Below are 72,089 nucleotides of genomic sequence, written 5' to 3' on the forward strand. Positions count from 1 at the left end.
TTCACGATGGGATCGGGATAGACTACCTGTGAGCTCGAGAGCTACCTCAGTAGCTAGTGTGGGTAATGTTAGATCAAATCAACCTGAGTGTGAATATTGTGGTAAACGACATTCCGGTAGTTTCAGATTACATGATCGAGCCTGTTTTAAATGTAGATCGAGGGATCATTTCATTCGTGAGTGCCCAGAGTTAGCAGATCAAAATCCGGTACAGAATACGAGATCGAGTAACATTGCAACTAGAGGTAGACCACCAAGAAACACGGGTAATATGAGTGGCAGTTAGAGGGGTACCAAAGATACAGCTGTTAGATCTGAGGCTTTCTCACCTGCCAGAGCCTATGCTATTCGCGCACGCGAGGAGGCCTTATCCCCAGATGTTATTACTGGTACTTTCACTCTCTATGATACTAATGTTATTGCATTAATTGATCATGGTTAGACTCATTCATATGTGTGTGAGACTTTAGTATCCAGTAAGACTTTGCCTACTAAGTCTACTAAGTTTGTGATTAGAGTATCAAACCTCCTGGGCCGGTGTGTTTTGGTTGACAAAGTGTGTAAGAATTGTCCGTTGATGATTCGAGATTTGTATTTTCTGACTGATTTGATGTTGTTGCCATTTAACGAGTTCGACATAATTCTGGTTATGAACTGGATGACTTTACATGATGCTGTGGTTAACTGTAAAAGAAAGACTATTGATTTACGGTGTTAGAATGATGAGATTATTCGGACTGAATCTAATGATCTAAATGGGTTACCGGCAGTGATATCCTCGATGTTAGCTCAAAAATATTTGAGAAAGGGTTGTGAAGCTTACCTTGCTTATGTTCTCGACTCTAAAGTAATTGAAAGAAAGATTGAATCAGTACCAGTTGTGTATGAATATCCAAATGTGTTTCTTGAAGAATTGTCGGGTTTGCCGCCGATACGAGAGGTAGAGTTTGGGATTGAGTTAGTGCCAGGGACGACTCCGATTTCGATAGCTCCGTACAGAATGGAACCAACAGAATTAAAATAATTGAAAGCTCAATTGCAAGAGTTAAGAGATAGAGGTTTCGCGCGACCGAGTTTCTCTCCCTTGGGCGCACCAGTTTTGTTTGTGAAAAAGAGAGATGGAACTATGAGAATGTGTGTCGACTACAGACAGCTCAATAAGGTGACTATAAAGAATAAATATCTATTGCCACGTATTGACGACTTTTTCGATAAGCTAAAAGGGGCTTCAGTGTTTTCGAAGACAGATTTGAGATTGGGTTACTATCTATTGCGGGTTAAAGACTCTGATATGCCAACGACTGCTTTCCGAACGAGGTACAGACATGAGTTTTTGGTTATGCCTTTTGGACTTACTAATGCACCTGCTGTTTTCATGGATTTGATGAATCGAATCTTCAGACAGTATCTGGATCGATTTGTGCTAGTATTCATAGATGATATTTTGATCTACTCTCGTGATGAAATCGAGCTTACCGAACATTTGAGACTTGTGTTACATACTTTACGAGATAAACAGTTATATGTAAAGTTCAGTAAATGTGAGTTCTGGTTACGTCAAGTCAGCTTTTTGGGCCATGTTGTATCAGCATCAGGTATTCGAGTTGATCCGAGCAAAATTTCAGCTATATTGGATTGGAAACCTCCGAGGAATGTCTCTGAAGTTCGAAGCTTTTTGGGGCTCGCTGGTTAATATAGACAGATTGTGAAAGGATTCTCTATGATTGCAACCTCGATGACGAAGCTATTATAGAAAGATGTCAAGTTCGAGTGGTCAAAAAAGTGCTAGAAAAGCTTTGATCAGTTGAAAGCTCTTTTGACTGAACATCTAGTGTTAGTTCAGCCAGAATCAAGTAAAGAATTTGTCATTTATAGTGATGCATCTTTGAGTGATTTGGGTTGTGTTTTGATGCAGGAAGGCAAAGTCATATCTTACGCCTCGAAACAGCTAAAGCCGCACGAAAAGAACTATCCGACACACGATCTGGAATTGGCAGCTATTGTGTTTGCATTGAAGATATGGTGCCACATCTGTTCGGTGAGAGATGCCATGCTTATTCTGATCACAAAAGCCTGAAATATTTGATGACTCAGAAAGATCTAAACTTGAGACAATGTCGATGGTTAGAGTTGTTAAAAGACTACGAGCTTGTAATTGACTATCATCCGGGAAAGGCTAATGTTGTTGCTGATGCTTTAAGTCAAAAATCATTGTTTGCTTTGCAAGCAATGAAGGCGCATATGACTATGTCTAATGATGGTTCAATAATAGCCGAATTAAAAGTAAGACCGTTATTTGTTTAACAGATTTGTGAAGCTCAGAAAGCCAATGATGATTTAATTGCAAAACGGGATCAGTGTGACTTGAATGTTGATTCAGAGTTTTTAGTTGATGCTGAGGACCGTTTGAGATTCAGAAACCGATTATGTGTCCAAAAAATTCAGATTTAATTCAGATGATATTGAATGAAGCTCATAATAGTCGATTATCTACTCATCTGGGTAGTACAAAAATGTATAATGATCCGAAACAACTTTACTGGTGGCATGGTATGAAACGAGACATTTCTGACTTTGTTTCGAAATGTTTAGTCTGTCAGCAAGTAAAAGCTGAGCATCAGGTACCTTCTGGATTACTTCAGCCGATCATGATACCTGAATGGAAATGTGACTGAGTCACGATGGATTTTGTATCCGGTTTACCGTTGACACCGAACAAGAGAGATGCAATCTGGATTATTGTTGATAGATTGACAAAATCGGCTCGCTTTATTCCGGTCCGTACTGATTATTCACTTGATAAACTTGCTGAATTATATATTTCTCATATTGTGAGATTGCACGGGGTACCTATTTCTATCGTTTCGAATAGAGATCTGAGGTTTACATCGTGGTTTTGGAAGAAATTGCAAGATGCTTTAGGTATGAAACTACACTTTAGCACAGCTTTCCATCCGCAATCAGATGGTCAATCCAAACGAATCATTCAGGTACTTAAGGATATGTTGAGATGTTGCATTCTCGAGTTTGAAGGTACGAGGGAACGATACTTGCCTTTGATTGAATTTGCATATAATAATAGCTTTCAGTCTAGCATCAAAATGGCACCTTACGAGGCTTTGTACGATCGTAAATGTCATACACTATTGTATTGGACGGAGATCAGTGAAAATAAGATACACGGGGTCGATTTGATTAGAGAAACTGAACAGAAAGTGAAAGTGATTCAGGATAGTCTGAAAACAACATCAGATCGTCAGAAATCATATGCAGACTTGAAAAGAAAAGATATAGAATTTCAGATTGGAGATAAAGTCTTTCTGAAAGTATGACCATGGAAGAAAATACTCAAATTCGGTCTTAAAGGCAAATTGAGTCCGAGATTCATTGGACCTTATGAGATTATAGAACGTATCGGGACGGTTGCTTATAGATTGCTGTTGCCACCTGAACTAGAAAAGATTCACAATGTATTCCATGTTTCGATGCTCCATAGATACCGATCTGATCCTTCACATGTGATTAGTCCGGAAGAGATTGAGATTAAATCTGACATGTCTTATGAAGAAGAACCGATTCGCATTCTGGCTCGTGAGGTTAAAGAATTACGAAATAAGAAAATTCTGTTAGTTAAAGTACTGTGGCATAACACGGAGTTGAGGAAGCAACGTGGGAGCCAGAGGATGCAATGAAAGAGCATTACCCAAACCTATTCACCGGTAAGATTTTCGAGGACGAAAATCCCTAAAGGGAGGAGAGTTGTAACATCCCGATTTTGACCCTAATCGGAATAGTCATTTCAGGACCACAAATCTGAGTCAAAAAAATATTTTAATATCATTTTCTATGTTAATTATGTGTGAATTTGCATGTGTGAAATTTTCGTGAATTAATTTTATTGTTTGTGTGCTTAATTTGAGAAAATGGCTTAATCGCGTAAAATGAAAATTTGAGGGTTAAATATGAAAGTGCTCAATTGTTATTGTCTTTATAAATTGGAGGTTTTAAGTGGAAATTAAGCCATTTTCCAAGTTAGTGGACGGCATTAGGTATAATATATAATTTCCTTATATTATTAATATAATATATAAATGTTATAATAAGTATAATATATTAATATGTTATAATAAACATTAAAAGAAAGCCATTACCATTATTTTTTTACTTCATATTCTTCACGAAACAAAACAAAAGAAAATAAAGAAACAAAGCTAGGGTTCGACCATTGTTAAGCTTGATTCAAGGTGAGTTCTAGCTCGGTTTTTGATAATCTTTATGTTTTTGAGATCGCTGCTTTTGAATACTTCAAAAGCCATGTCTTAATTTTGTGAATTTTTGATGATTTTGAAATGTGCCATTAATGAATGTTTGAGTTTCATGATGTTAGTTGATGAAATATGAAATATATGTGTTAGATTAACATGTTTTGTCTTTGAATTTTTGGTGAATTTGAGTAATTAGGGCTAAATTGAAAAAATAAATTTTTGAGAGACTAAAATGTAAAATAAATGAAATGCATAGACTTTTATGAATACAAGGAAGATTCGGCCTAACTATGTTGTTGTGATATTTTGTGTATTTTGCGTTTTATGCAATAGGGACTAAATTATAAAAAGTGTAAAATATTAGGGGCAAGATGGTAATTTTCCCATTTATGTGTTTTTGGATTAAATTGAATGACTTAGTGAATAAAAAGGTTAATTTTGAATATGTTTAGATCGAGAACTGAAGAAAATAGAATTAGATCGAGTGAAGTCGAAAGTAGTCGATTAGTCAATTTCGTCTGTCGAAATTCGAGGTAAGTCGATAAGTATTTAAATGTTGTTAAATTCAAGAATATATAAACGATATGTGATAAATTGAATTATTTGATTTGTTTTATGCTTTGGTCGAATGTGATTATTGAGATAGGGATTTTGTTTCGAGTTTGATTCGATCGATAATCAATGTCTGAAAGTCCTATACGAACCCTAGGAATAGATAGGATACTTATGTCATCACATAGGATTTCTGATATGTGTTTTCGTGTAAGACCAAGTCTGGGACATTGGCATCAATTTGTTTTTCGTGTAAGACCCTGTCTGGGACAGCGACATCAATCTGAGATTACATGTAAGACCACGCCTGGGACGTTGGCATTGTACGAGCTTTCAGACTATCCGCGTATCCTTTTTAATTTCGAACAGTTCAACGGGCAATGTTAGGTGTGAGACCGAATGTGAAAACTAAATAAAAGTTTCAGGTATGTATTTATACCATGCTATGAAATTTAGGTAAGTATGTTTATATTACCAAGTGACTTGGCTTATTGAAGTAATTGCGATATAAGAAGATTTGGCTTATTATTATAGTTGTAACTTATGAAATGATGAATAAACATGTATATGAGTATTTAGGCATCTAATTTATTAAAGTTAAATGCTTAGTTATAGTTGATTTAGTTGGCTTGGCAAATTGGTTTGAAATTAATGTTAATATGAATAATGTTTGCTTATGACTTACTAAGCTGTGAAAGCTTACTGTGTGTATATTTATTCTTCGTTTTATAGATGTTGGAAGTGGTTACGAGCTCGGGGATCATCAGCAAGACTTATCACACTATCGACAGTTTCTTTCGGTACTTTACTAAGTTGATTTTGAATATATGGCATGTATAGCATAGTTGGAATGTTGATTTTGGATCAAGTGCTTGCAATGTAATTAAAAGCCATGCAAAAATGGCTTATGTTCTTTTGATCAAGTTTAGTGTTTATGCACATAATTGTAATGGTCATTAAAATGAAGTTATATGTATGCATATTTAATTTTGGTATAGGTCTATGATAGATAAGTAAGTGTGATGATTATAACTTAAATATATATTTTATTCGGTTAATTGTTTAGTATATGTATAATGGTATGCATAGAGTGATGGATTAACTTAGTTATGGGATGGACTACGGGTCAAATGTGTGTCTTGATATAATGGTTGATGCTAAGCATAATGTATGCGAGAATAGGTAGTAATAAGTATGACATACTTGTATGGTGTGAATTGGTTTTGGTTTTAAATAGGTTTGGTTGGGACAAATAGGTAATAAATTATATTTAGTCCTTAAGCCTTGATTAAAATAATTTGAATTGATATTGTAAGCTATGTATATTCGGTTGTGGTAGGAGCTTGTGATAGGTAATTAAAGGTGATGCAAATGGATTTGGACTTGTGTTTTGATTATGAGAGCTATACGTATTCGAATGTACATGGATTATGGATCAAATGTTATTAAATTGTATGTGTATGAGTTTATTAATAATTTAGATTAGTTTTGAATCATGTGTATATTGGTAGCCAAGTGGAAATGGTCTATTTTTCTCTATGCTTGCATTCGGTTTGTTTAATCATGACTTTTTTTTAGCTATGTCTGGTCTTGAAGCTTTCGTTAAATTTAATTAAAATGACGTTTTAGTTTATGCATATTCAGTCATGGGTTAAATTCATGTTTAACAAATAGATTATATTTGAAACAGGTTTAATTCGAAAGTGTTGGTGACTATGAAATTTGATTTGGTGTTATATTATCTTAATGAATATATAATGTTTCTTGGTAGTGGTAAGGTTATATTCGAATATAGCATGAAATTTTTTTAACAACATTGATATATGTAAATGTCTTGGTGAATATCATTATATGTTCGAATAAGCATAGTGTATTTTAATTTATTTAAATTGGTAAAATGTACACTTTTAATTTATTTGAATGGTTAGTCTATGTAATTAAGTTAAATATTAAGCATGCAAATTTGGTTATTTGAATTGTTATATTTTAATTATGTTGTATTCATAAATACATATATATATATATATATATATAAGCATAGTGTATGATTCATTTTTGGTTTTATCATTTGTTCACTAAAATTAGAAATAAGATTTTGTTCGGTAATACCTCGTAACCCCAATCCGGCGACAGACATGGGTTAGGGGTGTTACATTTTGTCCGTTAAATTATGTAGACATAATTTATGGTTTAATCCTTAAAGTATATTTAATTTTTCACTTTGGTACTGAAACCTTTCTTTTTCTAGTTTGGTATCTAAAGTATCAATTCCCTCTATTTTTGGTTGATTTTGCAACGGCCTTTAACAAAAATCTATTTAGCCACTTTGGCCAATGGAAAAGTACCATGTGACTTATTTTGACAAATGAAAAAATACCCCGTGGAAATTAGATTTTTAAAAAAATATATTAAATTTTATTGATAAAATATAAAAATATACATCACGTGTCCTTTTTAATATTATATATATTATATTGATAAAATTGTAAAATTCATATTAATATATAAAAATTTTAAAAATATTTTTATAAAATTCTAAATTATATAATTCTAAATTTTAAAAATTCAAAATAATATATAAAATTGAATTTTTTATAAAATTAAAAATATATTTAAATTTCAAGTAATTGAAAAAAACTTGAAATTTAAATACCTTTTAGAATTTTATAAAAATTTTATTTTAAACTTTTCTAAATAACTTTTACATTTTTTATATTTTTGTAATAATATTATTAATTTCAACTAATTTCTTTTCAATTATCGTATTTTTGCAAATTTTATTTTTATAATTTTTATAATTTATATTTTTCTAGATTATATATATTTTCCAAATTTTTATATTTATTTTTGTTTCATATTTTTTAATTAGTATATATGTTTAATGAAAGAAACTATTTATTATTTTAGATAAAATCGCCGCATTGCTCTTTGTGATTGGTCATTAGATTTTTTTAACGGCTGTCAAAAATAGATTAAAAATATAACGAGAGCATATTTTAAGTTCAAATTGGGAAGTAATTGATACTTTAAATACCAAAGGAATAAAAAATTTAGATATCAAAATAGAAAATAAAGTACAATTCAAAGTCCAAAATGTAAAAACCTGAACCTGAAGACCCACGCTGATCCACCATATGATAACAGGATTTTCCATCAATTTGCTAGTTATAGAATTTTTTTGGGTTAAAATATAGCATAAGTACCTGAACTCTTTATAAATTTTAGAATTCAGTCTTTTAATTTTTCAGATTTCAATTAACATAGTTAAAATTATTTTGTCAAATTTTGGTTTATTACAAAGTCATCTTTTAGTTATATGACTATTAAGTAAGGTTTTTAATTTTAAAATTTAACATCAATAAATTTTTTAAAAAATTGTATTAATAATTGAACTTAAATTTTATCAAGTTAAAAGAAAATAAAGAGATTAAATTTCTAAAAGTAAAGATATAAGGATTAAATTGTAAATTTGTGTAACCAGTTCCCCACCTTCGTTGAATATGATAATCTAGTAAAAATTCAAATTCATGATATTTTTTTCAGGAAGAAAATATTAAACTTTAAAATTCCCCCAGAATAAACAGATGGAAAGGCAACATCCAATGAAAAACAAGCAAGAGACGTGTGTTAATCCCAACCAGTCCCGTTACTGCAAAAACAAGTGGATAAAATTGGAGCAAACATTTTAATATCAAAACTGCCACTATGCCCATCTGAACCAGCTTCCGCTTCTTCGTAACAAGAAACCAAACTACTACCTGTAAATGGCAGTGCCTTCACTCTCCTCTTTATCCATCAATCCTCTAATTAGTATTTCTTCTTCTTCTTCTTCAAAAGCTTCATCCCGCCATCTTCCCTCATTCTCAAAACGTTTTGGCGTCTATTGCCAGGTTAATAACTCAGAAATCAAAGCTCGAATTAGCGGTGAGTAAATGATATCTTGATTCTGCTTGTTCGTTTCATCAATTATTATTATTATTATTATTAGGTACTCAATTTTAACATAGTTTTCCTTTGAAAAAGGAAGATTGTTCCAACAATACGTATGAAGTCAGGGATGCTAAGTTTAAGATCTGGAAACCCTTGCTTTCAACAGCATTGGCAGCAGCCATAGTTGTTTTTGGCTCTGATATCTCTGCTATGGCTGAACTTAATAAGTTTGAGGCAGAAACTCGTGGTGAATTTGGTATCGGATCTGCTGCCCAGTTTGGTTCTGCGGATTTGAAGTGCGTTTTATTACAACATCTAAATTATATGCTCAACATCTCTGTTTTTCGTTTAGGAAGGGTTTGATTTTCTGTCTTATGTCGTGCAGAAAAGCTGTTCACGTGAACGAAAATTTCAGGTAACTTTTCAAAGTAAAGAATTTCAATTACTACTTGGCAATCAAACTGAGGATTCACAATTGTTCATAATCAATCTGAAATCTAAATGGTTGAAACAGAAGGGCAAACTTCACATCTGCTGATATGAGGGAATCTGATTTCAGTGGTTCAACCTTCAATGGTGCATACCTTGAGAAAGCAGTTGCATACAGAGCAAATTTCACAGGTAAATTTTCTGCCAAACGAAATTAGTCTACTTCATCCATGATAATTTGTAACACATACAGGTACACATAATGACAATTTTTTTTGCATCAAATCAAACAAAACTAAATGAAAATTATATTCTATTTGTAACTCATGAAATTATCTAGAAGCTCGAACTTGCCCAACTTTGGAGAACAGTCTTCTCTCTTTTCCTTTTGTTTGTATCCGTGGTTGTGCTAGACCTGGAGGCGCTTCTCTTTTTACTCCCTGGGCTATTTAGTACCCTCTTTTCTGTAGTATTTGGACATTGGCTTGATAAGCTTTCAGAGTTCTGGCGAGAATTTTTGGAGAATCTTTCTGAATCACTTTGTGCTTCAAGTAAGGGATCTTCTGCATCAGACAGCTTATGACTAAATCCTTTTAGCTTAAAACTAGTTGATTCCAAGATACCCTCCTCCCTAATTGGGGAACCTCTTCCTCTATAGCCATTGGGAGAACCAGTAGTTGAATCTATTGTGTCGAGTGGAGACGTGAAGTTGGATGCTACTTCCTCTGTTAAATCCATAGCTTCATGCTCGGAAGTTTCTGATAGATCATTCAACTCCACTGAGCCTCTAACCTTTGGCATATCCCTTCCTTCTTCTGATGAAATAAGGCTAATGTTGTACAGAGGAATAATGGCGTCCCTAGATATCAAACCGTAGCCGCACTCCAATTCATCTTTATACTCTGAAGGTTCCGCTTCCATTGATTTTATCGATTCAAGTTTTTTCTCATCATAACTGGGGCTAGAGTATTGACCTTCAGAGCATGGAGTTTGAAACTTTGTTGGTGGAGTAGGAAAATCCCTGACAGCCACGACCCTCTCATCATAACTGGGGCTAGAGTATTGACCTTCAGAGCACGGAGTTTGAAACTTTGTTGGAGTAGGAAAATCCCGGACAGCCACGACCCTTTTGTGGGGTTTATAGCCTTTAGGCAAAACTTTCTCAGGTGATTCCGAAGCTTCATCATCTGAAATTGTGAACACGTCAATGGGATTCGGATTTGGGGTACCTTCAGAAATTGTGACCGCGTCAATGGGATTCGGATTTAGGGTACCCAAAGCTTCGTCATCTTTTCTTTCGACTCCCTTCGGGAAAATAGATTGAAGCGCATTATAAAGTGGCGAAACCACCAAAGCCTCAGGTTCTGATGAACAATAAGACGAGGTAGGACTAGACGTCTCCGAGTCATCTAAATGGTGTGCGCATTCATATGCAAATCTCTGCCATAGAGCAAAATCGTTAGGAAAATCAAATCCACCTTTTCTTTCTATTTGTTCTCCCAAAGTTTCTTCGGGAAGAGCACGATTGTTTTGCGAGACCATTGTCGGTTTTGGGTGATTTCAGTACCGAGGGTAAATTGAAAAAGGAAAAACAATATGAATATATAAGAGAAGACAGCTACAAAACCGGAAACAAAAGGCAAAAACCTTGATTAATCTTTAAAGTTGAAAGAAAAGCAAAAAAACATACCTCAGGATTTAGGGTTAACAAGATATCGGTGAAGGCAATGAAAGGTTATATAGACCTTACGTTCCTTGTGTTGCAAGTAGGTTTTAGAGTGTTGGGTTAATGTCAGAATCATAGTCGATATTGAAATCAGATTAACTCGAGACCCAAAAATAATTCAAATTAAATCGGTATCTATCATAATTATGTTTATTATAGTAATGCAAAAACTTTAACATGGAAAAGCTTTAAATTAATTTATTATTTACGTTAATTATTTTAAATTAAATTATAGATTTAAATTTTAAAAGTGTACCCTTTATATATTTGTAATTTATTCTTTATATTTTTATTTTTAAAATTTTAGTTTTTCTATTTTAGACTTTAAGAATTTATGTTAAATTTTTATTTAATTTATTGATGTGACATTTTAAATTAAAATTCATGTAAGTATTTTAATTAGAATAAAATATTTAGATTAAATAATAGTATTATAAATTTAATATTTAGTAAATACTAATCTTAATTTTGAACCGGATTGAAATCAAAATTAGATCATTTTTATAAATAAAGGGCCCAGACTTTTTTTAACAATTATGTTAGTAATGTAAATGCATATAAAAATAATAGTTGAATTTTAAATTAGTATTTCCTTTTAAGTAAAGTGATATCTCATAATTCTACAGGTGCTGATCTTAGTGACACATTAATGGATCGCATGGTAAAGTTTTCCAAACTTTGGTCTCTCATCATTTCAGCAGATGTTTGGGTAATAAACAAAGAAGTTGAAAAAATTGATTTGGTTCAGGTTCTCAATGAGGCTAACCTTACAAATGCCGTGCTAGTAAGATCAGTCCTCACCCGAAGTGATCTGGGTGGTGCCCTGATTGAAGGCGCAGATTTCAGTGATGCTGTTATTGATCTTCCTCAAAAGCAGGTACTTAATTCTTTACACTTTTTTTTTTTATTTCTTTATGTATATCTTCCATTTCTATGCTTGAAATACTATAAAATGTGATTAGCTATATATTTTATTTATTAATGATTAAACAATAATATCTGAATAGTGAATATTAACTGCTTATTAATATATTCTTAAAAATTTATTTAAATAATTATCATAAAATTAATTTATATTTATTAGTAAATTTTAATTAAATATTATATAAGTTGATTTTTTGAACTCGGTACACAATTTGAATTTAAGGTAAAAATACCTTTCCAGTCTCTAAAATTTCAAATTTGAGCAAATTGATCCCTCTAAAAAATTGTAGCAATTTAAGCCCTATTAATTTTAGAAGCAAGTAAATAGGGACAATTAATCACGATGTTAATATTTTCTGTCAATTGTACCTAATTTTAATTGGTATAATAACAAATTTAGTCTTCGATGTTTCAATGTCTTGTGTAAATGTTGACCGAAAGTGTAAATTTTACAAGTTTAAATTTGATAAGTCAGGACCAACATGGCAAAATGTGTAAATGTTGTGGGCTAAATTTGTTAAATTAAGACCACATTGATAAAATGTGTAAACTTTTAATGCTAAATTGGTTATTATATCAATAAAAAATATGTACAATTGACGAAAAACGGTTGTGATTAATTGTATTTAATTGCTCACTTTCGAAATTGATAGGGATCAAATTGCCCTAATTTTTTTAAAGAGACCAATTTGCTTAATATTGATTGAGAGGGACTAAAGAGGTATTTTTACCAAAATTTAATCATGAAATTGGATTTACACTGCTATTGATGTGTACTAGGTTGACACCGCCATTGAGTTCTTTATCAGTGGGGACGTTGCCGTTACCGCAAAATAGCAAACGCAACACCGTCATTACTAGATAAATATTTAAACTTTTGTTCTGCCCTAAAAGCAGAGCCAGTAAGAGATAACCATCAGTTTAAATTAGGGGAAAAGCAGGGTCGGTGATGATTTCATGGATTCATTTTGTGTCACTCAAGATAGTTAATGTGCTCTAGTTCAAGAACAACAAAGAATAGCATTAAAAGCTGAAAAATGAATCTGAATCTTAATTTTTTTTTTTCAGATTTCAGATACTTGATAGGCTTGTCTACATCAGGGTCTAACGAATCCATATCTATAGGTCTAAAAATCTGCAACTGAAAGATAACCAGGATGCCCAAAGTCAAGGATATTATTAGATTGAGTAGAGGTTATTTTTAGAATTGGGAATGTATACATATTTTCGAGCTTTTTAAAGCATCATTTATATTTTCGATGATTATTTATACTCCAATTTCTATTACTCTGTGAGCTCCTTTTTGTTTATTTTTCCCAAATAATTTATGGGTTTGCTTACGTAGGCTCTCTGCAAGTATGCAAATGGCAAAAATCCAATAACTGGGGTAAGCACCAGAGCAAGTTTAGGATGTGGAAACAGTCGACGAAACGCTTATGGTTCCCCTTCCTCTCCTCTGTTGAGTGCTCCACCTCAAAAATTGCTAGACCGAGATGGTTTTTGTAACAAAGATACTGGCCTTTGCGAAGCCAAATAGTCTTACCTGTTAACCATACGCAAGGATATCTCATAGGCACATTCACTCTTGGTGGTGCGGGGAACAAAACATATGCTTTTGTGTTGTCATATGATGTTTCTTGGATAAAAGTTAAAAGACTTGTCATCAACAATACCATGAGTTTAAAATTGGAATTTGGGTCAGTTTTTAACTAGAATTATGTTGTTAAAACCCTTAAATTTATAGTTATGCAGCACAACCGGTATTGTCATTTTGGTGTAAAAACTTCATCTGTCTGATAAAGTGAAATGTCGAGAAGATTTCTGCCATTCTGAAAGCTTATGGCTTCCTTAAGATCTAAGAGACATTGATATGGATCATCTTCTGTCTCAACTGTTACTTCAAAATCTGCTGTCCTAAAGAAAATAGCCTAATCCCCATTAAATACCACAAATAGGTTGGAAAGGTCAGACATACTTGACATGTTCATGCTATCATTTTGCCTGTGCACTCTTTCCTCAATCGTCAAATTGTGGCTTCACACCACTTTCTATGATCGTGGGATGGCCATCTGAGTGGAGCACTAGAGAGAATCTACCTTACGACAACCATCTCGATGCATTTTAGGCAAGACTAGCTTCAAAAGATGCTTGCAGAATACATATATATATATATATATATATATATATATTTGGGTTAATGTCACTGATAGCCGGGAAGTTTAGTAAATTTGTCAAAGTGATACTTTACTCCTTTGTCCTGACTTAACCGGTTTATCCAATGACTATTTTGTTGGTCAAGGTCCTTCCTAATAGGATTTTTGATCCTTGGAAGCTACATTCCTGGTTAGGCGACTTGTTCCTAAACTGTTAGTTGGCAATGTAGGAAGTTCGGGTCTTGCAGGTCTTGTGTTTTCTTTAAGCTATAGTCTGAGTTCTATATGACTGGCCTGTTTTATCTGCTGGTATATCAAATACCATAAAACCTAGAAAGATCATCCATGTACATACACATCTGCATGTAATTGTAAACCAATCATTAGGGTCGCACTATTTTCCCATATAAATGCTAAAGCCCAAATTGTTCCATCTTATCCTCATCCGTAGTGGTTGGATGACCATGACCTTAAGTGGAGCACTAGAGAGATTCTACCTCGTGCCTGCCCATCTGAGTGACGTTTAATCAGGCGAGGCCATGCTTTCTCTCGCAGTTTAAGTGACAGTAACGGATTTAACAAACGTTGAGGGTGTCTAATGAAATTTCAAGACAACATAGAGGAACCTATCTCTGCTCTCAAGTCAAGCACGGACCACTTCTTAAAGAAATCAATCAAGTTGCTTCAACTTTACTGTTTTGTCTTTGTTCTAGTGGGCCCGCAGACACAACACCCAAAACAAAGAAGAGCTAAACATTCATAATTGAACAAAAGGTTGTTTGTTCCTTTTATGGCTAACTCTCAAGTGTTCCAAATCAGGGCATGCCCCCACTTTCACCTTCTTTTTTACTGTTCTCCTACTCATTTCAATTTAGGGAAAACAGTATGAATCTAAACTAGCATGTGTAAGAATTATGATTATCATACAACATAAGTAACCGTATTGGATGAAAATTATAGCTGCCACAGTTTGTTCCAATACGTATACGATCTGCATATTCCTATAGATTAATGTCAATCATTGACTAAAAGTAAACTATTTTGAGGATTTTTCTGTAGGTTTATACATATTTTTTTAGGATTCTCCAAATGGCCCTATTTATGAGGACAGGGAATACTTCCTATGTGTTCATAATTCTACTCATCAGCTATATGTAATACTGTCTGTATTGTGAATAAATACTACTTGCACTCCAATCTTTGTTTATTGCAACCTGAACTTGGCATAAATGAAGTTAATCATTTTAATAAGCCATAAAAGTAACATATTTTTAATCTCATTCTTGATGCGTCTTTGGATAATTTATTATGTAAATTAGTGAATTTGATGCTCCTAATCCTTTAAATTCATGTTTCTATACTTAGGTGAGAATAGGGGAATGAAAAGAGTGAAAAACAAGTCAAAATCAAAGAAAAAAAAAATTGTTTTCAGGATCCACACGGGCTGGCGGCTGGCTACAAGCCCATGTGCCAGCCCATGTCGATTTCGCACCCTGCTTCCCTTTTACGCGAAAAATACCAAATTTTTAGGATTTCTGAGCATTTTAAAGTCTATAAATACCTATTAGAAGAAGACCTGAGGGGGTACTCAGAGAAGATAGAAGAGAAGACTTTAAGAACGTCATCGGAATCAACTCGGAAGCGGATCTTCCTCAAGATCGAAGATCTCCATTTAATTTCTTTCAGAGTTTTATTGAGTTTTTTTTATGTCTTGTGGTTATTCTGACTTTGAAATATTTTCATTCAGGATTATGAACTAAATTCCCTAGATACCTAGAAAGGATGAAACCTATGATGAATCTTATTATTTAATTTCTGTTTTTACGCGATAAATACTTTATTCTTATTCTCAATCATGTATGCTTATTTCGTGTTTTAATATTTTTGGGATATTAATTCATGTTTAATATGCTTATTTCAGTGGAGCAAAAGTCTCTGTTTAAGAGTAGATATAGCATAATTGAGTAGAGGTGCATGCAATCCTAGAAATAGGACGACATAAATCAACTGGATTAGAGCCAAATCTAATAGGGGAATCCATAGATCGAGTTAATGCGACAATAGGGGTTTTAATTAGAAATAGCTTTCAATTAATCAACCTAGAGTCATTTGTTCTTACTCTCGAAAGAGATATTAACATAATTTAGGAATTTCTACGGATCAAGACACAAGTGAATAAATCGTTTAATTCAGATTTAGAATAATAGGTGAAGTCTAGATGGATTCTTTCATGGGTATTGTCTTTCCCATTGGTTATCTTCGATTATTTCCTATTTCATTCTCTGTTGCATTCTTAGTTAAATTAGATTAGTAAATTTAGATTAAAAATAATCACTCCAATTTATGGCCTAAATAATAGAAAAACGATAATTACTAGTACTTTTAGTCACCGTGGATACGATATTCCCTACTCATCATAGTTATACTATTATTCGATAGGCGCGCTTGCCTTTGTCGTAATTATAGTTAATTTAGTGACCATCAAGTTTTTGGTGCCATTGTCGGGGAACTAAAATATTAGGAACACTCGATTTTTATTAATTTAGTCATTTTTATTTTTATTTTTAGTTTAATTTTTGCATTCTAATTTTTCTTATCTTTTATTTGCTTCTGGCAGGTTCCTTTAGTTTATGACTAGAAGAAACCCACCGGGACCATTATTATTTGACAGTGAGATTGAAAGTACAGCTTGCAGAAATCGTAAAGAAATGAGGCAGAGTTGATAAAGTATAGTAGACGAGTAAGAGGATGTTATTATTACTGAGGAGATGGGTGATAATCAGAATAATTAGCTACCTCCTGCAATTGCTGCAAATCTAGATCATGTTCCTCGTACTATGTACGATTATGCCAAGCCCACTCTAACTAGGGCTGAATCGAGTATTGTGAGATCCATTATTGCTGCAAATAATTTCGAACTGAAGTCGAACACTATTCAGATGGTACAACAATTCGTGCAGTTCGATGGTTTGCAAGATGAAGATCCAAATACACATTTGGCTAATTTTCTAGAAGTCTGTGATACTTTCAAGATAAATGGCGTTTCTGACGATGCCATTCGCATACGGTTGTTCCCTTTCTCGTTGAGAACAAAGTTAAACAGTGGTTGAATTCTTTACCACAAGGTTTCATTCCCACATGGGATCAAATGACTGAAAAATTCCTACTGAAGTACTTCCCACCAGCTAAGACAGCCAAGTTGAGGAATGATATCTCTTCCTTCGTTCAGATCGACCTAGAAACCTTATATGATGCATGGGAAAGGTATAAGGACTTATTGAGACGGTGCCCCCACCATGGGTTACCTCTATGGCTACAGGTTCAAACCTTCTACAACGGTTTGAATCCCTCTACTAGACAATTAATCGATGCAGCAGTCGATGGTACTCTGAACAATAAAACACCTGAAGCGGCTTTTGAGTTTATAGAGGAGATGAAATTGAATAATTATATGTTGCAAGTCATGAGTACAAAGCCGATGAAAGCAACCGGTGTTTTTAACTTAGATGCGGTTACCATGTTATCGAATAAAGTAGAAATTTTAAATAAAAAAATTGATGGTACATCTGGTGATGCAATACGATACGAATAGAGGAGGAATGAACAATCTAGAGTGTTTACCCTACGGCCCTACCACAGAGAACGAACAAAAAAATTATATGGGTAATAATTCTAGGCCTCAAAATAACCCTTATAGTAATACCTATAATGCAGGTTGGAGGAACCAACCCAATTTCTCTTGGGGTGGTCAAGGAAATCAGATGGCACAACCCCCTCCACACTTCCAATAACAACCTTACTTGCAAGAGAAAAAATCGAATCTCGATGAGATGTTGACGAAGTTTATCTCAGTGTCAGAAGCTCACTTTCAAAACACTGAAGCAACACTTAAAAATCAGCAAGCACCAATTCAAGGACTTGAGAATCAGATCGGTCAACTTGCTAAACTGATTTCGGAAAGACCACAAGGTAGTTTGCCTAGCAATACCGAAACTAACCCTAGAGAGCAACTTCATGCATTTACTGTTCGAGATGAAAAAATGTTAGTTGAATCTGAACCAGAACCGAGGCAAGAAATTATGGTAAGTAATGGTAAGGTTGAGGTAAACTAAAATGAGCAAAAACCGGTTGGTAAAGAATATAAACCTCGAGTGTCATATCTTAACGCGACGAAGAGAGACCACACAAACAAACAATTTGGTAAACTTCTTAAACTTCTAAAAAATTACATATTAACTTACCATTTATTAAAGCTTTTTTGCAGATGCCCAATTTCGTTAAATTCTTAAAGGAGCTTTTGTCGAACAAAAGAAAGTTAGATGATTCGTCGCATGTGGAGCTAAATGCAGTTTTCTCGGCCACATTGCAAAAAAACTACCCAACAAATTGAAAGATCTAGGAAGTTTTATTATTCCTTGTTTAATTGGTAGTTTGAATATTAACAATGCTTTGGCTGATTTAGAGGCTAGTATTAATGTCATGCCTTATAAAATGTTTAAGCAATGAGGTCTTGGAAAACCCAAACAAACTAGGATGAGTATTCGATTAGAAAATAGAACCATTAGATTTCTTAGAGGTATTATTGAAGATGTTCTTGCAAAAATTGATAAATTCATATTCCCAGTTGATTTTGTTGTTTTAGACATGGATAAGGATAGTGATATCCCTTTGATTCTAGGTCGGTCCTTTTTAGCAAATTCTAGAACTATAATTGATGTTGGCACGGGTGAATTAGTACTTCGTGTAGGTGATGAAACGATTACTCTCTAAGCTCGTAATTCTATTAAGACATCTAATAAGTGAGATGATTTTACAAGTTCTGTTAATATGAGTAACCATGTGGCTTAACCTTCTTTGCAGGAAATCCCTCAAAAAACTCAATGGAGCCACGTTCCAATCAATACGACAGAACGACTCATGAAGAATGAATGTTATGAATCGATGAACTAGATGAATGGTGAACGCATGTCAAGGAGAAACCAAAAAATCATAATAAAGAGCCAAAGTGACGCCATGATAGGCATGTGGATGGAACGAACCAATTTAAGGTTGGAGACAAGGTACTTTTAGATAAAACGGATCCTCGAATTGCCACTTCGGAGCTTGATGCAAACGGATCAAATCCCTTTATGATACAGTCGAGGTAAATAATATTTGATTTAAACTTTATTTTGATAATAGAATTGATAGCAAAAAAGAGGAGTTTCGACTCCGTGAACCACTGTGACCGTGCGAGTACGAGGTAAGTCGAGCATAAACTTTAAATAAGCGCTTCTCGGGAGGCAACCCGAGTGTTAACACTACTAATTTTTTTAATTTTATTTCATGTTTTTAAAATTAATTAATTTTGAAAATTAAAAAAAATGTTTTTGACCCATACGGCCTGACACACGGACTTATCCCAGGCCGTGTGCATTAAAAGGGGTTCGACAGTGAGTTGTACGGCCTAGCGACATGGCCTTGTGACCTACACGGCCTGGACACACGGATGTGTCCTTAGTTGTGTGGATCCTAGGACTTAATTTTTCTAAAAATCGTTAGAGACACGACCTATCCATACGACCGTGCGACACGGCTATGTAGCTTACACGGCCTGGACACACGAACGTGCCCTAGGTCGTGTGAAACTTGGAGTTAATTTTTTTTATTTTTAATCAAGTCAAAGAGTTACACGGGCTAGGCACATGGCTGTGTGCGAGACACAGCCGAGCCACACGGGTGTGGGAGAAGCGAAGGACATTATACACGGCCGTGTGAAGACTGGGTTGGTGCCTTTATCGTACACAGGCTAAAAAAATCCACACGGACGTGTGACACGGTCTTGTGGCCAAACACGGGCCCTTACATGATCGTGTCTTTTTTTTAACCCCCAAACCCTAACTTCTTTTTACCTTCATCTTTTCCAAAATTTCACCCACAAACCCTAGCTACCGCTCCCTACAACCGCCCCTTTTTGGCCATTACTCACCACCCTCGCATCCCTCTCTTCCTTCCCTTCTCTCATTGAAACCCCCATCACACTACCTCTCTCTTTTTTCCCTCTTTACCCGAGTTCTTCTCCCGTCAGTCGTCCCAATAGCCCCTCCTCTTCACCCTTCACCAAGCTCCCTCGCACCCACACTCGAGCACCCTAACCCGCACCCTCCTCACCTCGCCCTTCCCTTTCACTTTCTCTTCGAACCCCAACAGCACCCTTCGCCTCTTCCTTTCCCCTTCTCCCTGTCCGACCAACACTCAAACCCCATGCCATAGCCCACCTTTTGTGCACCACCGCCGCCTCCCACATTCCCTGTACCTCCCCGCGCGAAATATCTGTCGCCACCCCCATTCCATCATCAATTAACCACCGTTTTCCCTTCTTTGTCCTTATTTTATTTTTATTTCTTTGTTTATTATTCTTAATTGTTTATCATTTATTTTTATTTTACTCCATCTGTTCTCTTATTATTATCTATTTGTTTTATTATGCTTTAATTTTAGTTTTCTTTTCAGTTATAATTATTATTTTGTTATATTTTATTCTATTTAATATTGTGTTACTCCTACTTTTCTTATTCCATTTGGTTTTGTTATGTCTATAAATATTAATTTTAGTCTAGCAAAGTGTGTTTCAATGATTATTTATGATTCTTATTTTTGCACTGTTGTTTATTGCTTTGAAAGTCCTTAGTTTCGTTTGATTCTTACAATCATCTTCTTATTTTTAGTACCATTATTCTTGATTGGTTAATACTAAGCCATATGCCTTTTGATATTTGTATTTCAAATTCTTGTTTATAATTTGTTCACTATCAATTTTTTTAATTCGTTTAGTTATTGATGTTACCTTCGATTATGGCATCAGTTATTGGCTTGCATATATTATGTTCGGTTAGTCTGTCTACTTCGTTCTATTTTAATACTTGATTATTTAATTGGTTTATTGCAGATTCATTTTGATGAACACACGAAGCAAGTCCAAGGTTACTGTCCCCGCTTCGAAAAAGCAGAAGACACTTGGCACGACCTCTTCCTTAAGCGCCTCCACTGAGGCCTGCCACCTCTATATTCGATTTTTAGTGGGTCCCCAAGAGGACTTATTTCAGCTACTTCGACTGCGACCACTCGGCTTAGGCCGATGTATTGATCGGGCTGTTTTGGAGTAGATCTAGTCAGCTGATCATGTTCGAGCCTTTATTACCATAGCCTCATGGGATCGATTTTTCTCCATCATCGAGCCCACATACATGGAGCTGACTTTAGAGTTTTTCTCGACATTTACTCTCCAGTATGTGATGACGACTCATGATGAGTCGGGCACCATCACTTTCAGGCTCGGTGGCTTGGTGTGCCATATGAGTGTCCCTAAGTTTGGCGTTGCTTTGGGACTATATACTAAGGAGTTTATGAGTGTCGAGAAATTTCTCTGCCTACATCGGCACATCCACTACTGGCCATCTAGTTGTTGGGTAGATCTTACGGCCAGTACGACACATTATGATGCGAGTCGATTGAAGCCGACTGCTCTTCCTCCGGTTTTATGGTACATTCATGCCTTTTTAACCCATACTTTGATCGGTAGGAGAGAGAGCACCAAAGTCATCAGTACTACTGATGTATATTTTTTATGGAGCATGACTACTGGGCATGTTTTTTATTTAGCTTACTTTATCGCCCTTGCTTTCTGCCATGAGACAGATCGCAACAAGAAGGGTCCTATCTGTTTAGGCCCTTATGTGACTCGACTAGCTCGAAACTTTGGTTTCCTCGACACACCAAAACAATCTTCTACGCTTACACTCGCCAGCCAGATGTCTCCACAGGGAATATCGAGCATGACCAATATAAGGATGATTGAGCGGCTTTGTGGAGTGGATCCTCCTCAGTACCGATTATTTCATTCTGACTCTTAGAATGCACCTGAAAACTTCACTGATGATGTCCCTTTCCATCACGATGACTCACTTCAACCACCGCTTTTGAGTCACTGTCCTATTTCTTCTGCTGCTACATTACAGGACCTCTCTGAGCGGTTCATTCGCTTCGAGCAAAACTTCGAGCGGATCTGTCAGCACCTCCACATCTCTTCTTCAGCACTGGTAACTCACCCTATTGATGCCTCCGATGATGAGGATCATTTATTTTATTTGTTTTCTTTTTAGTTTTCTTTTCTTTTCTTTTCTTTTATGTTTATTTCTCTTCTTAGTTGTTTTGTTTTATTTTTATTTTCTTGTACTTCTTTTAATTATTATTTTTATGGTTGTTTCTACTCGAGTTATAACCCCTTAATCTTCTTCACTATTTGTGTTTATTTTCTTATTATTTTACTCGGAATCATGCAGTACATCTAGACTTGTCTGCAATTACACTTTTCACCATTCTGGCAATTTCATCCAATATTTAGGGTAGTTTCAGTTTTCTCCCTCTCTTATGATATTTTGTTTATACTGTGATTATATATGTTTGTACATTGAGGAAAATGTACATCCTAATTGTGGGGAGATTATTTATGTATTTATTAGAAAATCCTGAACTATGTCTTGTGTTTAAGTAATTTTCTCATACTTCTATTAGAATGAATTTTTATCAATTTGTGATTTTTACTAATGTGTTTTGGATTAAATTCATAAACATTTGTGCATTGGTTGTTTTAAACTTTAAGACATGAGAGAATCATGCATGATAAGTTTATTTTCAGAATTAAAAAATTTTAGTTTGTTTCCCTGAATTGAGGTATTACCTTGAAGTTTTAAATTTACAAGTTTGACATCAAAAATTATAATTTTTTGTGAGATTTTGAGCCTTTAGAGCATACATTTTTCTTACTCATTTTATTATTAGTTATGAGTGTGTCAATTTGATTTGTTATTCTAAAACTTGCTTCGATTATGCATGTTGAGACAACACCTTTGATTTGATATACTGAAATGATAAAGGCACTTAGGTTTTAACCCACTTATTCCATAAAAAGCCTACCTACATAGTTGACCCTTAGTGAACCCCGTTGAGCCTAACACACCTTTTCTTGATTTACCCATTAATGTTAACCCATAATTCATTTTTTTCTTTCGTTGAAACTTTTTCCCATTTTATTGACTCCCTTTTTGTCGAGATTTGATTTGGTTAGTTGCCTAATTAAGCTCTTTTGTTTGATTTGCTGAATTTTTTTCTTATTGTTAAAAAAATAGAAAAAATATAATAAATAAATATTGATTATTATTTAGTTCTATGTTAATTAAGCTTGAACAGTTAAATTCATATTTTGAGAAGAAGCTCGTTTTTATTCTTGAATAGTTTTCAATTGATGTAATTGTTTTTAGTTTAGCATTTGTTTATTTTTCTAGTTTGGTAATTTATCAATTCGATCTCGAATTTAACCAACTTTTTCAGCCTTTCTCCACACCCTTAACCTAAGCCCCATTACAACCGTTTAAATACCTTTTGATTTGTGTATCATATCATTTTATAGTAGTGGAGATTTGATTTTCATGCAAGCCTATGCTAATGACTTTTCATGTTTGATTATTGAGTGTTTATTCTTGAACCTTAAACACTTTGAGTGATTTGAGCAAATCTTTAGTAAGGATGTCGATTCTTGTCAATTTTGAATTAAAGGTAATTACTTAGATAAGGGGAAATACCTATGTTTTCATGCTTTAAAAATGTTTGATTTGGATTGTTTGAATCTTTAGTGCTCTTTTAGTTGAATTATCAATGTATGATTATTTGTGAATTATTTCGAAACATTATTGATGAGAATTATAAGTTGAGAAAAGATTAATTTTAATTGTGAGTTGAGGATTTTGCTTGAGGACAAGCAAACACTTAAGTGTGGGGATATTTGATAAGCCATAAAAGTAACATATTTCTAATCCCATTCTTGATGCATTTTTGGATGGCTTATTATGTAAATTAGTGAATTTGATGCTTCTAATCCTTTAAATTCATGTTTCTATACTTAGGTGAGCATAGGGGAGTGAAAGGAGAGAAAAACAAGCCAAAATCGGATAAAAATAGCTATTTTCAAGGTCCACACGGCCTGGGCACACGCTCGTGTGAGCCACACGGGCTGGCCACATGCCCATGTGCTAGCCCATGTCGATTTCGCACCCTGCTACCCTTTTACGCTAAAAAACCCAATTTTTAGGGTTTTTGAGCATTTTAAAGTTTATAAATACCTATTAGAAGAAGACCTGAGGGGGCATTTAGAGAAGATCGAATAGAAGACTCGAAGAACGCCATCAGAATCAACTCGGAAGCAGATCTTCCTCAAGATTGAAGATCTCCATTTAATTTCTTTCGAAGTTTTATTGAGTTTCTTTATGTCTTGTGGTTATTTTGACTTTGAGATGTTTTCATTTAGGATTATGAACTAAATTCCCTAGATACCTAGGGAGGATGAAACCTATGATGAATCTTATTATTTAATTTTTGTTTTTACGCGATAAATACTTGATTCATGTTCTCAATTATGTATGCTTACTTCGTGTTTTAATATTTTTGAGATATTAATTCATGTTTAATGTGCTTATTTCAGTGGAGCAAAAGTCCCTATTTAAGTGGAGTTGCATGCAATATTAGAAATAGGACGACATAAATCAACTGGATTAGAGTCAAATCTAATAGAGGAATCCATAGATCGAATTAATGCGGCAATAGGGGTTTTAATTAGAAAGAGCTTTCAATTAATCAACCTAGAGTCAGTTGTTCTTACTTTCGAAAGAGATATTAACATAATTTAGGGATTTCTACGGATCAAGATACAAGTGAATAAATCGTTTAATTCAGCTTCAGAATAATAGGTGAAGTCTAGGTGAATTCTTTCTTGGGTATTGTCTTTCTCATTGGTTATCTTCGATTATTTCCTATTTTATTCTCTGTTGCATTCTTAGTTAAATTAGATTAGTAAATTTAGATTAAAAACGACCACTCCAATTTATCGGCTAAATAATAGAAAAACGGTAATTACTAGTACTTTTAGTCCTCGTGGATACGATATTCCCTACTCACCATAGTTATATTATTGTTCGATATGTACAATTGCCTTTGTCGTAATTATAATTAGTTTTGTGACCATCACATTTCATGTTATTCATGCAAGTTGTTTTAGCTATCAACTTTTTACCTTATTATGATACTGTATTATGGATTATATTTACTGCATGTTACTACTAAGTTGCTAGCTAGTTGAATTGTGTGTTACAAATAAAAATATAACTAAAAGTAAAACAATGAACACAAATTGATTACGTTGTTCAAAACCTTTTCCTACATTCGTGAGGCTTGGTCTAAAGAGTAATCCATTATAATTCAACAGTTATTTAACTCAACTTATTCATTATGTTGCAACATTATACTACTGTGCAATTATCTTGATTCAGTCACCGTTAAATTTTTTCCGTTTAATCACTAATTGATCAAAACAGCATATTTGCAAATCTAAAATGAACCCAAAACAAATTCCTCTATTAAACAAATTAGTGCACTTTTTAAATTGTAAATAAAACAGTAAAAAATCTTCAATATATTGAGAGTTGTAGACTTGAAAACCAAACTAGTATAATTGAAATATACCACCAAAGTTTCACCCAATTAAACATTTGAGATGGCGTTAAATAAAAGGAGACATTCACAAATTAAACTTTTATGAATCTAAATCTCTGTAAATAAGATAAGTAAATTATACTAGAACTTCTCGGAAACAATCTTGCTTGACAGAATATATTCATCAATCATAATTTTAAAATTGTTACTCAATATTTTTGAAAAGATGGTTAAAATAATCAAAATAATTGAGTCAAAATATGTTAAATGGTAAATTGCATTTGGTCCAGGTTGTAACTAGCAACATTGACACATGCATGACTAATGAATCAAAATGCTGAAGATGTAAACTAGCATAATTTTACTACACCATTAGTAAACAAATTTAAAAAAAAATTAAAACTAAATTCAGTTGACTTCAATTTAATCCTCTAGTTTATTATGATCTAAACAAGTACAATTGCGCCCAGAAGTTCAATTATTCCGGTAAATAATTAGTCAAAGTAAAATAAAATGATTTAGCTGAATTGCAAAGCTAAACAGGCTTAAAAACTTATTCAATTTATGAGCTTGCCAGCTCAATAAAGCAAGGGAATTTCAGACAGTATGGTCCAAGAGCTTGAAATTAGAAAGAAAATCCTTAGTGCTTGGAGGTTTTTGAAACATTTTTTATTCTTACAATATATTAGCAAATTCCTAAAGAGATAAAAGGCTAATTGAGACATAAAAAAGAGATTTAAGTACAAGCCCAGACTCCGGGAAGTGTGGAGGCTTGGGATTTGGGAGACTAATAATAGTGCCTCACATGGAGTTTTTGTTTCACATGCTCAATGATGTTATCTTACTTAGTCTTCAAACAACATTTTTATTGACTCCTAATTATTCAGTCACACCTAAAAACATCAATGTGCCCATGGCTTCCTTGCTACGGACTATGGTAGCCTCTCTCTCTCATATTTACATTTGGTTCAGAGAAAATGGATGATTAATTCTTTACATGTGAACAAATTTAGAGAGGAAGCCATGAAAGGGCACTGCAAATAAAAACCCCAAGGAGAAAAGACTAAAATTTCACGTCAAACTTAGTCAGAAAAAGAAGCACTTCTTATCATTCATGCTGCTACTTTCCAACGAGGAACCCTTGGGCTAAGCATGCCTACCTACAGGTTAGAAGTGTTTCATTATGAGTCCATGAGACACGCCCAATGATTGTGTCCCTTGGAAAATTTTCATTGCTTTAAAGGGATTTTCAGGCTTGACTTCAACCTAAGTAAAAGGATGTTGTCCAAGTGAATAACAACCCAGGTATTGTACTGCTTTTCTTGCCGGTTTGTCCTATTATCCCATTATTATAGATGCCTAAAAGCTTGTTTCCATTACTTGAGGTATTTAAACCAAGCTGGTAAGTTCATGTGGTCAGCGGACAATTGCCGTCACCCTCTCCCGTACTTTTCTTCCAACTATGCTTTCTCCTTCAAGTGTTGAAACCCTGGGAAGTCATCGTCAAGGCCTTAGCAGCAGAGATCCATCACTGTTCCGCCACAAGTTTAATGACGTTTTCCATGTCAAATATATTTTGTCTTATGCTGTCTTCAACTCTTCATGGTATTTCCAGTCTCTATACTTTATACATATATATGGGTCTGCAGTTTCCTATATATGATTCCCTATCTCATATTTTCACGTCCAACTTTTTGCAGAAAGATCTAAAGAGTCTGCAAATCTGAAGGAGATACAACTTCTTGCCTCCGTCTTATTCCATCTTCTTGAACAGGTATGTAGCTACACCTAAGGTATCCTGCTAGTAAAGATTATTCCAATTATGATTTTTTTTCCCTTTCTGGGTGCAACATGAAAGAAAAACTTAATTCAATCTATTTGTATTTCTCCATAAACTTTTAGCCAAAAAAATGTGAATAAAGAAAGGCTGAATAAATATTAGCATCTAAATTGATTATTTGTTAAAATCTGGGAAGTAACAACAACTTTTCCATTAAAATACACATGCATCCTCTCTTATCTCAGATTTGGTAGTGTATGACCATTATATTGCTTTGTGCCACGCTTTCATTATCATTATAGCTCAACATATACAGTTTTTTAATTCAGCATCAAGTACTTCTGCTCAGCAATTAAAACTATTATATTAGAAACAAGAAGGATAATACTTTTGTTTACACCCATCAGCCTTCAGAAGAAAACGTACGCATACTATCACAATTATAACAAGACCACATCAAAGACAGGACCAAACTCCAAAACACTCAACTTCAAGAACCTGCATACACTGTGCACAAGCTGAGTCAACCACCACAAACATTGCCTGTAGGACTGATATAGCTACTAGCATGCCATTTTTTTTTCAATTTTAATAACTCTCTGAACTGCTGGCATTAAGCTTATCGTCATTGCACGTATATTTAGTTAAATACTACAATGCTAAGAAATGAACTTAAGATAAGGTCTCATTTAGCTTGAGATGCATAGTGAGTGTCAAACTTTTTTTATTATTATTATCAAAGAGGATTGAATTGATTAACTTACTGAAGTGAAAAGTAAACCATAAAAGCATAAATGAAAGTTGCAATATTTGCGGAAGCATTACCAACTTGTAAACATATATGATCTAAGAAGAAGATAGAATACAGTAAGAAACCCTTCATATATTTATATATTAAAGCTGCGTAATACATTCGATATTAGGTCTAGTCAATCCCAAAAGGGCGCTCGACCAAAGTCCATCATCTAAAAGTACTAGTTTATTGAACTTGCATGATGTTCAATCTAATAATATCTGCATATGCCTAGTATAAATCAATACATATTAAAGGCACCAGCAGTCCCATAGCTAATGAAATACCATTATAGTTTTATTATGTACAGCAACCTGGATTAAAGACTTCTTTTCTTATAAGTTTGCTACCTATAATTAATTAGTATATATGCTCTAATTGCTGGAATATGGTTTCACTTCCACAGATCAATTTGACAACTCGAAGTGGATGTGGAGGCATATTCCTGATGAGCAATTTCTGGCCTTTTGGATTCATTGGACGCTAAATTCATTTGTGCAGCCACATAAAAGCTGGTGTCTGCATTGCAGTAGTTGCTTTCCTTTGAAGCTTCCTCATGGCTGAGCTGAGAGGCAACAAACTTGTCAAGAACTCGCCAATCTGTCACTTGATCCACTGCTTGTTCAGTAGTGCTGTCATAGAAAGACTTGAGATTTTGCTGATGCGTTGGGTGCATGTGCTCTTCTTGTGTGAGGGTTGAGGACTGCAAAGTGCTTCCAGTTTTCCCATCGTAGTTACCGTCAGGAAGAACTGAGTTGCAGCTTAAACTTGCAGCAGAATATTGTTGAACATTGGGATTTTCCAGCTGAGGGAGCTGAAAGGTAGGGTCATGAGGCGAATTATATTGCAACTTAAGCTCAGGCTTGCAGGGATAACGGTGATAGTATGATGCATAAGGCTGAGGAATTCGCCTTGGGGAGTCGAGTTCCTGCATGAATGAGACCTGGCCATCGTACCAACATGAAGATTCGTATTCACCCATTTTTCGCACCGTTGTCATTCGCTTCTTGAACACCCTACAAATCACCCACCCTTCTTCCTGGTGGAATAACAAAGATAACAAATTAATCATAACTATTAAAACTAAAGACATGAAGGAGATTGCATATGCCTGCATGCTTATATATTTATTTGTATATATTGAAAATGTGCACAAATGGAAGCTCATCATCAAATGTGTCTGAACACAGAAAAATATTATAAGATAAAAATTATGTAAACAGAAACCTTTCTAATTCCTTAGATAAAACAGTGAATATACACATGTATATATGTAGAATAATAACCTGAGGAGTTCCATTTTCATTTGTTTCTAGTCGATACTCATGCATGATCCAATCGGATTTTTGTCCATTGGGTGCTCTTCCTTTGTAAAAAACTAGGGTTTTCCTCATGCCAATAAGGCTCTGCCTGGAGTAAATAGGTTTGTCTCTTCCAGTAGCTTTCCAGAACCCTAATTTTGTTGCTCTATTAGTGCGAGTGCCTGTTGGATACTTTTTATCCTTGTGGCTAAAGAAGTACCATTCATTCTGGTCTTCAGTTCCTATTCTGCACAATTCTATATACATCCAGACCAACCAATATGAATTAGCTGCCTCAGATTGTTGTTCTTTTATATGATGTGTGAAAATGGGAAATACTACTATACCTTGCAGGTCCCATGGTTCGATATTATAAAGATCAACATCTTTGATGACATCAAAATCTATCTTCGAAGCAACCTTTTTTCTAAGGTAGTAATCAACGAGTTCTTCATCTGTAGGATGGAACCTAAATCCTGGGGGAACGTGTGAAAAGCTATTCATGTTGTTCCAAGATCGATCAAACCTGCATTACCACGGCGCACTATAATATTTCAGCAATATATGTGTGTTCATACAATTGTGGAACTAAATTCTACAGAAACACATGCAGATATCAGATATGGTCCAAACACATGCAAATTATGGTATGAATATGAAGATCTTTGAGCATGAGTTTATTTGAATAACGTCTAGCATTCAAGAAGAAATTGGTACCCAACAAGAGTTCTGTTCAACCAACGAATTAACAAGAAATAATAACAAGAACAACAAAAATTGTTCACTGTAGCCAATAATGATTAACTTGTATGTACTTCTAAGACAAGTTTTGTCAGATGGAAAGAGCTATCATTTCTTATGCTTAACCTTTTCAATGCACAATATATTTAGAGTTTCAGTACCATACCTTAAAGTTGCCTACAAAATTTTCATGCTGTTCCCTATGCTACCAAAAAAAGGTGAAATCTATCCCATATGCAGTTATGCATACTTAGAATAAAATAGTAATTTTATCTTAAATTACTGACAGATCGAGGCTTTAGGTGATAAATAGCCTCTTTAAGAGTATAACAAAGATGCCAAGACTTGTTTGGAACACTCAGATAACATGGATACGGGTCCTATCATTCCTTCTTTTCCTAATGATAAAAAAGGAGTATAACAATGATGCTTTTAAGTTATTAATCCAATCTTCTTATTTTTCGTATACAATTTAGGGTAATTAGCTCTAGGTTTCAAACTTGTAACTAATCTTGGGATGGTTGGTTATTTTTGGTCCCAACTGGGTTAGCTGGTAAAGAATTATACTAGGGATAAACTCTCGTAAAGATGAGAAATTGAGAACAAGAAATACTTTCATCACTAAGGCCATTTACTTATGAGTTTTAACTAATATCATTAAGTAACAAAATGGGCAAAATAGAACTAAAATATTATTGTATTTCAGCTATATGTAAATAAATGGAGAGTAGACAAACAATGAATTGAGGCTTTCTCCACTCATACAACCATATGCTTAAGATACATAAAGAACTTGAGCAGATCCCCCATAAAATCTGAAAAATGAGTTTTAAGCTATCATCTAATTTATATGAAGTGAGATCTGAACTCAACCATCTGAAAACTGCATACATTTACATGCGATATAGAGAAACAGGATTTATTCTATAGGTTATAATTTAGAAAGAAAAGGTGACAGTTCTCTATGCTGGAGAGAAGAAAAAGAAACATAACTTGAAAAACCTAGGAAATATGATGAACAAAAATCAAAAGCATAAAATATCAGCAATAAACAGACTAGGGATCTATGAAACAAGTTTATACAAGGGAAACAAAAAAATATCATCGAGATCGAACTGAAGCCACTTGAGCTAAAAGGCAAATCTTGAAGAAGGGGTGAATGAAATAGTGAAACACATCATATCTTATATAATTTCATTGCTTGCTTAGCTTATATACCAAAAGTAACTTCCACTCTTTTCTAGATAAACTAAAAAGGAAACAACAAAGGACGAAAGAGGAAGAGAAGCTCACGATGACACAAGCTTGCTAATATTGTGTGTACAGCACCCCCCCAATACCCTAAACCAACTCAAAACTGGCTAATCCTCAGAGATCTGACGGAAGACCAGCATCGTGTGGTTGTTAAAGCTAAGAAATTAACTTTACGAGAACTTTTTTGTAACTTTTACAAGGCTACAATATATGAACCAGACAAAAGAACGCACCCAAAGACAGAAAAGCAAGAAAGTAGTGGGTGTAATGAAAAAGTTATAAGCCTTGGGAATTGAACTGAGAAACACCTCCAACCCCTATCTCTTTGTAGAATAAGGAAGCTACCCACAAGTTGTCGGAAGGGGAAGAGGAAGATCAGATCCCAACGAAGGAAATGGGAAAGAAAAAGGGCATAAGGAAATGGTAGTCGAGGAGACGAATGGGAAGAGATTAAATAAGAAGGGGTAAGGGGAATTATGAATATGAATAGTGGTATGAAACACACATGCCCCAATAATCTATCCCTCTCAAATATATTCCCTCTGTCTAATTCTAAATTTTATCCTATTTGAATTATTCTAAATTAATATCATTGTTGATAAATACGTGAAATTGAATTATTAATAAATTGTTAAGCGGATTAACGATTTCATTGGATTGAGTTGTAAAATTTTACAAAGTAGAAGTAAATGAAGAGATTAACTCCTCAATTCATAAATATTTATAATATCATCAATCAAGGGGCTTGATTGGTAAAAAAGCTTTGCGGGAGAAAAGGGAGGCGGAAGATTGGTAATAGAATTAGAGAAGGAAGCGGCAACCTCCAATGGCACCCACCAGCTACTGATAAAGACCAGAGCAGAACTTGTGTTTTAATTTGCTTTACAAAAATATCATAAAACAGATCTAACAACGATCATTTTTTCTCTTTTAATTACAGACACGATCACCACTCTCTTCCTTCCTTTTTGTAACTCTCATAATTTTAAAGGAAAATATATTTTCTTTCCTACAAACTATTGCATTTTCTTATTCATAAATAAAAGCTACAAAAAAATATTGATCGATTATATTTTTGGTGGTGCTCATCACTCATCACTCATCACTCATCACTCATCACTCATTCTTTTACTGACTATTATTGTACTCTTGTATTCTCCTATACACCTCGGGATATTAGACTAAGAAATATTAGCCTTCTAGAATATATAGGATCAATTACATGCTTAATATAGTGCAAGGACGGCTTTTATTCTTATTTGAAGGGTTGCGTCAGGCCTAAGCACGATACAAATATATTTTATATTTCTTTAAATTTGGTTCGATTCGAAATATAAGTTTTAAATTTTTATCTAAGTTTGTCCATTCTTGTAATTGATTGACCCAAACTCTTTTAAAGCTCACCCGTATTATTTTTAATTTTTTAAAAAATATATATTTATATTATTTTAATTTGATATTTAATAATTTTATATATTTTTATTTATTAAAATTTTATATAGTCATCTTTACAATTTTTATGTTTACATTATATTAGTATTAAAGATTACTATATTTTTTTATGTATTATTAATTTCACAATATATAAAAATAACATAATATAAAACATTACAAACTTTAAAAACAAGTCGGGTCAAGCTTTGAATGTTCAAGCCCAAGCTCGACCCACAATTTAAATGAGCCTAATTTTTTGGGCTTAATATTTTCGCCTAAACACTCCCAATTTTTACGTAGCCCTTCGAATATGGACAATAACCCGCCCCATAAATAGGTCTAATTATATTATTGATTTGATAAATTTAGTGGATTTGAATAAAATAATTAATAAATGTATATCAAATCATATTAATAAATATTTAAATTTAAATGTAATAGATTTTTTTTAAATAGATAAGCAATTTGAAAAGAGTATTTAGTAATAGAGTTTAACTTGGATTAAATGATTTTAAAAAGTCACTTTTTTAAGATATTTAATAACATGTCCTATCATATTTTTTTAGTGCTTGAATAATATAAGATAAGATAAATGATCAAAATAATCACTTTTGTTTGTTTTAGGTTACATTTTAATCATTTATGTTTGAAATGTTACGTTTTAGTCACATACGTTATCGTGTCGTAACATTTTAGTTACTAAGCCGTTAATTACCGTTAACATTGTAACGGTAAGCTGACATGGTATGTTAAATCATCATTTCAAACGAAAATTTTAGTTCCTATATTATTTTTCATTTTGAGCAATTTAATTTTTTTAGTTTTATGTTCTTTTAACTTTCTTTTTTTTTCCATTATCTTTTGCTTCTCCCTCTGTTTTCCTCCCTTCTCCATTTCATTTAACGTAGTTTTTCTATGCTTTCTATTTGTTAAAACTAGTCCACAAGCTTGCCTCAATCTAAAAAATTAAATTGTTAAAAAAATAAAAGTATAGGGACTAATTTTAACAAATGGTAAACATAGAAAAACTAAGTTAAAAGAAATGGAGAAGGGAAGAAAACAGAGGGAAAAGCAGAAGAGAATAGAAAAAAAAGAAAAAAAAAGTTAAAAGAACATAAAAGAAAAAAATTAAATTGCTTAAAATGAAAAAAATATGGGGATCGATTGTATAAATTAACCTAATTTTTTTTGTTTGAAATGATGATTTAACATACCACATCAGCTTACTGTTACACCGTTAACGGCAATTAACAACTCAGTGACTAAAATACTACAACGTGATAATGTGTGACTAAAACGTAAAATTTCAAACATAAGTGACTAAAATGTAACCTAATGTAAACAAAATGACTATTTTAACAATTTACCCTATAATATATCAAGAAACATAAAATTAACTCTTATTACTATTTTAACTCTAAAATTAATAAAACTATTTTTTTATAAAATTCTAAAACCAAAGTTGTATACCTTGAAATCTTAGACTTCTTTAAACCCTAAATCCTAATCTAACTTTTTCCTAAAATCATAAATCATAAATCATAAAATTCTAAATTCTAACCCATCACACCATAAATCCAATTAAATAGAAAACCATAAACTTTGTGTTACTATTATTATTTTTAATATTATTTAATTAATCAATACTAGGATTAAAATATTATTGAGGATATTTGATCTAGTATTAGAAAATGTATGATATAAATTAGAAATTATTTTTAAAAAATAAGCGACATATTTTTATTGAAAGCATAAAAATTAAATTTCTAATATCATAAACTTCTCTTCTAATTGCTTATAAATCTTCTCTAATTTTTGAATTTGCTTAGGATTATAAAATCAGCATTCGTGATGGTGAAATGAAAATAAAAATCAAGATATCAGTATATTTCAAGTGAATTGATTTTTTTAATGATAGTATACGATAATTTCATGGCATCATAAATATCAACTAATTTCATTGCTTGTAAGATCCTTATAGAATATCTAATTATACTTGGAAGATTATAAAAAATATTATTGTTGATTTTAGTTGGAATGTTAAGATTTAACATCTAAGTTTAAATTTTATCTTGTATAAACTATATTTGAATTTTGTCTATATTTTTTTATTTTAGTTAAAGATTTTTGCCATATCATGTCTAAAACTATCCTTAAATTTTATTAAATGATTAAAAGATTATATCTATTTGATCTCAAGTTGAAAAGTCTATTCCAAATGAAGTTTTAAATACTTGTTGAGGGTGAGGATCTTCTTTGGAATGTCTCATTCTCTCAACGGAAGATATTATCCCCTCTCTCGTACTTCGAAGAGAGTCTAGTCAAATGGTATCATGATTGTAGAGGTAAGGCTTTAATGCCTTGGTTGGTGGTTTAAACTCTCGTAAGTACAATATGAATAAATAATATTTCACACAATACCTACACTTCTCTTGCAAGTTTGTAAGTCAAGACTTTACTAATCAATATATTTGTTATTTCTATAAACCCTTTAGACTCTTCTTAAAATATGAAAGATAAAACTCTAACATAAAAACAATAAACAGTTACGAAAGTAAGACACTCGAAACCAAATATTCTCCCTCAACAACACTAAAACGATTTGATAAAGTTTAGAATATATTTTGTTGCAACTTGAAGGGTAAAATATATATATATTTATTGGATCATTTTCGTATATACGAAATTAAGTTATAGAATAATGATCCAGACTCAATCAAATTTGGAAATGTCATGTAATGTAACATTCTCATCTATCTTTATAATTGCAGTATGATTCAGAATTTCCTTTGCATAAGAAAATTATAAAGCTGTGGTATATATATTTAGTAGAAATAGTGGAGAGTGGAACCAGAATGCAGAATGATATGGGGTGGGGGATAAAGTTCAGTCTGTGATCGCTTGTGGGCCTCTATAGCTTATTTTCATTTCTTTTTATAAATGGTAGGTTGATAATCCTACTAGGAAAATTCCAACTAACCAATTTTTTTAATGGGCATAACATTAGTAATAATAAAAAAAAGGCAAATAACCAATAAAAACCCCTTTATTTTTAAAATTACTGAAATAGTCCAGGTTCTGAATTAACTACCGAAATGGACCATTTCCCCCAAAAACGCATCCACAACAGCGCGTTGTCAGGGGATAAAGCAGGAAAACGCTTCCTTAAGGAAGCGCTTTGTCCACGTGGACAAAAAATGCTTCCTTGAGGAAGCACTTCCCCTGTTTTTTAGGATTTAGGGTTTTTTGCAATTAGAGTTAGGGTTTTAGGGTTTTTGAGTTTTTAGATTTTAGGGTTTTAAGGAAAAATTAAATAAATAAGGGTTTAGGGTTTCTTAATTAAATTAATTATAAATTTTAAAAATTAGATTAGGGTTTAGTGTTTAGGGTTTTAAGGAAAAATTAAATAAATTAGGGTTTAGGGTTACTTGAGTAAATTAATTATAAATTTTTAAAAGAATTAGATTGGGGTTTAGTGTTTAGGGTTTTAAGGAAAAATAAAAAATTAGGGTTTAGGGTTACTTGAGTAAATTATTTATAAATTAAAAAAATTAGATTGGGGTTTAGTATTTAGGGTTTTAAGAAAAATCAAATAAAACCAGTTGTTATTCGTTATATATTTTAAACTCTTCTAAAAAATAAACTAATAAAATTAAATGTTTTAGTAAAAATTAAATTTATTAAAAGAATTTTTAATAATAAATTAAAAATAATATATATAATGAATTTTTGTATTTTCAAATTTTAAAATAGAAAAAGAGTTTTTTATGAAAAACAGAAAAAGAGTTAAAAGTTTATATATATATATATATATATATATATATATATATATATATATATTAAATTTATCTTTTGTTGTAATTTTAAATTTATAATAAATTAAAAATATAATATGCAAAAATACATGAAATTTAATATAATACAATCATATTAATAATATAATATTTTAGGGATAATAATTCCTTAATTAAGGTCTTGATCATGGGTAAATATTTTATTGATTGTTAGTGAATGATTTATAAATAAGTATTAATAACTTTATTTAATGGAATTAAACATAAATTTTAATATTTTAATATTTAATATATATTTTAAATTGTAGAAGTTTAAATTTAAATTTTGAGAAAAATATAATAATTGTAATTAATATTTAACTATATTTAAATAAAGTTAGACTTAATAAATAATTTCTAATTTTTTAAAATTTATAATTAATTTAATTAAGAAACCCTAAACCTTAAACCCTTATTTATTTAATTGTTTCCTTAAAATCCTAAAATCTAAAAACTCAAAAACCCCAAAATCCTAACTCTAATTGCAGAAAAAACCCTAAATCCTAAAAAACGGGAAAAGTGCTTCCTCAAGGAAACACTTTGTCCACGTGGACACAAAGTGCTCCCTCTAGGAAGCGTTTTCCTGCTTTAACCCCTGACTACGCGCTGACGTGGACGTTTTTTTAGGGAAAATGGTCCATTTCGGTAATTAATTTAGAATCTGGCTCATTTCGGTAATTTTAAAAATAAAAGAGCTTTTATTGGTTATTTACCCAAAAAAAAACTATATAAGTTGACCCGAGAAATTGGTCATGTTTAAAAGATGAATCAGCTGTTATGGTTTAAATCATATTCGCATCAATAAATGTAATAATTATTCTATATATTAATGAAATTATAAATATCTGGATTGCCTTAAAAAATAAAATAACGAGTGTTTTGTGTTTGGGACAAAGTATGGATCGAAGTGAAGCAAAAGTCTATAATGCTACCCTAAAACATAGTTTTATTTATTAATGATTACAAATTTGGGAGTATTAGCAAGGTTGAGTTTTAAATTATATTATATTAACAATAATGGTTAATTAGGGTGAGCTTTTTAAAGTGTAAATTAAAAGAAGAATGTTGTTAGAGCATTAAAGTAATACATTTTATTTGATTCAAATTGGATTTTATTAGGCGTGGTACGGATAAGAAGAAGAATGTCAGCCAAAAATAAAGACAAATTTCTATTCCGTTTTGTTTTGGTGGCTTGTTGCAGCATAATTCCTTTTTTTTTTTTTTTGTATATGTGGCATTGCAAATGCAAAGGTGTTGTGAAACAAAATAAGGGGAACAAAAAGCAAGTGCTGGGCTCTGATTTTAATCATTGCTCGTATAAACCCATTATTGTTTTGGACATTTTGGTTCCCCACGTTTTGCCATGGGAATGGGCAACTCTTCACAAAAATGCCTAATTAAATGCTTTCCATGTCCCTTCTCCATTGCTCTAAAATATTTTTCTTAACCCAACAACTCTGATTAATCTCTCAACACCTCTTTTCTACTTGCATTAACCCATTGTATGTTGTATGTGTCTAGCTTGGGCATTTGTGTTTCTAGCAAATCATTCCTATAATAAAGTACAATAAATGATATTTTTCATTTATTTTTTAAATCAATTTACTTATTTAATTTTGTTTTCCTTTTACATTATTATTACAAACTATTTTTATAGTTTGTAGGTTTCTAATATTATCTTTTGTTACAAATTTAAATTCACATGGAATAAAAATAATTTTAATATTAATTATCAAGATTTTGAATTTAAACATATATTTATTTAATTAATATATACAACTAATCCGATATACCAACAAATGGGTATGGAGTAAAACTTAGGCATTATGAAGTGATTATATTATTTGATAAAATATCTCAAGTATTTTGAACATCAACGTCGAAGACTGTTAAGCAGTCCAATACTCCAAGGGATATGGGTTAGATTTCCCTAAGAAACTTAATTCAGGTGGCAAGTATGATTAGCGTTAAATTAAATTATAATCGGAATGTAGACGAAAATTGGTATGTTGACCGAAATAAATTTGATGTACATATATTATTTTCCAAGCAGAAGCTGGGAAAGTTGACTAATTTTGAACAAGGATGTAAGAAATATTAATTATTATCTAAGGTTTGATTTGAGCCGCAAAGCTGCTCAGCTGTTTCTCTGTCCACGCCGCCGACATCAACTTAGCAGCTGAAGATATTTTGGCCTAAGTCACAAATTACTACCTAAATTATATTTAAATATTTTCATTACTTAAATCACCCAACCAATTAAAAATTATGAAGCGACACAAATCAAATACTTCCAAAAGAGTCATAAAAGAAACAATTTTATAATTTTTAAATATATATGAGATCATATTTATTAAAATTTATTTCTATAATATATTAATTATATAAAATTTAAAAATTCATGAAATTTAATTGATTTATATTATCTAAATTATATACAAATAAAAATATGTGTTTTGATAAAATATAAATTAAAAGTTTACCAAAGTTGATGGGTGAATATCAATGGTTAATTTTATGCCATGGTTGAGCCACATTATTATTATTGATGAAGGTACTTACATAAAATATATATATATAAATACCAATAGCTTAGAAATATTTGTAGAAAGGATGTTTGGTTTTAGTATCTTCTTGTTAGATATTTAGCGTCACAGATTAATATCCAAGGAAAAGAAGACATTTGTTCTAAATTTTATGATTCAACTAATCCTCAATTAAAATAAAATCTAAGAATACACCTGGCTAATAACGAATAATATAGAAATTTGTGATACGTACTGTATAGAATATAAATTATGATAATTAACATTAACTATTGCAACCACTACTTTCTTTATCCAAAACATGGACTTGTAATACAAACTGGTTAGTCAACTTCGTGCACATTATAGTCATTATTAATCTCTTAACTCAGTAATTTAATATACATCACACTTATTTGTTCACTCTTATAATGTAGGGATTAGTTTAATTTTATATATAGTCTTAATGAGAGCACTTTTTCAAATTACCTAATATACTATTTCTTATTATAATAATATTGTATACAATATGATAATTGATAGTTTTCAATAAATCAATTTCAGTAAGCAACTGCAAGAATCACGTTTTAAAAATTTAAATTTTTGTAATCCATGAAAATGAATAAAAGGTTGACTAGCTTTGGCCTTTTAGGAAATTAATAGGTAACAAATATATTAATAAAAAGAATTGATGAAAGGTAAATAAGGATTTAGTTGAAATATAAAAATCATCATACTTATATTTTTTTCATAATTTCTCAACTAATTTGAGAACCAACTTAAAAATAGCATAGATAAAATGTAAATAACTTAAAGTGGTCTATACTCTTCCATATCTTTTATATATTAATATTTTAATGATTTAACCGTTAAATATATTAAAATATTTTTACTTTGTCATGCATGTAAATTTTGAATCGATCCAATATCTCTATAAATATTTTCTATATTAATCTATATTTAATGGCTAAAATTCTTTTACATAAAACATTTACATGGATTGAACATGCAATTTAATGGTTTAATTATTAAAATATTAATCGCATAAAAATTAAAACTGACGTAAAATCACGTAAATTTTGCTAGAATCCTTCAAAATAATTTATTTAAATGTATTTATATATTTAAATAAGAATAGGAGAATGACTTTAAAAACAAATCAACAGGGAGAATGATTACATATTGGTTAATAAGTCCCCTTCAGAATAATTGTAAGAGAACACATTAAAGAACAAAAGATCAGTGGAATTGGAATTGGAATTGGAATAATTGGCAAAACAATTTCAATTTCATCTCCATGAATTTCACAATGATGGATGTGGCTAAATCTCCACCAAATTAAACTACATCTTTTCCTATTCATGAAATTTAATCTATAGTTATATTATTTTGGTAAGTGATTCAATTATTTTATTCAAAGATAAAGAATTATGTATGTAAAGTCGATCATTTTATAACACATTAAAGCAAAATAGAGATATAGCTGTGGAATTTAGTGGGATTTATAGGAGAAACGTCGCTAGATTAAACATTTAGCGGTACTTAGGGATATTTAAGCAGTTAATCATCAGTTAACTAAACTGAACTAGTATTAATCGAATTAATCAAACTGAAATATTTCAGTTAATTTAGTCATTAACAGATTAACGAAATTTATATGTTTTTTTTGTTAAAACAAGTATAAAACATATAAAAAGAAATAAATTTATAATGTTCATTTGACCGAATTAACCGAACTAGTAATAACCTAATACATATAATATATAATATTATTGATTAAGTTCAGTTAATTTGATTAATTACCTGATTTTAAACCGAATTAATCGTTAACCGAAATTCCAAAAAATCTTTAACCAACCTCCAGCAGAATTAAATCGATTAACCTATCATTAACCGAATTAAATTAGTTCGATCAGTTAATTCGATTTTAACCGAAGTTTGAACATCCGCAGCTGCATTTATAAAAAAAAGTTCTAGATTCAAGTCTTTAGTGGGGTTTATGTTCAAAACGTTGGGAAAACCTAATCCCCTATATATTTGACTTACCACGAAATTGTTTTAGCGGTATAATTTTGCAGTGTTTACTCAAGTAAGTGCTCATGGACAAATGCTATAAAAAAATTGAGTAAAATAAATGGTTATTTTTTAAAAGAATTGTTACTTTCTTCACATGGATTTGGTGACATTTATAACTAAAACGCCACAATATGTTTTATGGTAAAATTATTTAACTATATATATTACAATATGTTCATTAATTATTAGAAAAAATAAAATTATTTTAAATGATATAATTAGAAATTTAGAAGAAATCGATGTAAAGAATACATGATAATTTATATTATAATTTAAATCAATATTTTAATAAAATAATTTATAAAAATATTGAATTACTTTATCATAATAATTTTTCTTCCTTCCCATTCGTATTTTTAATCTTTATTTATATTTTGACAATTTTTTCATCTTTAAACGATAATCTAAAAAGAAATTAAATTTTATGTTATCATAAAAATAATGAAAATATATTTTTTGTCAACTAAGGTCTCCGTCACTGGTAGTAGTGACTAATCATCTCACCACAGGTTTCTCTAAAAAGAAAAACGATTAACCATGAAATATGCTCTACTTATATGGGCAGGGATCGAATCCCCTACCTCATGACTAAGAAATGAGGTGAGCAACTACCACTAGGGGTGAGTATTCGATAAAGCCGAGACGAATAGAGCCAAAAAATTTCGAGTTAGTTGAGTTGACGAATTATATTTTAGCAACCGAACTAAATTTGATTTTTTTTTCTAATCGGATCGAATCGAGTAAAAAATTTTCGAGTCGAGTTAACGAATCCTATTATTTATACTCAATATTGCATTTACATGAACCAGTTATTTAACTTGTAAACGAAGTATAAAATTATTTAACTACATAAACAATATAATGGTTTTGCTTTTTAACTTAATGAGTAAACATTTATCAAAATAACGTAGTTTTGCATTTTAACTTAATAGTTTTGACTTTTAACTTTAGAAAGGTAAACATTTATCAAAATGGTGTAGTTTTAACTTTTCTTATTCGGATTTTCGGATAACTCGAATTGTGTAATTCATATTCGAGGTAAACCAAAAAACTTAATTTTTTATTCAAGTTGATCCAAATAACTTAATTAACTCAAATAACTCGAACTATTTAATTCAAAATTTAAAAATTTTATCGAGTTTTTTGAATCGAATCGGATTTTACTCACCCCTAACTACCACACTACACCTCATGGTTAATCTAAACATATATTTTTTAATTCTTATTCTTATGTATTTATATATTTTTCATTTTTATCAACGAACATAAGCGGATTTAGGGGGTTGACAGGGGCCCCGACCCCAACTAAAATGGAAAATTTGCCATTTTAGCCCTTTAAATTTTAAAAAATTTAAATTAAAAAGGTCAAATTACACTTTGCCTCCTAAAAATGATAAAAATTTGATTTAATCTTTTAAAAATTATAAAGATATAGACAATTTAATTTCGATTCACCTAAATTTTTTTCCTAGCTTCGCACTTGTCAACAAATGCAATGGTACTATGATAAAGATGTGATTGTCTAGATTAACAATGCATCGGATTAGACCCAAGTTGAATTAATCCTAGATTCATTTATAGATTAATTCATTTGTGATGTTCATAGTGTGGCTTATCTCAATCCTAATTAAGTGACTGACTATGTGCGCATAACTCGTATGCTTTGATATATTAAAAGTCTGAATTCAAATAACTAAATAGCAGAAAGTTGGTATGTTAGGTAAACAACTTTTGCATGACATAACTTCATTTATAATAGTGAAATTCATAGCCTAATAAAGGGTAAATGATATCCTCTGTAACACCCCTAACCCGTATCCGTCGTCAGAATAGTGTTTTGGAGCATTACTAAGTAATCGTAATCTAATCATTCATTTCAAACATTTCAAAAATCATAAAATGATTCAATATTAACATGCATAAAGTCCCTTAATAAGCCTTTGAGACTAAATCGGGAACATTTGAAAAATTTTGGAAAAAGTTAGAAAATTTTTAACTGCAGGGTTCACACGGCTGTTTGGTCAAGCCGTGTAACTCACACAGCCAAGTCACACGTCCGTGTGTCTGGCCATGTGGGCATTCGAAGTAGGGACACACGGTCATGTCCCAACTCATGTTTGTGCCCATGTAACTTTCTGACTTGGGTCACACGGCCAAGCTACACGCCCGTGTGCCAGGCCGTGTACCCTTTGAAATGGCCTCGCACGCCCTTATGCTAGTCGTGTGTCTCACACGGCCGTGTGTCTAGCCGTGTGGACCTAAAATGTGCCTTAACAAAAAATTTACCAATTCCTATATGCTTGGATATTAAACAACTCAAAAACCATTAGTTTAACCTATTCAAAACACGATCAAACACATTCAAAACATGCCAAAACAATCATCCTAGGTGCCTAACCAATGTACCCTCATTGGAACCACATTTATATCATCAATTCATATCATGAGAGCATCATTCAAATCCAAATTATAAATATACCAAATTCAATCCATTTTTCCTAGTTCATAAGCACTTAAACATCAACTTAAATTCACATGCACATATCTAGATTTGGTTCAAATTACCATGCCATAATATGGCTTCAAATATAAACACATATTTATATGTATATACCAAACCAACACTACACTTATAACCTCATTTACAATCCATCCACAAAATAACTATCATTTAGAAATCCTAAGTACATGTCGGCACAAAAGATAAACATCACAACATTTCAGTTTGTGATCGTTGTTGGATGCTAAATCGGCGATCGAAAGTGAAATACCTAATCTGCGCACGGAAAAACAAAACCGTGTACTGAGTAAAACTCAGTGGTATTTCAATAATCCGAACATGTAAAGACAAGATAATATAATATGCACAATTGAATTATAAGCACATATTAATGTCTAGTATCATAACTATCATATGCCAGTCTTTTTAATTCATACATATTAGCATATCACTTTATATTATATTCAATTTACACATGCTATCATATTTCATTTGTTAAACAATGTCCCAATTCACACAATTGCTATATAAATAGTTATTCACATATCAAATCACATTTATTTATACAATGACATTAGCCATTCAATACTCAATTCATGAATACATCATTTCATATCATACTCAATTCTCATCACTTGCTATATAATAGCTTTTCATAATTGATCAACATATCATTTAAACAATAACATTATCCATTCCATATCCAATTCATGAGTACATAACTCATGTATCTCATTTTCATGTTTCAAATCACTATCCCAATTTCAATTCACATAAAATATCATCCAATATCAATCATAGTACCATTTATTTAATTACCCCTATTAACACGCCTTGGACTCAGACCGATACACGGATCCAACCAACACACTAGTTTGGCACTCAGTGCCTCATCGGATAAATCCAAAGTAATATGCGCTCAACGCTATATACATTGACACCTAGTGTCTCATTGGTTAAACCGAAGTAAATTGGCACTTAGTCCCTCATCGACTCGAGGTTAAAGTAATCCCTAAACTATTCCTATCTATGGCTTGCCATCTATATCCGACTCAGCCGTGTGGGTATTCGAAGTAGGGACACACAGTCGTGTCCCAGCCCGAGTCTATGCCCATGTAACTCTCTGACTCCATTCTCGTGTATGCGCTCAGCGTTATATACATTGACATTAGTGTCTAATCGGTTAAACCGAAGTAAATTAGCACCCAGTGCCTCATTGACTCGAGGTTGAAGTAGTCCCTGAACTCTTCCTATCCTATAGCATGTCATTTATATCCGACTCAGCCAGATACAGTTAATAGGGTTTAATTTCACATTTAAGATATAACCAATATCCAATACTAATTTTCATATAATCACATATATACACTAAATTAAATTCCATATATACACATAAATTAAATTCAATCTATAATAATTAATGTCCAACTTTCACATTAACACATATTCATTTCAATTCAATAATCAATACATTCAATATGTATCTACCAATTCCATCCATTTCAATCAATTATCAAAATGTCAATTACTCACCTTAACAGTTATTATATGCATTAAATTGAAGTATAACAATTAACAACTATGTTCGGATTATAGAAATGCAAACCAAGAATTCCGAGCTATTCGACGTCGATTTTATCTTTACCCTTTTTAGTCGAGGATTCTGGTACGACATTAGCTACGGAATTAAAACAATTAAAATTCATCAATACAATAAAATTTCAATTTCATATTGAATATTGAATATTTAAATTTTTACTTAATATTTGTCTAAATTTCAATTTAGTCCCTAAACTGAGACTAATTTTTATTCTTCACATTTAATTCTATATTTTCATACAAACCCTAAATTTCAAAATTTTCACAATTTAGTCCCTAATACTCAAATTTTACAATTTGTTCTACAATTTAATCTTTTCTATTTCTAATTTAAAACCTATCAATTTAATCACTAATACTAAAATTATTCAACATTGACAACATTTAAAAACTTAATAATTGCTAAAATTTCAACATGGGTCGGGTAACTCTAGGTACCAGAATTCCGAAAACATAAAAATTACAAGAAAATGGACTAAATTGACTAACCAATTGAACTTTGAAAAATTGGAGCCCTAAGGTTGTGCATCTCCTTATTTTCTTCTTTCTTTTTCTTTCTTAGTTTGTATGGCTTTCTCTCTTTTATTATTAATTTTTAATTATACATTAAATAATTAGTATTATATAATATATACATTTACTTAATTATTAAGTTTTCTTAATATTATAATATATTTTAACTTTACTTATAATAATATATAAAATAAATTTACACATATAAGTCACTAATACCATCCACTTAATGGAATAAGATATAATTGCTTCTTTAGTCCCTTTAATTATTCTTTAATCTATAATTCAACTTTCACCCTATAAACAATTTAGTCCTTACTTAATTACTTTCAATTCAAGTAAATTCGCTTACCCGAAACCTCTACACAAATAAGTAAATTTGCTTAACCGAAACCTAATAACTACACAACTAACTTCGTAAATATTTATTATAAATATTTACGAGTCTAATTTACATGAACGGAGTTCTGGAAATGCACTTTTCGACACCCCTGACTATCGAGTCGTTATAATTCTCCCCTCTAATTAAATTTCATCCTCGAAATTTACCTGAAAAGAGGTGGTGGTACTGAGATCTCATCGTCTCTTCTAGTTCCCAAGTCGCTTCCTCAACACTATGACTAAGCCATAGTACTTTCACTAACGAAACTCACTTATTACGCAACTCTTTCAGCTCACGCGCCAAAATCTCAACCAGTTCTTCTTTGTATGACAAATCAGGTTGAATCTCATTATCTTCCGTCAAAATAACGTGAGATAGATCCGATCGATATCTTCTAAGCATTGAAATATGAAAAACGTCATGCATTTTCTATTCTGCAAGCAAAGCTAAACGAAACGCAATTGGTCCCACTCTTTCCGTTATCTCATACGGTCTAATAAATCGAGGACTCAGTTTCCCTTTTCGACCAAATCTCAAAATTTTCTTCTAAGGCAAAACTTTAAGAAATACTTTATCGCCAACAGAATATTCAATATCTCGACGTTTCAAATCTGCATATGATTTATGTTTATCGAAAGCTGTCTTTATTCTATCTCGAATTTTCTTAACAATTTATTTCATTTCTTGAATTAATTCCGGCCCGATCATTCTTCTTTCACTCAATTCTATCTAACAAATAAGTGTTTGACACTTACGACCGTATAAAGCTTCATACGGAGCCATTTGAATACTTGATTGAAAACTATTGTTGTATACAAATTTGGCCAAAGGTAAGTAACGCTCCATCCCGATTCAAAATCGATAACACAAGTACGAAGCATGTCCTTCAAAATCTGAATAACACGCTCAAATTGTCCATCAGTCTGTGAGTGAAAAGCTATGCTAAAATGAAGTCGCGTACCAAAAGATTCGTGCAACTGTTTCCAAAATCTTGAAGTGAATTGCAGATCTCGATCAGAGATTATCAACATAGGGATACCGTGCAATCTCACGATTTATTTAATATAAACTTCAGCAAGCTTTTGAAGTGACTAATCAGTCATGACTGCTATGAAATGATCTGATTTCGTAATCAACTATCACCTATACAACATTTTTCTTACTTGCCGATAAAGGTAAACCCATTACAAAATCCATCGTGATACGATCCCATTTTCATTCAAGAATAGAAATAGGCTAAAGTAATCTGGTAGGAACCTGATATTCTGCCTTAACTCACAGACAATTTAAACATTTAGCCATATATTCGACCACGTATAAGATTCTCGCAGATCGCGATACATTTTCGTTTCTCCAGGATGCAAAGCAAAAAGACTATCATGAGCTTCACGAAGTATCAGCTCTTTTAAATTAGAAACATCTGAACGCAGATTCGGTTATGAAATCTCAAGCAACCACAACCATCAATGCTGAAATTTTCTAATATACCATTATGAACCATTTCTCTTTTCTTTATTAACTTGTCATCATCGAACTGCACTGCCTTGATCCGATCAAACATCACTAGTTTGATCTTTAATTCAGCCAATAGGCTTCCATCATTATTGATACTAAGCTAAGTAAACATTGCTCGTAATTCAACCGCTACTTTTCTACTCAACTCATCCGCTACAACGTTAGCTTTACTAGGGTAGTAATCAATAACGCAATCAGAATCTTTCAAAAGCTTTACCCAACGACGCTGGCTCAAATTCAACTCCTTTTGAGATAGAAGGTATTTGAGACTCTTATGACCAGTATAGATATGACACTTTTCGCCGTACAGGTAGTGTCTCCAGATCCTTAGAGCAAAAACCACCGCAGCTAGCTCTAAATCGTGCATCGAATAATTACGTTCATGCGTTTTTAGTTGACGAGAAGCATAAGCAATCACTTTCCCGTCTTGTATCAAAACAAAACCAATATCACTCAAGGAAGCATCACTATAAACGACAAAATCCTCTCCCGATTCTGGTAAAGTCAAAATCGGCTATTCTGTCAACATCTACTTCAATATCTCAAAGCTTTCTTAACACTAATCGTCCCAGATGAATTGAACATTCTTATGTAACAACTTTGTCATCGGCAAAGCTATATTCGAAAATCCATTTACGAATCTTTGATAATAACCAACTAGTCCAAGAAAACTACGAACCTCTAACACATTCCTAGGTGCTTTTCACTGAACAATTGCCTTGATCTTTTTTGAATCAACTCTAATTCCATCTTTCGAGATAACATAACCCAAAAATACAACCTCCGATAACCAGAATTCACACTTGCTATGCTTTTCGTATAATTGTTTCTCTCGTAACACTTGCAAAACAATTGAGGTGTTGTTCATGTTCGGATTCAGATTTCAAATATATCAAAATATCATCAATAAAAACTACCACAAATTGATCCAAATATGGTTGGAAAATATGATTCATGAGATCCATAAATGTCGCTAGAACGTTCATCAACCCAAAAGGCATCACTAAGAATTCATAATGGCCATAAATCGTACGAAATGCTGTCTTCGGTACATCATTATCTTTCACTTTCAACTGATAGTAACCCGATCTCAAATCGATCTTTAAAAAAACAGAAGTTCCTTTTAGTTGATCGAATAAGTCATCAATATGGGGTAGACGGTAACGATTCTTAATCGTCAACTTATTCAATTACCGATAGTCAATACAAAGCTACATCGAGCCATATTTCTTTTTGACAAAAAGTACTAGAGCTCCCCAATGCGATATACTAGGGCGTATAAAGCCACGATCCAATAAGTGTTGCAATTGTACTTTTAAATCTTTCAACTCCGTGGGTGACATACGATAGGGAGACATTGACATCGAAGCCGTACCAGGAATCACTTCAATTGCAAACTCAACCTCCTGATCTGGTAGTCATCCCGGTAATTCCTCAGGAAACACATCAAGGAATTTACAGACAATTCAAATTTTATTACACTGATTATCACCAGAATTTGAGTTGATAACATAGGCTAGAAAAGCTTCACAACCATGATTAAGAAGTTTATCAGCTCAAATTACTAAAATAATACGAGTTGAACAACTCATTCGAACACCATTTACCTCAATTATATCACCGTCTTCACTCTAAACAACAAACTTCGTTTCACAACAATCCAGAATCACCCCGTGCTCCGTAAGCCAATCCATACCCAAAATCATATCAAAACGCCAAACGACATTATCAACAAATCAATAGGGAAGGTTATATTTTGTATCACTAACGGACATCTCCTGCACACCTTTTCCACTAGCACAGATTGTCCCAATGGACTAGATATCACTATCGATACTCTAGATGTCTCAGATTTTAAACTTTCTGACTTAACCAATTTAGTATTAACATACGAATGCGAAGATCCTAGATTTATCAAAGCATAAACAGATTCTGAATGTAATAAAAAGATACATCTCATAACGTCATTAGCGTCGCCGTCCTCATGAGTCCGTACAACATAAGCTCGGGATGATGTTCTGGCCTCCGACTGATGAGTAACAACATCATTACCCTTTCTAGCACACTTTCTCGAAAATGAACCACTTTGACTCGACTCGCGACCCCTAGGAGCAGGCATAAATCTCTAAGAAGTAACAGGTATAGCTTTCTCATTCTTTGGACACTCTCAAGCAAAATGTTTCGTAGACCCACAGCGAAAATAACCTCGAGTTAACTTTTAGTATTCACCACGGTGCTTTTTCCCACAATGCTCATAATTCAGGGTATCAGTATCCCTGAATAGACCTCGCACACTACCCGTAGACATAGTCAATTGTCTATCACAATTTCTATCAGCTCTATCTGACTTAAAATTTGATCTCTAGCTACTACGAAATTCTATTCATCTCTTCGATTGTGGATTTAAATTTGCAGCTCTAGGACATTTTCCAACATTACGGGTATTTTCAGTCTTTTTATCAAAGTCTAGAACTTGTTCTTCCATTCTTGCCCGTTAAACTAGATCCACAAACTCAGTAATTTTATGCGATACTAACTGTACTCGTAACTCATCACGTAAACCAGGCAAATATCACTTGCAACTATCAATTTCAGTCGGCACAAATTCAACAGCGCACCTACTAAGTCGCGAAAACTCTATTTCATAATCAACCACAAACATCCCACCTTATTTCAGCATAAAAAAATCTTGTCTTCTATCTTCGATATACAATTCGCCAACATATTTCTTTTAGAATTCCTTTTAAAAGAATTCCTAATTAGCCTGATATACAGATACATGGCGTGTCACTGACTGCCACCAGGTATATGCTTCTCATTGCAGTAGAGAAACAACACATATTACGCTTTCACACAAGTTGCATTCAAGTTGTTGCAAGATGCGTTTAGTGGATTCAATCTAAACTTCAGCTACAGAAGGATCAACTCCTTTAAATCCTACGAATTAAATCGTACCATATCTACGTAACTCTTTAACCGGAGCTCGACGAACATTAGGTGCAGATGCCGTAGCAGATGTGGTTCCCGCCACACACTAAAGAGCATCAGCGATAGCTCTAAGTAATTATGAATCACCTCATCCGTCAATATTACCTCACTTAATGTTAAGTTCTTGAATAGTAACTGGATTAACACTTGGTGTTACTGATTCGGTTCCATCTAACTCATTAGAGACATCATCTCCGGTATACATCCCTTGATCAACATCGTCATTATAATCATTCGACATTTTCAATTATAAAACAAAAACAAAAACAAATATATCAGCATCCAAATCCCAACTCAATTATGGCATGTACCTCTAAACTCAATTCCGAGCTTGATTTAGTCTGATAATCAGCTAAACCTGCAAAGCTCTAATACCACTAAATGTAACACCCCTAACCTGTATCCATTGTTAGAATAGGGTTTTGGAGTATTACCAAGTAATCGTAATCTAATCATTAATTTCAAACATTTCAAAAATCATAAAATGATTCAACATTAACATGCATAAAGTCTCTTAATAAGCCTTTGAAAGTTTGAAAATATTTTAGAAACGATTTGAGACTAAATCGGGAATATTTAAAAAATTTTGAAAAAAGTTAAAAAAATTTTAACTACAGTGTTCACACAGCCGTGTGGTTAGGCCATGTGACTCACATGGCCAAGTCACATGCCCGCGTGTCTGGTTGTGTGGGTATTCGAACTAGGGACATACAGCCATGTCCCAACCCGTGTCTGTGCCCATGTAACTCTCTGACTCCGCTCCCGTGTATGTGCTTAGCGCTATATACATTGACATTAGTGTCTAATCGGGTAAACCGAAGTAAATTGGCACCCAATGCCTCATTGACTCGAGATCGAAGTAGTCACTACACCAAAACAGGGTTTTAGCGGCGTTTTTTAGGCCTTTAGAAAAGTATTTACGGTGCTTCAACAAACGCCGCAAAAAATACCGTTATTGACAATGCCACTAACATTTGCGGCGTTTTTAGAAATAAATGACCTTTAGCGGCGCTTCTTCCACAAACGCCACTACAGATCATGACTTTTAACGATGCTTTACCTACAAACGCCGCTAAAGATCATGACCTTTAGGGCGTTTAGATAAAAGCGCCGCTAAAGGCCATAACCTTTAGCGCCGTTTTACATAAAACGCCACTAACTTTTAAAAACATTTAAAAATATTAATTATTAATATCAAAAATTAATTAGTATTAAATATATACTTTTAGTCAAAAAGATAGTATTTAATCATATAATAAATTAATATTTTTTAGTCAAAATATTGAAAAATCATGTTAATATTTAAATAGCAAAATTACAAGTTCAAATAGTGCAACTAATTGATTGCAAAAAAAAATACACAAGTTCAATATGTGTAGTAATAAACTTGAAAATTTATAGACTAAATTGAAAATTCAAAAACCCTTTGAAATTACAACGTGTTTGGTTGGGGGGAATGCATGCGTATTCCCCCCTATGCAGCGGGCCCACCAGGAAACGATTGTTTGGTTCACTGTTTTCCCATTCCCCCCGAATCGGTTACTCCCCCATTACATTGATTGCGCGTAATAGGTGTAAGAGGCCAAATTTGCCCGGGGCCAAAATCATATTAAAATAAACTATAAAAAATAAATAAATATAAAAAGTCCAGTAAAAAAATGTCCAAAGTACAACAAACAGCGGGCCTAAAACTAATACCCTAAATCCAACCCGATACAAACCAAACCCAAATGTCCCCAACCCAAAATTAATCTAGCCCAAACCAAATCTAAATCTCCTAAGCCCAAAGCCAAGAACAGAAACCCTAGGGTTTCTGGAAACCAAGCCGCTGCCAACACCCCACGAGCGCGCCTCCAGCCTTCCCTCATCCTCTCACTCGCCACTCGCCACTCGCCACGCAAGTAGCACCATCATAAGCCTCCAGTTGGCCTCGTACGGCCTCGCACCTGTAAGAAGGACACAGCAAACGAAAAAAACAGAGAGAACGCAACAAAAAGAGGGCAGAAATCGACAACAAATCAAAAAAGAGAATAGCAGAAAAATAGGAAAAAAATGATGTATTTTTTAATTTTATTTCGGCTATAAAGCCATTTTTAGAATCTGTAAAGGACACCCATGCATATTGTATAACATACGTAGAAAATCAATAGAAAAAGGTTTTTCTTTTCCTTCCACTTTCTTTTCTTCTCCGATGTTTTTTTTTTCCTATCGTTTGTTATAGCCTCATATAAATATATATAGAGCAAATAACAGAAAGGGGGAGAAGTTAGAATTCTTACCTGGCCGCCGGATCTCTGACCATCTCCGTCGCAATCGGAGTCTTGATAGAGGTCGAGGGCGCAAGAGAGGCGCAGAGAGGAGAGCGTTTAAGCTCTCTGTTTACGTTAGGGCACAATTTCTCAAAATTCTAAACATTGGATATTGCCTTTATAAGAAAAATCCTCGTCTCGAGAAAACAACACGTCATATCCAATGCATTAGGACACGACGTGTTGGATTCTCAATAATGAATATAAAAAACGATGTATTTTTTAATTTTATTTCGGCTATAAAGCCATTTTTAGAATTTGTAAAGGACACCCACGCATATTGTATAACATACGCAGAAAATCAATAGAAAAAAGGTTTTTCTTTTCCTTCCACTTTCTTTTTTTCTCCGATGTTTTTTTTCTTATAGTTTGTTATAGCCTCATATAAATATATATAGAGCAAATAACAGAAAGGGGGAGAAGTTAGAATTCTTACCTGGCCGTCGGATCTCTGACCATCTCCGTCGCAATCGGAGTCTTGATAGAGGTCGAGAGCGCAAGAGAGGCGCAGAGAGGAGAGCGTTTAAGCTCTTTGTTTTTTTTATTTTATTTTTCTCTTTCTTTTCGTTTTGAAAGAATGAAAGGGTGCCTATCAGATTAGGGTTTTAACTTTGGACCTTATGTGATGTGTGAAACGACGCCGTTTAGAGTCTGATCAGTGGCTCCAAAACGGCTCCGTATTAGAGCCATGACCCGATGACCCGATTTGATCGTGGTTTGACCCGCGTGTTTTGAAAGAGGAGGGTTATTTGCGCTCCAGGTCCTCCTTGTTTGTGTTTGGTTTCAAGTTAGTTTATGCTGCTTTTTTAAATTTGTCCTATCATTTCATTTTTGTTTCATTTTAGTCCGTGTTGAAACGTTGCATGTTAGGGTGGGGATATTGCCTGATTGGTCCTTCGCCCTTTTAGCGCGTTTTAGTTTGGTCCCTGGACCATTCTTTTAGTTATTTACAGCTTTAACCCCGAAATTCATCTTAATTTTTAATTTAGTCTTTTTATTATTCTGTTTATTTTTTATTTATTTTTATTTAAAATTAATAAGTTTAATATTATCACTATTGGTATTACCTATTATTATTCTTGTTGGTTTATTTGCACCTTTTCATTTAAATTTTAAAATTTATTGTATTATAAACAAATATATGTATATGCACATTTTTATAAAAATACATGAATATAAAAAATATATACTTTTGTGTGTCTTCTAGAATCTATGTATGCATATATGTATGTACGTTTCTATGCATATACGTATGCTTTTACTTACATATGTTTTCATGAATTATAATCTTGTAATTTAATTTCATAGATTATATGCTCACTATTGTGTATCATATTAGTTTGTCCTTTTATTTATTTTATTTTGTAGCCTATGTTTGTATTATTTTATTTGCATTATCATCATTATTGTTATTTTATATTCATTTTTTACTCGGATTCGTCAAAAATGGAAAAATTCCAAAATAAAAATAATACTCGATATTTAGGATCTTCGAGAGAATCGAGCCCTAACGTATTGAGTTCCGATTTCCTTCGTTGAATCTAAATAATCGAAACTATTTTTTTTAAACATAACTAAAAGCTCATTATTGAGAATCCAACACGTCGTGTCCTAATGCATTGGATATGACGCGTTGTTTTCTCGAGACAAGGATTTTTCTTATAAAGGCAATATCCAATGTTTAGAATTTTGAGAAATTGTGCCCTAACGTATTGGATTGCGATTTCTTCATCTGACTTAAACAATTGAATATCCTTTTAAACTTTATTACAAGAGTCTTTTTTAAACCTAAGTTTTAAACGACCTCGAAAATTAAGAAAAGATCAAGTCCTAACTTACTGGTTCTGATCCCTTTTTCTGAAATTTGAGATAACTAAATATCTTTTAAATAAGCAAATTTTTGGCATTCATTCGCATATTGGGAATTCGAGACATTGTGTCCTAACTAATTGGATATGATGCCTTTTTCTCGATTAACATGAAATATACTTCTTTTCCTAAAAATACTCAACGTTTTAATAAAAGGATCGTATTTTAAAATCTTTTCAAAATTTTGACATTAAGACATTAAACAATCAATTCGATACCAATTTTGGGCGTCACGAGGGTGCTAACCCTTCCTCGTGCGTAACCGACTTCCGAACCTGTTTTCTCAAAATTCGCAGACCCAAAATTATTTTCAAGGTGATCCGATCACACCTTAATAAAAGATCGGTGGCGACTCCCCATTTTCATTTTCAAAATCGATACCCATTTTTCAAAAAAAATGGTTTCGACAATAGGCATTACGCCCCCTCAGCGCCGATTACCCATTCCGCGTCTTTCCCTTTTTTCTCTTCTATTTTCTGCCCTCGTCCTCAATGCTCCGGTTCTCCAACGCTTCCTTGCACAGGTAATTTCTTTTCCCTTCCACTCACTCTGTCGTTGATTATTGTTCATCGATTCTTTGATTTTCTTCATTTGATCAAGAAGGAGAAATCGATTTCTAGAGGCATTTTCACTATTCATTTAAAATCGATTTCCCTTTTCTCATTTCAGGTTCTTCTTCATCGCACTCTTCCCTGATTTCCCTGGTTACAGGTTAGTTTTCCAGAGTATCAAAATTTTTGTTTTTGTTGCGTCTTGGTCTTTTTGGAATTAGAGGCATAGCAGTGCAACGACGATCACCTTACTAAAGAAGAAGTAATCGACAGAGTCCTCGATGTTGTCAAAAGCTTCCCTAAAGTCGATCCTTCCAAGGTCACCCCTTTTTCTCACATCCATTTCACGATTTATTGTTTGATTTTATATTTCGGTGCTTGGGTGCTTAGGAAGAAATGATTTTGAAGTTATTCTTTTCTGGAACTACTTGATATTTCACTCGATTTATAGTTTGCTAATCGGATTTAATTTTATTTCCCTTAATCGAATATTTGGGATCGATTAGGTACCTTTTTGATTGGTTGATCTGGTGTCTTTGTCTGGGTTTCTAGAAAAAAATGTGGGTACTGAAAATAGCCTTAAAATTCTAAGTTGTGCGCATTTTATGTTTATTGGTTATCCATTTGTGAAAGTGAAAAGTTCAGGTTGATTGTCTCAATAGGAAGCAATTTCAGTAGTAGTATTAGCATGTTGAAGCTTACATTTGCATTGCAGTTGATTCTGCATTCTAGATTCCATTGAAATTACTCTCCTAGAGTTGTGCTAAATTTGAGGTTGTTTATATTGTTATGCATGTTTAAAAGAACAGTGGACTGGTCTCAAAACCTATTTTGATGGATCATTTGCTTTGTATGCTGGCATGACTTCGAGATAAGTTATTCACTGGAGGTGTCAATTATTTTACTTGTTTTCTGATTTTATAAATGACAATGTAAATGCCACATCCTTGAATGTCAATACATTGGTTACTGCTGAATGGGTTCCCAGCTCTGAAGCTAAAGGTATGAAAAATTGAAAATTAGTGCTTTTGAATATAATTTTTAAGAAAATATGTATGTATATATATATATATGTATGTGAAAATTATGAAAATAAGATAAAAAAAGATAAAAGTATGTATATGTGTATATATTTACAAAAATAAAATGTAGTAGTATATATATTGGTAAATCATGAAAATATGTATATGTATATATTTAAAATACGTATATATATAAATATAATATGTACATAAAAAATGACATGCAAAAAAACAAATATATATATTTATAAAAATTTAGAATAAATAAAAATGTATGTATATACATATTATAAGAATGTATGCATATGTGCATGGATTATGAAATATAAAAGATGTATATGTATTATAAAATGTCAATGCATATATATACATGTATACAAAATTATGAAAATAAAATAATAATAAAAATATATAAAATATGTACATGTATTTACAAAAAAATAAAAAGTATAAGTATAATATATTAGTAAACTATGAAAATAAGTATATAAAAAATATATGGAAAATATATTTATAACAATTTTGAATAGTGTATGAATATATATATATTATAAAAATCTATATATATTAGAAAAAATATGCGTGTCTATAGAAATAATAATGATAATAATAATAATAATAATAATAATAATAATAATAATGATGATGATGATGATGATGATGATGCAATATCAATATTAATAATATAAAAAAGAATTAAAAAAAACTTAAAACGATAGATCAAGGATTAAATTGAAAATAAACGGAGTTTAAGGGGCCGAATTTAAAGAAAACACAACAAGGGACCAAATCCCAATGCGCGCTACAAGAGGAGGACCTAAAGGGAAATATCCCCATACTGGTCCAACGGCGTCGTTTTAGCGAGACCCATGCACATGCTCTATGGACCGAATTGAAACAGGAAAGAAATTTTGTGGAAAAAATTAAATATAAAAATTAAACTATATTGAGAACGCTACGAAAGTGGAGGGACTGATTTCGAAAATAACCCCACTAACGAAAACACGCGGATCCTTAGGCGGGTCGGGTCACGCATGTGGGTATGGCCCTATACGGCTCCGTTTTGGGGCCACTGAAATAGGTTCTAAACGACGACGTTTTGCAACCGTTATAAAACAAAAACTTCCTTAAAAAATTCATTTTTCCCCTTTTTTACGAAAGATAGCAGAGAAACCCTCTGCTAGGGTTTCTTTGTCCCACGCCGTCGCCGCCAACCAAGGCCCACCCATGGCCTCAACTGATGTCCCGGTCTCCGATCGCGACGGAGAAGGGTACACCGCAACCACTCCAAGTAAGATTTTCTCTTTTTTTTTAAAAAAAAAGAGAAAAAGAATCTAGGACTCGAAAAAGAAATCGAAAAGAAAAATTTTTTAACCTTTCAAAATCCCCTTTTCTTTGAAAATCTTCTCCTTTTATTACTGTTTATAAAAATAAAAGATAAATAGAACAAGAAACAATAACGGAGACGCAATTTCACCTTTAATCTTTTCTCTTTTACTTTATTTCGTCTCTGTTTTTTTAGTCTCCCCTCTTTTCTAATACAAAAGCGGCTTTTATAGCCCGAAACATATTGTTATTTTACAAATTTTTTCTCTGCTGGACTCTTCTAGTCCGTGTTTGCAGGTGTACGTGAGGGAACGACACGCGTGGAGGAGGCCGGTTCCGAATCGTGCGTCGCCTGGAGTCCGCTGGAGGCGCTGAGCAATATGCGGCTAGGGTTGCTGTTTCTGAACATTTGCTTTGGGCCATACTGAAATCGGGCTATGGTAAAACCTAGGTTTTAGGCCTGTAATTGGGTAGTTAGGTTGATGATATTGGGCCGTATAAATGGACCTTTAAATGTTGGACTCTTTATTTGTTTTTTTTACTTTCTGTTTTGATTTATTATTTCTGCATGCGGGCCCAGGCAATAATTGGTATTACACTCCTCACATTTACACTTGGTCATCCAACCATCCTTGTATTCTCCCTAAGCTTGAACACATCGGAATAAACCATTAGTTGTTCCAAACATGCATTTCTCAATAGAGCTAATTCCTCATCATCCGCATGTTCCACAACCTTCTTCATTTGAATTGATTTACCCCCACCACTTTTGTCACAAACCTCGTCACCATTTAAGCCATTTCTTTGATTCCAATCATACTTCGCATCATTCTTGCTCCGATGTAGATCATTACCCTCGCATTGTTAAAACATAAATAAATAAGATTATGAATGTGGAAAAAGAACACTAATTTCATTTATGAAAAATGCAAATTTCAACCTAATGAATCGAAGAGTAACTAATTTTATTTGGCTTGCAAATAAAATAATATTAGTTTCCAATAAACTTTGGTTACTTATAAAATTTCTGTTTTCGAGAGTACGGTTACTTATAATTATGAGCCGCAGAAAGCTAAATTTCAGTGCTTGTTATCGAAAACTCCATGCATGCAACTTGAAGTTTCCGTATGGCATGGCAAGCATAAGCTTGAATTGTGGCATGGCAAGCATAAGCTGAAATGTTTTCTTGTCCACAATCATATTTGATATTATTATATTATTGAAATTCGTAAACTTGATAATCAACCCTTTCAAACTTGAAGCATGATTCACATTTACACGCCGTTGATCATTGTCAATTATAAAGAATTGAAAGAAACAATATATTAATTTCTCTTGGATTTTTTATGCATGGCATCTTGAATTATCATTTCATGATTGAATAAGTTAACCGGGGGAAAAGGAAAACACAGATATTGCAATAACATGGGGGTCAGACCTCGTCGAGTTTGGCATTGATTTGCCTCCAATGAATAACACTGTCCAAAAATAGAAATGGGGGGAATTATGAGGTCTAGATCAGGTGCAGCCATGGAGGTGGTGAAGGTGGGAGTGAAATAGATCAAATTTGATCAAATGGAGTAAACTGAGATGCTGTTTCAATGATAACAGCGGGACCCCTTCTGTTGATATTTTACTAAATTCTTCCTAGTAGCTAGTTAATTTGGTAAACACGGGGAACCTTTTTTTAAGCTAGCTATGATCAATCTAAACCATCAAATCTCATTTTATATATAAAAAAAAAAAGAGACAGTTTACCAAGATCATTTTCTTATAATTGAAGCAAAATGGGTCATGGAAGACAGGGATGGATGCAAAAGAGAGGAATAGTTTAAAAGAAATTGCTAAACAATATTATATGTATAGCAATAATTAGCATTACGATAGCAGTATTCTTCCGTAGAACAGAAGGTATTTGAATCCTAATATAGCACAACATTTTCCTAATGCAATTATAGGCATGTTTTTCCAATCGTAGGTTGAAAATAGAAAAAGAATTGCAGATGAATGATAAAATTTGATCCTAAACTACTTGAATCGCATAAGTTAACTAAATATTATACCCAGGATACAATTATATCAGTATATAGAAGAGGTGGAGGAGATGGCCCCATTAACCATACAAACAGATTACATATAGAACACAAACTAACTTTTTGTCTGACTAGAAATCCGGGGTTGCACTGTCTGTTGCTTTTCCTCAAAGGTCCTTTAAAGCTTGAAGGTTACTCTCGTGATCTAAACAGCATCTTTTGCTTTTGCTTTTGTATATCGCAATAGCCTCTGCTGTATGTGTGAACTGTTACAAAAGGGATGGTTACCACTGTTTCTTTTTCAAGGTTCATCATGTTGAATATATATATATAAGTATTGGAGTTGTCCCACAAAGCAGTTACAGTTGAGAAGAAGCAATCCTATGTAGAGTGTGGGGTTTCCCCTTAAGATAAGTCCAGCATTTGCAATTGGAGGATAATCGGGCGATGTGTCCTGTAATTGCATTCACATTTGAATTGCTACTAGGAAATAAGGTCTTGCTCTTCTCTTGCAAGTTCCCTAACCTTGGTCCACCTCTTTTTTATTTTTCTATTTTTCCGCACAACTCCAAATAACAAGTTTAGAGAATGTTAGCATATATTATCCTCAAAGAGTAAAAGGGTTGGGGAGGAGGGATGTATTGGTTTGGTACTATGAAAGAGCTAGTCTGGGATGCTTTTACTAATTAATTAATTTGATATTCATACCTGAATGTTTCGAATTAGTGTCGATTTTTTTTAATGTTGAGTTTATTTTACAAATTCAAAGCCATTTTTTCTGGCTCAATTTTATTTTAGATCAATTTTAATTTGGGTCTTTATGAATTTAATCTTGAACTTTGTAGTTTGAATAAATTTGATTTGATTGAAGGGTATAAGCAGAATTATTTTGATTGATAAAGTTTATTGAATTATTATTAAATATTATAAAACATAATTAGGACATAGTTTCCTTTGAACTTGAATAACTCTTAACAGGACTCGTGAGATTTAAGTTAGATTCAAATTTAGATAGAAACTATATATGATCTACGCAAAATAGGATTTGGATTTGAGCACTTAAGGGCTCGGAATCTCAATCTTTGTCTGTAGTACCAAAGTCTTATTATCTCATTACCTTGATATTTAAATCTTTATCTTATATAAATACGTTTTTAACACGGATCATAAGCAATGTTGTTTGAATTGGATTAAACTGACAGGATGAATCAGAAATCAATTGAGGTATCAATCTAGATGAATTAGCAACTATCCATTTTAGCTCTTGAACTTGAATTTTATCAAGATTTAATGATTTGACCAGTGTCCTTGGAACATGATTGGATTGACAGGTCGGACCGCCTGGATCCAGAACAGACCAATATATTAGTCCAAATAAAGAGGTTGAACCAATTGAATCAGAAAATGCTTGTAATGGGAAAAAATCGAAAATTGAGACAAAAACTAGTGGTTGAACCGATTTAATAATTTTTAAATTTTTTTATGAATTTTTAATTAATTAATTCATTATTATTAGTTTAACAATTGAACCGATCAAACTAATTGAATCAAGAACTTGGTTTGACCGGTTCAACCACTTGTTTGGTTATTAGAAACTCTAAGATTGTACCTCGTGCTCACCTAAAAATTTATATAAATTTCTTAATTTTTAAGTGATGGTGTGGCACTAATCTCAAAGTGTCACATCATCAAAATTTTATATTTTTTAAATTTAGATCAAAATGAATTCAATAATGAAATTCATGTATCAAAATGGATAAAAAAAAAAAAGAGTACAAATACGTAAATGGACGTGATTACTAAACTTAAGGGCCAAAATCATATTTATCCAAGTATGTAAAACTTCTGCATCAATGTTCAAAAAGGTCGTAGCAATGGGCCAAAAACCATCTGAGTAAGGCAATCAACTAGCCCAATAAGTGAGGTCATAGCAATGTCTCGTCGATTCCTATTTGTGGCCGGCTTGGGTTTGTTTAACTTAAAATAATTTTTAAAAACAGATTAATTTTCTGAAATTTTTAATTTTTTATATTTAAATGATTTTATGTAAAATATTTTTTAAATGATTTTTCAAAATTTTTATAAAATTATATATCATGTTATACTTACTAAAATTTTGATACATTAATATATATGTGCCATGATTATATTATTTTTAAGATTTTTGAGTGAAAGATTTTATGAGAATGTGAGATTTATTAGTGGCTTTTTGAGTAGGTATGTATCAAATTTGTTGAGGTGCGCTAGAATTGGACTGTAAGATTAAAAGGTAAGAGAACCAAAATTGGCACTTCAATTGTTCTATGATGCTTAACAATCAGAGTAAAAATATCTTAATTTAATAAAATAGAAAAGAAGAAGATAAAAGGATAATACCTCGTGCTCCTTGTAATAAGTAGTGTCGCATTATACCAAGTAAATTTGGTAGTGCTTGACAATTGGTATATTTGTCTTTATTTATATTAAGATTAATACTTAGATCCTAGAATAACAGAAGACGTGCAAGAGAAGACGAACCGAGAGATAAATCTTAGCAATGGTGTTGTGGGTATGATGATGTTTCCAGAAAAGGTGAGAAAGGGTAAAATGTCTCACAGAAAATAAAAATGGAAGACACTTACATGTTTGTTTCATTTATCTGTAAATTATTTTATATTTATCAAACTTTTTCCTTATAATAACATACTTTTCAAAAAATAAAAAGGGTCAAACATTTGGTTGAAGTTCATTGGTGTCAGCAATTTGCAACGTTAAAATACTGATTAAAAACTCTCTCCACCAGTTATTCAATAATGAAATATATATATATATATATATATATATATGGAAGACATCATACTGAAAATATTCAACTGGAAAGATTTTCAAATGTATTTTGCATCGATCAACGTAATTATATTAATATTATATATTGTGGTGAGTAGAATAGTAATTTGGAAGAATCATAGCAGATCTTAAGGTCCATGCACAGTGGAAGAACAACAAACTGGCCAATTTGGAGGTACCCTTTTGTCCATTGTCTATGCAAATTCATTATCTGGTGATTCTCAAACATAATGATCAATGTAAATTGTCGCCTTTTGGCTTTGCGAATTTCGGAAGTTTAATATAATGTAGCAGACAAACTTAATGAATGATTATTTTTTTCATACAATAAACTAATTTGATTCATTATCATATAATAACTAATATAATAAAAGAATTGGCTGCATTTTATTTGTCACCATTGGAGCAGATTACATGTTGGGAGGAGGGGGGGGTCCAAATATTCCAAAATTTATGGCAGCTAACTTTTAGCTTCGGATTCAAATATGGAAACCGGATTCAGTGGCTTAAAAGATTTGGATCTTTTCCTGTCCAATTTGGTCTCGTTTTACTCTACCTACCTAGCTAAGTGGCAAAATCAGGGTAAAGTCTCTCACCAAATTTAAAGGGAAAAACTAGATTTAGTGGTAAAAAAGTTTGGATAATTGAAAATGATGAAATTTTGAGTTTAGATTTGGATAACTCAAATCTTCGTGTCTCTTCTTATCGGAAAAACAATTAACCCAAAGTCAATGTAAAATTGTCCCATTAAACGTCCCAGTAGAGAGAGAGAGTTTGATTAAAAAAAGTAGAAAATTGTGTGTGTGTTCTAATCGGTTAGCCAAGAAATTCTATTCCTGGCTGGCTGGCTTTCCTGGACAACCTAGAGCCGCCATTGACCGTTTACTCCATCCTTGGCTCTTAAATTTTTTTTGTTACTAATTTTAGATATGATAAAAATATATAAATAATTAAAACCTAAATATCATATCATATGAAAGTATGAACATAAAATGATTTTTGAATGTATTACTATATTAAAAATTTATTTTAATATATAATATTTATAAAAATTCTTTGATATCCATTAAAAATAATAAGTGATACTTTTGAGATCTTTGACAACAAATAAACACTCTTCAAGATCATCTATAAAAGTATACAAAAGCTTTCCCAATGTGTAAGGAAAGCCAGCTTTCAGTCAAGTAAGCGACGTCATTAGAATTCCTTAAAAGGGTAATTTTGATAATGTGAAATTAGATATTTTAATATTTTTATAATTGTTTTTAGATCAAAATGAATTTGTGTTTGTGTTACTTTTTAGCATTACATATTAATAATTCATTTACACCGATTGTGTCATGTTTGTGTATTCGTATTGTGTTAATGTTATTCATCGTATATAATCATAGTCATTTTTGATTTAGAGTATTATAAATTGCATATAATTCATTTTATGTAATTTCAAAAAAATCATTTTCGGTAAATTCTAATCGTTCCATATATGCGTGTCATTCTTTCCATATATGCATGTCATTTTACATTATTTTTTGCAATGTATTACGTTTGCAATACCATGTTGGGTATCGGTGTTACGCTTTCTAAGATCAATAATCACATCATCTTTCTCTTAAACCATATTTTCAAACTTTTCTTTTTCTCATTTGAGAACCTTAAGGACTTGTTCAATTAACACAACTTTTCCATGTTCTTCAACATATGATTGAACACATCCTCATCAATGTCATTATTTTAATTTGATACTTTAATCATCGAAGGTGGACGAGAGATAGATTGGCCTTTCTTTTTGGACTTCATTATTGAAAACTGTAGCTTAAGACAAAAGCGAAGCTAGGGGGCTGGCAGGGGCCCCGACCCCCCCTAAAATGAAAAATTAATATTTAGGCCCTTTAAAAATTTTAAATTAGTAAAGGTAAAATTGCACTTTGCCCCCCTAAAATTACAAAAATTTGATTTAATCCTTTAAAACTTATAAAGATATAGACTATAAAAAATTAAAATTTCATTCGGCCCCCTCTTAAATAATTGTTCTGGTTTCGCCCCTGGCTTAGGATCTTTGAACAACTCTCGAAGCCCACTATGATACCAATTGAAAAATCTCTCTGTTTGCACTTGAAAAATAGTTTCATTCCAACCGTCATTAGAACAAAAATGAATAGAAAGATTAAATGCAAAGTAACACAATGAGCAAAGTAAGAAGAAAATTAACACACGATATTTGTTAATGCAATTTAGACACAACAGTCCTATGTTTGCAGAACCTCACCCAGTGAATGATTTTATTCAACGATCGTCTGGGTCGCCTATTGACTTAAGCTCAACTTTACACAAAGAAGTAATTGCAACCCCAATACTAACCCCAGTAGTCACAAATCACTCTCCCAAATACCTCATAGTACATCAATAAACCTCTCTCTAAATAATACCTAAAAGAGTGTCACAAAATAACCACTAGAAAACATAGCAAAGCTGTCGACAAAGACACTTCAAAAATTGTTATTGATGTGCGGCACAAAACAACCTATTTATAGGCCTTTTCAAGTGGTCAATCAACAATGTTTGGATAAGCTTTAAACTCTTATTTAAAAGCTAAAATTATCCATTAGTTATCTTAAGTATTTATCAACTAGAAGTCTTCATAAATCAGTCTTCTAACAGCACAAAAACTCTCTCAAAAGATAAGTAGACTTTCATGTTTATCCAATCACCTCAAGCAACTTGATTGGGAGTCTCTAAAGTCTTAGTCAAACCATGCTTCATGTTTTGTCAAATATACTACACTCAGGTAGATATAGGGGTGTGCAAAATTCGAGTAAAATCGAAAAAATTCGGTTAACCGACCGATTAACCGAATTTGGTCTATTAACCGAATTTTTTCAGTCGGGATTGGTTAATTATTTTTTAATTTTTCGGTTAAAGGTTAATTCGGTTCGAAACCGGATGATTAATCAAATTTTTTCGGTTTAACCGAAAAAATTAATAAATAAAATTATAATATATAAATAGGCCCACTATTCACCTAAACCCAATCCAAACCCAAGTATCCAACCCAACCCAATCATAAAAATTACAAATAATTTAATAAATAAAAATAAAATTTCAATTATGTGTTAATTTCAAGACTTATGTAATGTTAGTGATTCAAAGACTTATGTAATGTTTTTAATTATGTAGTGATTCAATTCGGTTAATTCGGATAATTCGGTTAATTTTTAACCAAAAATAAAAAAACATATAACTTTCGGTTAATCGACAGAATTAACCGAAAAAATTTCGGTTCGGTTAACGGTTAATCCGGTTAATGTTATTTTGGGTTGGTTAACCGACTGAACACCCCTAGGTAGATCGAACTAAGCACAAACGAAACATATTCAAGGCTCAATTCAATGGCCCAAGTAGAGAAACAATTTCGTTATAACAAGACACGGAACAAACAACAATAATTTATCCAACAATGCTCATATATTGTGTTGTGTTCATTTTATTCATTGTGACATGATATGTTTTAATTATCATTAATATATATTATTTCATGTTTCAATTCGTTACATAATTTGTATAGTTTTATCATAGTAATTCAATTATTTATTTAAAATGAAATCATTATAGTTGTGGTAATATACATTAGACTTTTAGAGAGAAGAATATTTATTCAAATTTAAGAGATAAAGTTATTGGAAGAGGTAACATAAACCTAAAAATAAATTATAAAAAGATTTTGAAAAATATAAAAAAAAATATTTAATTTCACGAAGTGCAGCAAATAGACATATTTTAGTAAATAACTCAATTTGAAACTCATCCTATCCATAAAAAAATTAAGGTTGGAATCCCGAAAATTATATGTAATACAAACTTGGCAACATCTTAAAGAAGAAACATTTTAATTTACTTTGTGTCGCACGCTCCAAAGTCATTACCGCATGCCTGGTGTCAACTGCCAACCAAACCTTTACCGTATCTTCTTTGCATCTCCCCTTGTCTCCTTTTTCTTACATTTTCGTATACTAACAACTCAAAAGAGTTTCCTATATAAACCTAACCTTATTCTCTTATCATGCTTCATTACTCGAATGCAACCATTCATCCACTGCCCAAGAAAACCACCGCTCACTTCTGCTTTCCACCTACCAAACCTCATTATAAACAACAGAACAAGAAAAGAAACAGAGACATTGCTATTTAGACCCATTGTCTGAAAACGGACACCATTAGCGAGTTCGACGGAAACCCGTTTCTAAAATTCAGATTTTAGCATATTGGTTTTCGCTATCCTTGACAATTATGAAGAAAATTAGAGGGTTCAAGCTTGGACGCAAGCTAGTGAAGGTATTCAAATGGGTAAGCCGTCCCGGAAGAAAAAACTGCATGAATAGTTTGTTGAGACCTCCGACACCAAGCTACAACCCGTTATCCAGAATCTGGTCTTTTGCGAGGTTTCTTCGAGGTGGAAGGAAGGAACTGAGTAGTTGGAAGCTGGATCCAGGTTATATCCAATTGGGTGAGAAGGGAGTGAAGCGGGTTGAGGTACCCAAGGGACATCTCGCAGTGTACGTTGGCGAATCAGAAGGTGAGACGAGGAGGGTGGTAGTGCCTGTGATTTATTTCAATCACCCGCTATTCGGGGAGCTGTTGGAGGAAGCGGAGCGGGTTTACGGGTTCAATCAATCCGGCCGGATCACTTTGCCTTGCGGGATTTCAGAGTTCGAGAAGGTTAAGATGAGAATTGCCGATTGGGATCATTGCCGACGGACACAACATCGTTGCTATTTGTAATGAAATTTTCTTATATTGGCGGATTAAAATTTGGTTTTATTACACAAAAAGAAAAATGTTATCCAGTTTTGTGAGTATTGGAAGTCAATGGGTTTTCTTTTCCCTTCTCTAGGCTCATCCTCTATTCCTATTCCTTTTTTTTCTTTTTCTTTTTAACAGCGTACGCCCACAATTCGATTGGGCAAAAAAATATTATGAAATTTTTTTATTAAGAGTCTAATTTTATTTTATTTTCTCTACTTAAATAATAGGTAAATTGACATGTATACATTAAATAAAAAATAATTTATCATTCTATTAAAAAATTTATTCAATTTACCTTAAGTGAAGACATGGTTGACACAGCAAGTAGATAGTGATACCTGACGTGCCACATGTATCTTATGCTAATGTAATAAAATGTCACATAAAATATTTAAAAATAAAAATACTAAAAATAAATAATTATTTAAAAAATCATATCTAGGATCAACATGAACAAACAGTTGTCTACTTATTTGTCCAAGTTTATATTTGGCGTGGTTTTCATATAATATTTAAAAATATTTAGAAATATAAAAATTAAAATTGTTAAGATTTATAAGAAACTGTAAAACTTATTAAAATAATAATAATATATTTAAAATTGCAGTAAATTTTCAAATTCTAAACTAATAATCATCATCGAGATACAATTTATTTAAATATTTAATAATTATTATGATGAATTTAATAAAAGTGAAAGCTTTTGTTTTAAACAATTGTTTGCCCCACATCTGATTCGGTGTTAAGTGGATCAATATGAGAAGTATCTTACAAATTTGGAAAAAAAACAATTAAAGGAATACGAGAATATAAATATTACTCACTGAAAAACAAAAAGTTATAAATTTTATTATTTTAGATTTGTGGTTTTGTGGGGATGATTTTAATTTTAGTTATTTATTTTAAATTAATATTTATTTTAAATATTTTATTAATTTTAAATATTTTATAATTTTTTATAAATTTCAATCATTTTAAATAATTTTCTATATTTTAAAATAATTCTTATTATTATTTGAAAATCATGTCCTCAACAAATGGTCTATTGTTAAGGTAAATCTTGAACATGGTTTTTCAAATAATTATTAAAAAATATTTATTTTTATGATTTTTTTAATTTCTTAGATATTTGTTGGCGTAGCAAAAATGCCATGTTAATGTGAGGTACACATGGCATGCCACGTTAATGTGAAATACACATGGCATGCCACATGTTGCTGTCTACTTGTTTCATCAGCCACAACATCACTTAACAATAGAAATAGATGGAATCTTTAACGAAAGAACTAGTTTGCTCTTTAATCTAACATATAAAGGCTAATTTGCACAATTTTTTTAGTATGATCAAAATGCAGTCTAACTCCTAATAATGGGAGTCAGTGGTAGCACCTGTACTAGTCGGAACGCTTCATTTCAATACTCACTCGGGACACTCAAAACTAAATTTCGTTCTGCCTTGAATTTCGTTTTGTTCCAGTAGTTTCAATGTGTACCAGCAATTTTCGCCTATTCCAGCGAATATTGGACGAAAGCAAAATAGAGCTTAAAACAAAGCTGGAAAAACGTAATAAAAAAAAAGCCAAAATTTGACCTTTGACTCCCCCCAAATCATGAGAGAGAAATCCCAAATTTGACATTGTCTCTAATTTTAACTTGAGAAAAAAAAAACCCAAGAAGCTTTTGTATTTTTTCCTTCGCAACCCTTCCCTATTGCGGTGTTGCCCCTTTGTCACCTTTTCTCTGCCACTCCTCCGCACCCTAATCGATATATGAAATAGCATGAACTTCATCTCTTCCCTGCCTTTTACCTTTTAAGGAGTCTAGTCAACTTTCCTCATCATGTTCTCGTGACATGAAGATGGAAGTATTAAGAGTACGCCAATATTATGAGTACGCCAATATTATGAGTCTTCTTTAAGTCAAGGCTATGCTCCTATTTGACCTTTGCCAAATATCGGAACTTGTTGGTATTTGGCACAGGAAACTTTAATAGTAAGGAAGTAGCTACGCAAGCCATGATGTGTGTGCAATATGTATGTATGGTGGAGGCTACAAGTGGAACGTGGAGGTTGCAATCCTTGGCTAATCATGTGTGGTTGTCACCAAAGGAAAGATGGGTGACGTTGAACTCAAATGGGCCGGTGCAAGAAGGAGAAAGTTCAACTGTTGAAGGAGTTTTGCGAGATCACTATGGAAATTGGTGCGGGTAATGCAAATAAATCTCACATTGGTTGTGTATAGGCTAATGAAAGGGTTTAAATATAGCCTTACTCATTACCCTCATTGAGTAATTAGGCTAAAGGCCTAAAATATGCGCGCCGCCACTGTCTGACTCAGTCTGTGTCCGTGTTATTTACTAAAAATTTTTATATTATTTTTCAAAAAATAAAGAAAATTTTGGTCAAAGAAAATATCTTTTTTGAACTATTTTTTCTCCATAGTTTCTATCATTCTTCTTGTCTTCATCATTCTTCTTTCTCTAAAAGCTTTGTTATTTACTAAAATTTACATTAGAGGAAGTTATGTCTAGGAGTTTGGGTTTCAAGAGGGAGCAATGTGACCCTTCCAAACTTTCCTGAGAATTGATCGTAGTGTGGTTTTTCCAACCAAATTTTCCAACCACTTTTAAACTTATGTTTATCTTATTTCCTGTAAATTTAAAAAAGAGCAATACAAATTGAATTCCATCTTTGCCATTCGAGTGTACGAATTTGGAACCACTATGTTAACCTTAAGGGGGGACGTCTATTTTCGATTACACCGAACAAGGCAAAATTGCTTCTAAGGCAGAGGTTCTCCACGGTGAAATATTTATTTATTTATTTTCCTTTATTATTTGTACTTGTCAGCCCTAACATTTTTGTTTTACAAAAGTAATTTTCCAAAAATTTAGAAGCGATTTTTACTGCTGTAAAAACAATGTCTCTCATTATTAACAAATACATCCCTGATCTATCCAAACTCAAACCAATAATGCACCAAAGTAAAGATCTAGATGAGTGATCATCGTTATGGTCTCCAAGGTCAACCTGGTAGAAAATGACATTGAGTGGATAATAGACACAAGTGTTTCTCAACATTTCTGCGCCAACAGATGGTCGCCAAATTTGAGAATGTAGACGAAGGTGAAAAAGTCTATATGGGTGATTCACGCAGTTTAGAAGTACTCGATAAATGAAGTATTTTACTTAAATTTACTTTTATCAAATACTTGCTTTAAATAATGTTTTTTATGTTCTTGCTTTACGTAGAAACTTGATTAATGGTTGACTTATAATTAAGGTAGGCATTAAACTAGTCTTTGAAACCAACAAAATTTTACTTTCCCATAATGGAAACTATGTGGGAAAAGGTTACCTAAGTGGAAGGTTGTTTGTGATTAAGACTGTGTTTAATGCTTCTACTTTTGCTTACGTTGTTGAGTCTTTCGATATGTGGCATGCTAGATTAGGACATGTGAACTTTCATTCCCTTAAAATGCTTAAAGAGATGAAACTACTTCCTAATCTAGATAAAATATGAAATCTGTGTTGAATCAAAGCATACTAGACCTCACTTCAAACCTGTTGCTGATAAGATGATTGTACTTTTAGAGTTTCATACAGATTTTGCATATTCTAGAAACATAGAGAATAAAGGAGAAAAAAACTACTATATTACCTTTGTAGATAATTTTTCTAGATACATAAAAGTTTATTTATTTAGGTCAAAAGATGAAGTTGATAAATCATTTCTACACCTGATATGTCTTTATTAAGTGATTCATAAGACGTCATTTGTGTTGCTCAAAATCAAGCTTAAAATGGCAAGAAAATGCATATACAAATTAAGACATAAATGTGTGAGACACTTAATAAAGAATGAAGTACTCACCATGGAGTAGGTAAGATCTGAGAAGAATCTAGCTGATCCACTAACGAAAGGGTTATGTAGGAAAATGGTTCTTGGTTCATCGAGGGGGATGGGTCTTAAGCCCAGTGGTTGAGGAGTTTATGGTGGATATCCAGCTTAGTCTTTTAAGTTCAATGTGGTCAAACGAAATCATAGTGTACACCTTTACCTATCCCCTATAGCGCACAGTGTACATGCATAAGGATGAACTACTAAATGCTCTTAATGAGTTCATAACCTAGGGTTTGGGTGGTCCTATTGAGACAGACTTGATAAACTTATCGAACTTATAGGACAAGCCACTAAATGTTGAATTCATATCCTAGGCTTTAGGTGGTCTTAGTGAGATGAACTTGATAAATTCACTGAATTTTTAAACTGAGAAGTTGAGCTTATTAAATGCTCTTAATGATTTCATAGCCTTGGTCTGGATGGTCTATATTGAGATAAACTTGATGGAATCACCTATGCAAGTGTGAATGATTAGCCACCTTCTATAAAAGACGTTAGGCCGTTTTTCTAGAGCACTTACTAGCATCCTAAGGTATATTGGCTAAATTGTTGATATATCGCGGAACTCAAATGGACTTGAGATTAGTCGTGTGTTATGAGTTTACTCTTATTCTAATAATTTCTAGATTTGTTCACTTGCTAAGAGAAGGATTCCTCATTTCACTATGTATTAATGCCAATCTAACAGATACTAGTACTTAAGCAACTCATTTC

At 32.5% G+C, this 72,089-nt stretch overlaps 3 protein-coding genes, 1 long non-coding RNA gene and 1 other non-coding gene across 9 annotated transcripts; 3 read left to right on the forward strand and 2 right to left on the reverse strand.

Moving 5' to 3' along the window:
• The first annotated feature begins 8,502 nt into the window (after window positions 1-8,502).
• LOC105792101 (thylakoid lumenal protein TL20.3, chloroplastic) lies at window positions 8,503-13,595 on the forward strand. Of its 2 annotated transcripts, none has more exons than XM_012620503.2 (7): window positions 8,503-8,741; window positions 8,845-9,043; window positions 9,133-9,162; window positions 9,262-9,368; window positions 11,529-11,563; window positions 11,651-11,779; window positions 13,172-13,595. In XM_012620503.2, the coding sequence occupies exons 1-7, from the start codon at window positions 8,582-8,584 to the stop codon at window positions 13,361-13,363; spliced, it is 852 nt and encodes a 283-aa protein (XP_012475957.1). In that variant the 5' UTR covers window positions 8,503-8,581; the 3' UTR covers window positions 13,364-13,595. The 2 variants fall into 2 exon arrangements, with proteins under 2 accessions (XP_012475957.1, XP_052490930.1); XM_052634970.1 differs by having other exon boundaries at window positions 8,592-8,741; window positions 8,841-9,043.
• Window positions 13,596-17,175: 3,580 nt separating this feature from the next.
• LOC128032092 (small nucleolar RNA R71) lies at window positions 17,176-17,282 on the reverse strand. Its single transcript, XR_008188222.1, has one exon. It is a non-coding gene; the product is annotated as a small nucleolar RNA R71 (small nucleolar RNA).
• A 9,509-nt stretch (window positions 17,283-26,791) lies between these two features.
• On the forward strand, window positions 26,792-29,163 carry LOC105792104 (uncharacterized). The gene is made up of 3 exons (XR_001133194.2): window positions 26,792-27,107; window positions 27,203-27,276; window positions 28,482-29,163. It is a non-coding gene; the product is annotated as an uncharacterized LOC105792104 (long non-coding RNA).
• LOC105792103 (NAC domain-containing protein 7) lies at window positions 28,146-31,835 on the reverse strand. 4 transcript variants are annotated; one of them, XM_052634329.1, is made up of 4 exons: window positions 31,411-31,834; window positions 29,724-29,902; window positions 29,362-29,633; window positions 28,146-29,114 (listed from the first exon to the last, which is right to left on the reverse strand). In XM_052634329.1, exons 2-4 carry the CDS (start codon window positions 29,878-29,880, stop codon window positions 28,470-28,472), a joined length of 1,074 nt encoding a protein of 357 aa, XP_052490289.1. In that variant the 5' UTR covers window positions 29,881-29,902; window positions 31,411-31,834; the 3' UTR covers window positions 28,146-28,469. The 4 variants fall into 4 exon arrangements, with proteins under 4 accessions (XP_052490289.1, XP_012475958.1, XP_052490288.1 ...); XM_012620504.2 differs by having other exon boundaries at window positions 29,362-29,902; window positions 31,411-31,835; XM_052634328.1 differs by having other exon boundaries at window positions 29,362-29,902; window positions 31,680-31,834.
• Window positions 31,836-66,616: 34,781 nt separating this feature from the next.
• LOC105793680 (auxin-responsive protein SAUR36) lies at window positions 66,617-67,555 on the forward strand. Its single transcript, XM_012622529.2, has one exon. The coding sequence runs from the start codon at window positions 66,957-66,959 to the stop codon at window positions 67,446-67,448; it is 492 nt and encodes a 163-aa protein (XP_012477983.1). The 5' UTR covers window positions 66,617-66,956; the 3' UTR covers window positions 67,449-67,555.
• The last annotated feature ends 4,534 nt before the right edge of the window (window positions 67,556-72,089 follow it).

Source organism: Gossypium raimondii, chromosome 8, assembly GCF_025698545.1.
Source record: "Gossypium raimondii isolate GPD5lz chromosome 8, ASM2569854v1, whole genome shotgun sequence".
In the NCBI taxonomy this organism is placed as follows: domain Eukaryota; kingdom Viridiplantae; phylum Streptophyta; class Magnoliopsida; order Malvales; family Malvaceae; genus Gossypium; species Gossypium raimondii.

Bases quoted from the DNA above. Each gene is read 5' to 3' on its own strand.
- LOC105792101 (XM_012620503.2), top strand. From the start codon at position 8,582: ATGGCAGTGCCTTCACTCTCCTCTTTATCCATCAATCCTCTAATTAGT. The intron at 11,564-11,650 runs GTAAAGTTTTCC...GATTTGGTTCAG, and splicing joins ACACATTAATGGATCGCATG to GTTCTCAATGAGGCTAACCT. The intron at 11,780-13,171 runs GTACTTAATTCT...TTGCTTACGTAG, and splicing joins TTGATCTTCCTCAAAAGCAG to GCTCTCTGCAAGTATGCAAA.
- LOC105792103 (XM_012620504.2), bottom strand. From the start codon at position 29,880: ATGAATAGCTTTTCACACGTTCCCCCAGGATTTAGGTTCCATCCTACA. The intron at 29,115-29,361 runs GTTATTATTCTA...TTATTCCACCAG, and splicing joins ATGAAAATGGAACTCCTCAG to GAAGAAGGGTGGGTGATTTG.
- LOC105793680 (XM_012622529.2), top strand. From the start codon at position 66,957: ATGAAGAAAATTAGAGGGTTCAAGCTTGGACGCAAGCTAGTGAAGGTA.